This window comes from Prosopis cineraria, unplaced genomic scaffold (assembly GCF_029017545.1).
Source record: "Prosopis cineraria cultivar Desert tree isolate PC_DT_omini unplaced genomic scaffold, ASM2901754v1 PC10, whole genome shotgun sequence".
Lineage (NCBI taxonomy): Eukaryota > Viridiplantae > Streptophyta > Magnoliopsida > Fabales > Fabaceae > Prosopis > Prosopis cineraria.
Window position 1 is genome coordinate 3,141,591 of NW_026555341.1, and position 64,082 is coordinate 3,205,672.

The 64,082-nt window shown below is 33.9% G+C and overlaps 4 protein-coding genes across 5 annotated transcripts; 1 reads left to right on the top strand and 3 right to left on the bottom strand.

Annotated features, from left to right (window-relative positions):
• Positions 1 to 14,000: 14,000 nt before the first annotated feature.
• On the bottom strand, positions 14,001 to 14,807 carry LOC129321986 (uncharacterized). Its single transcript, XM_054968011.1, has one exon. It carries the CDS (start codon positions 14,805 to 14,807, stop codon positions 14,001 to 14,003), a length of 807 nt encoding a protein of 268 aa, XP_054823986.1.
• Positions 14,808 to 27,040: 12,233 nt separating this feature from the next.
• LOC129322284 (DNA polymerase alpha catalytic subunit) lies at positions 27,041 to 39,830 on the top strand. Of its 2 annotated transcripts, none has more exons than XM_054968516.1 (31): positions 27,041 to 28,298; positions 28,790 to 28,960; positions 29,085 to 29,168; positions 29,304 to 29,378; positions 29,539 to 29,603; positions 29,936 to 30,026; positions 30,120 to 30,308; positions 31,327 to 31,490; positions 31,639 to 31,753; positions 32,967 to 33,146; positions 33,231 to 33,344; positions 34,026 to 34,145; positions 34,241 to 34,564; positions 34,719 to 34,811; positions 35,162 to 35,280; positions 35,386 to 35,458; positions 35,559 to 35,615; positions 35,730 to 35,822; positions 36,366 to 36,488; positions 36,566 to 36,663; positions 36,771 to 36,816; positions 37,096 to 37,209; positions 37,327 to 37,410; positions 37,540 to 37,656; positions 37,733 to 37,822; positions 37,928 to 38,004; positions 38,414 to 38,627; positions 38,798 to 38,851; positions 38,932 to 39,051; positions 39,163 to 39,237; positions 39,341 to 39,830. In XM_054968516.1, exons 1-31 carry the CDS (start codon positions 27,120 to 27,122, stop codon positions 39,485 to 39,487), a joined length of 4,665 nt encoding a protein of 1,554 aa, XP_054824491.1. In that variant the 5' UTR covers positions 27,041 to 27,119; the 3' UTR covers positions 39,488 to 39,830. The 2 variants fall into 2 exon arrangements, with proteins under 2 accessions (XP_054824491.1, XP_054824492.1); XM_054968517.1 differs by having other exon boundaries at positions 27,048 to 28,298; positions 37,543 to 37,656.
• A 3,600-nt stretch (positions 39,831 to 43,430) lies between these two features.
• Positions 43,431 to 46,438, bottom strand: LOC129321987 (transcription factor SPATULA-like; the record flags this gene model as incomplete). Its single annotated transcript, XM_054968012.1, has 8 exons — positions 43,431 to 43,546; positions 44,050 to 44,143; positions 44,233 to 44,311; positions 44,389 to 44,709; positions 45,158 to 45,223; positions 45,315 to 45,380; positions 45,480 to 45,584; positions 45,908 to 46,438. Coding segments are annotated over 8 exons (1,347 nt in total), but the record flags the coding sequence as incomplete, so codon positions are not given.
• Positions 46,439 to 49,639: 3,201 nt separating this feature from the next.
• LOC129284540 (uncharacterized) lies at positions 49,640 to 58,958 on the bottom strand. Its single transcript, XM_054920055.1, has 5 exons — positions 58,472 to 58,958; positions 54,820 to 54,918; positions 52,992 to 54,691; positions 50,241 to 50,363; positions 49,640 to 49,953 (listed from the first exon to the last, which is right to left on the bottom strand). The coding sequence occupies exons 2-5, from the start codon at positions 54,833 to 54,835 to the stop codon at positions 49,822 to 49,824; spliced, it is 1,971 nt and encodes a 656-aa protein (XP_054776030.1). The 5' UTR covers positions 54,836 to 54,918; positions 58,472 to 58,958; the 3' UTR covers positions 49,640 to 49,821.
• Positions 58,959 to 64,082: the final 5,124 nt, after the last annotated feature.

The window sequence follows — 64,082 nt, forward strand, 5'->3', positions numbered from 1 at the left end:
TATTACTAGTTTCTTTGTGTTTCATATGAATCGACTGGTATACTTTTAATTCTAACATAGCACTTCATCGTGAATATTAATTTTATTAGAGAGCAAAGTGGAAGGCGAGGTCCCCCCCCCCCCACCCCCCGAGTTTAAGGATATCGGCCACCAGTTTTTTAATAATCGTGAAGCGGTTAACTTTGACTTGTAATTAGAATCGAATGAGACACTTGGCTGAACTAAATTTAATTTGTTATCAATCATTCAATTGGCTAGGATATGTTAGAGAAAGTATGGCATTTTTTTTTACATATATTGAATGCAATTAACCAACTTAATTGCTTTTTGACCCAAAAAAAAAAACTTAATTGCTTTCCATAATAACCATGTATTAGGCTATAAGGCCTTATGATTGAAGGTAGTATATATGAGAAACAATTAATCATTTAATTTTTATAGTTTTAATTTAGTTATAACTCAATATTGACTCACTGTAATTTAATTTCTAAAGTTTGGACTTGATTGCAGCTCAGTTCTTAAATTTTGAGTCACGTTTTTAATTATTTAAATATTTGTCTCTGTATCTTAAAAAATAAAACTATAAAGATTAACTCTATGTTGAAATTTATGACTAATATTTTAAATTACTAAACCCTTTTCATCTTTATAAATATTAAAATTTTAAAATATTTTTAATTTTTATAATTTTATTTTTAAAATATAGGGATCAATATTTAAATTGTTAAAGCTATAAGGACTGATTTGTAAGAAACAAAATTCAAGAATTGAGTTACAACAAGTTAAAATTATAAGAACTAAGTTACAACGAGTCAAGTTCAAAGACTGAATTATAAGAGGGTCAAAATTATAAGGAGTAAGTGACTAATTTTCTTCATATATAAAATAATATTTGTTCAGGTTCTATATATAACTTATTAGTGTAATATTAAGAAATTTAGTTGGGCTAAATTTTCTTTTGTAAAAAAGTTGTACTAGTTTCTTTGAAAGACTTCTTCTTTTGATTATTAGCATTACAAGTCATTCCCACCGGTCCTCAAGACGAAGTTTGAAAGATATTTTTTCCCTGCAGTTAGAATAATTAATGATTTTTTTAAAATTTTACCCATTATTTTTTATTGTTATTTGAATTTTTAAACCATAATTTATTAGGGTCATTGATTACAAAAAAGAATAAAATTGAAAAGTTGTGTATTTTTTTATAATTTCATGATGAGCAAGACTTATGTGCTTAACTTTACATATTTAATATACTTTTATTCTATCAATTCAATATAATATAAGGTACAGTAGAGAGAAGATTAATTTTTATTTTATTTATATGGAATTTTACTATTTTTTGTATTTATCTTTACCTTTTTGCCTTTATCAAGAGTTAGGAAAAATTATTAAAAATAATTCTTTTCATCCTTATTAGAGATAGAGATGAAAACTTATTAGATTTTAAAATAATGTTAATGAAGTTTAAAGTTTTATTTGATTTTAGTAAAATATATTGAAAGTTACTCATAAATAGAACTGAAAAGAGTAATATTTTGTTATGGAATAAATAATATATATGTATATATACATTAATTTAATTGAAAATAATTACATTGAGCATATAAAATTAAGGCTATAAGTTTTCCCTTTCATGATTATAACTAACATTTTTTAATCAGTATAAAATTTGTTAACTTTATCCTACACTCTATGTGATCCTATTTATAAAGCAGAGAGAAAATAAATATTTTGATCCTATTTATAAGCTACATCATTAAATTTTTATTATAAATTTTTTTTACCTTTCATTTAATGTTGGAGAAAGAAAATATATTATTAAAGTGTGTATATTTAATAAGAATAAAATTAAAAATTTATTAACTTTTAAAATAAAGTTAATGAGTTTTTTAAAAAAATTTATACTGTTAAAACATATTAAAAGTGAGTTATAAATAAGGTTAAAGTAGCATTAAGAATCCGATTGATGGTATTTACATTACATTAATCACACACATTCATACCGGTAGCCAGTAGAATTAGTCTGATAAAAAAAAAAAATGAGAACAATCGATGATTGGTCGGCACATTCTCGGGGCTTGGGTTTCAGATTTTCAAGGGAATAATTGTCGCGTGGTCGACAGGATAATTTGGGCATGTAATTCAGCCATCCGGCAGACATTTTAACGGTGTAATATTGCTCCTGTTTATCCCCTCACTATTATCTATACACCACGGCACTTGTTTTTTTTTTTTAACCCATGCATATATTTTTAGCGGAAGTAATTTTATTCAAGGATCATCCAGCATTAAATGTCTATTTTTTAATAGAAATTTAAATTTTAATTCATTACATTATAAAGGAATTAACCTTTTTTACTGGATCCAAGGCGAACTCTCATTGGTATGAAAAATCTCCTATGTCAAGGGAAAAGGCAGTCATGCCACTAAACCAGACGATCCTTGGCTCAGCACTTGTTTTCATTACTTCCCAGTGTGGATTAATTAAACATGTAATGATACTTGTACAAAGTAACATGATATGACAACAGAGCGAGGCCAACAGCAACAATACAAAAAGAATCCTGCACGGCTGCATCGCATAATGGGTTCGATGCCGATCGATGCCCCTTACACATGCTTCATGAACAATTTTGTCGTCGATAACACTATCACTCACAAGAGATGTCTCCTATTGTTCATTGAAAATTGAGATTTTGTCGAAATTATTTAAAACACTATTTAAAAATTTGTGAGGACGAACAGGCTTTAATTAATTAGTCACGGTTTATATCATTACAATCAAGAATGAAAATTCGTTACAAAATACAAATACGACTTTCGAGTTAACCTGCTCTGGGCCCACAATACACAACCCTAAATGCCCTCATCCTCCTAAAATGGCCTTAGCTCATGTATCACTCATCCAATCTATGGATCGTCCGTCCCCATTGATAGATTATGCTTAATTAGCTCCTTCGGATTGAACAGTGTGTTCATGTAATATCAGGAATGGACATCGTATATTTATTTAATGAGCCGTTTAAATTTCACGTGATGTTATATTTTGATCTTATGACACTTTTTAATTAACGTTGTCATCCCTTTTAAACTAGCAATTAACCAATTATTCACATCCAGCGTTATTTTCATTTCAAATAAAAGATGAAAAAAATAAAGTGTAATGAAAATGATGTAATTTAAATATAATAAATTAACTCAAATAAAGGTTCCCACTAGCTATCAGCTGGCGTGTCTTACTTTAAGTCATTTCTTGTAGTTTTACCCATACCTCTGTATAAGTCACTCTTGTAAATCTGTGAAGTTAATTCATGTTTTTTCAAACTTTTCCTTCACCTGATTGAGTTGGAGGGAGAAGTTAATGAGATATTAAAAGAGATGTTATTCCAATATTATTTATAAATTATTTTTAACATAATTTACTAAAATTAATCAAGCAAAGACCATACACGTTATTAACTTTGTCTAAAAATAAAATGAGTTTTTCATTTGGTTTTTATTAAATATGTGTAATTTTAAAAATAAAATATTCTAGCATTTAATTACCTCCATGATATTTAATAATTAAACACAATAATCATCAAGTTGTCCTATAATATGGATGGAGAAATCATGACTAGATTTTTAATTTTGTTGGAAATATTGGTATTTATTAATGATATATTCATAAAAACGCTTTTAACTCAAAATAACAATTATGTCGAAACAAAAATTATTAATTCTCTGACTCGCCATTATTTGGGAATGCAGGGAGGATAGAAAAAGAGCATTAAATTTGATATTGTGGCACTATGAGCAAAGAGAAACTAGTGGCCATGGCGAGACGGTGGTGGAAGTAGGTGTGTATATTTCAGTGCGTGGTTGTTTGTGTTTTAAATGGGTGCTGCAAGTATTGCAGTTTCTTTAAATTTTTTGTTATTCAATATTCATAGAGAAAAGGAGTTACTGATTGGCTGATTGCATTGCCAACCCGCCAAGTTGAGCCATTATTGGAGAAACCCATGACGCCCTTCGTTGATCTTGATTGCAAATAACACACAAAACGACAAAAAAAAACCCAATCAGAGAATTCAGAACTCAATAAACGACGACGCCCCGGGGCCTTTTACTCTCGTCATTCATGCACGGCCTGTATATTCATCAGCCAATCAACGCCAGTATCGAGATTCACCGTACGTTCTTGCTCGAACAGTTATCCACGTGAATTAAAGAATGATACTTGAATGGGAGTGAGTGATGAGAGAGGGTGCAGGCGTGGGCAGGAGGCCATCGTCATCCACCATTTAATTAATCAGACAATGCAAGCTATCGTATATAGCCAGCATTATCAAATTATTGTCAAACTTTTATATCAAATATACTCAAATATTGTTTACTTTACTAGAATAACTCAAGCCACTTGATTTATTAGACATATTCTATGGTTTATTATTTTTAATTTACTTTCTAATCACTAGATAGATATGAGAGTTCTTTCTCAAATATGGCTATAAATGCAGAGATGATCTAAATAAAGATGTTATTGATTAATGTTAGGGCCTGTGGTATGTTTGGCAACGTATGCTAGGACACATGGTGTTTTCGATGCAGGAAGGCGTTCTCTAACGAAGACGACGAGAGTCTGGAATCTAGGATTGCTACACTGCCCAAAGCAAGAACAGATCTCAACCTCTTACACACCTCACACAATTTGACGAAGAGAGTGGGACACGTCCAGAGCAGGTGGTTTAGGCTAGAAAGTGGCGAAGTCAAACGGGATGTGGATGGTTCTTATATTGGTTACTTCCCACCGGGCATCATCCATTATAGAGGAGAGCTATATTGCATGGTCTTCACTTGTGTTGGAAAGGCCTCTGGAAAGTTTCTTTAATTGACTGTGCAGTAATAATTGATCTTTTACTGCAGGATGGGAATGATCTTCACCCTTATAGTGACCTTGATCGAGATGGTTTGCTTTTACATGGGAATTAGTGCGTGTCTTTATAGTTTATGTATAGGGAAGCAATAGTTTTATGCACATTACTTGGTTAATGCTCTTGACAGGGTTGATGATTTTCACACATTTGATCAATTACCACTTTTTTTTGGGGAAAGTGGGGGGTGATCAATGAGAAGCTGTTGAATTAGCTCCAGCTTTATCTGACATTCTCTATTTGAGTAATGCGTCATCTTTTCATCCAAAAAAGAATTTGCATGCGACTTACACCATTGCTCTTTGATAGTGCCTGCATTATTCAAAGTCATGCTGCATCCCTGCATGCAGATCAGGTATAACATGGTTATAATTACTTTGAATTTTTTGTAGCTTTTTCAATAGGAGTCCCTCCTGTATCTTTTTATAAGTCCCATACTTATAACATTTTTATAGTGAAAAGGGGCAAAGTCTTAAAATTTTGATTTGTCTGAAAATTTAGTAAAATATTTTAAAGTTAAATAATAATTTGAACCTTAAACTATGAATTCAAAGGTGATTTGAACCCTAAATTCGCTCAAATATAATATATTTTAAAACTTAAATAATTAAAATTAAAATAATTTTCCACTACTGTTAAATTTCTACCGACATCCTTTAAAGCGGTGCGTTTTTCTACTGTTGGTTGCGTGGGCCGCAAAGATAGCTTCACGAGGTTGACCTACTTAGCGATGATACTGATCCATCATCCATGTATCAAGCTTTCTCCCTCCACGCCACCGCCTCCTTCTTGCCAATTATCGCCTATCGCACCATATCCTCTCCTTAATTGTAGCTGCCAAGTCCCATTAACTAACGAAGAAATACTTAAATAATTGAGTGTATCGTATTATTTATAATCTGTTCAATCAAAAGTTTTTAAGTAATTCAAATAAAACCTCATGTAATATTTTTTTTATTAATTTTATTCTTATAACAGTATTTGATTTATTGCTTTTTTATTTTATTATTATTATTAATATTAAAATTAATTTATATTTAATATTACCTAAATGCCATGTTTTATTAGATAAATTATAAATTATATGATATATTTAGTCTGTCTAAAAATGTCTCTTAACTCATAACCTACGCAAATACCTACTCTCTCGCAAAGATCGAAAGCTCCCACGAGACAGGAAGAATAAACAAAGCCTAGTTTGGGATGGATTGAATTTAGCGACTCCTGCTGGCTAATCTTTGTTTAATCGTACCTCTCCTTCTGATCAAATAAACTGAAATGAAATCAAAATCCTTTTCCATATCCATGGGCATTCCAATTCGCTGACTCGTAGAATGCTCTCTCCTTCCCAGATTCGAACGTCCAGGAAAAATTCATCTAGTTTTCTTTTTACCAGCAATTCATCGATCTGGTTAACTGTTGCGCATCGTCCAAAAATACACCCCTGTGGATATCCATATATTGCTTCGCGGCTCCACCCACATGTCCAGATTTGGGTGTCTATTATATATCATCAATTTTTATTTATAGTCGTCACCAATATTCAATATAATGCCATCAATAATTTGTTAATCGAACATCCTGAGGACCTAGCTTAAAAGATTTCACCCAGCAACAGGAAGTGGAACCAACAAGGCTGGATCTCTCCATGAAGTTCTCCATGGTGCAAATCCTTTCCGGCTCCGGCTTGTAACAACTGAAATCGATGGAGGTACACGGGTCGCGTGCGGCTCATAAAGTAGAGAGTGACAAGGAAGACGATGAGGCTGGAGCAAAGAGTGACGGAGACGAGATTGTACTTGAGATTATCCCAAAGCTGTAGGAGGTCTCGGAAGGAGATGGTGGGGAGGTGGGGGGCGGCGACGGCGAGGACGGGGATAAGGATGAGGTATGGCGTTGGAGATGAGAATGTGGTAGCAGAGCCTGATGTACTTGAGGTGAACGGAGAGGAGGAAATTAGGGAGCTTTGAGGTGGTGGTTCTCGCCGGAGCTAATTCGACTGAAATGGATGCAGAAGAAGGAGAATCCTGCTGCTGGGGACGATGATTGGGCTAAGGAAGTGGAAGACCTAACGAAGCTGATCAAATGTGAGGGCAGGGGAGAGAGCGAGAGGGTGGAGAAGGAGAGATGGAGAGAGATAGATTAATTATTAGACAAGTAACGGAGGTTTATCATGTATTAATGACAAGGGGCAAATCATAACAAACTTTACTGTTCAAATTTTAAAATGTTTTAAATATGAATTCATGACTCAAATGATCTTGGGTCTATAGTGTAGGATTTAAATTGTCATTTACCCTAATATTAAAGTTGAAAAGTCAGGTTTATGAATAGGAACCAACATTGAACACAGTAAATATCATATACTAAGTTAGTATGATTTCCCATAAAACTAACTAAAAATATCCCCTCCGGGTGCCTTATTAAAAAAATATAGGAAGTATATTATAATTTTATTATTTAAAATCAGAAAATTAAACAGTCCTGATCGATAAATGTTATAATTCAAAAATCACCCGATGACAGTAAATATGAGGGAGCTAATGAGCCTATTCAGCTAAAAACGATCAGCACTTGGATCCTCAACATACTATCTCTCAAGGATCAAACTCATCTTAATTTTAATTTACTGTTTGAAGTTTGGTGAAGTTGGGGGCATTATCACACAATAATTGAAACGCTGTGCTTTAGATGGGTGGAAGTGGTTTTAATATAGAAAAATTTGACAGCAAAATGCTTATAGATAGTGTTTGCATTAATGATTTGGATTTTAGATTTGAAATATATATTCAAAATTTTTTGTTTGGACAGTTTAAAAAATTTGAAACAGACAAAAGAGATAAATTAAGATTGGAAACAAAAATAAAAAATTGAAATTGACAAACTTATTTTCATTTTTTGATCAATGAGATACAAGAAAAGATACAAAATTCATAGATGTACCAGTGTTGACAAAGTGAAGAGAATAAAATGATTAAAGTGATTGTAATTTTAAATTATTAAGGAGTAGAGAGAATTTAAAATTATAAACTATTTATAATTTGAATCAAATCCAAATTCATAATTTTTTTATTCAAATAATAAATTTGGTTCAAATTCAAATTCAACACAACTCTAAACATTCACCTCTAAAATTGAATAATTTGTTGTGACCATAAAAGTCGCCACTAAAAATTTGACTTTTTATGGCGATAACAAAATCATCATTAAAAATGTGACTTTTTGAGGTGACAATATAAAGTCGCCACTTATTGTTAAATTAGCAGTAATGACAAGTGCATATCATTGTTGAAAGTTTAAGTTTCAATGACGATTGTTTACAACTAAAGAGTTGCTGCTCAAAGTTTAACTTTCGTGACAATTTATAGTTACTAGATATTATCATCATATATTTTTTTATTTTTGTTTAATCTAATATTTAACATTTTAATACATTAATTTTTTTTGTATTATTGTAATTTATGATGAATATATAAAATAAGGTAATGAGTTTTCACTTAATACATTTTATGATTAAATTGATACTTTAAAATTATGAAATTATTTTAAGATAAAGTTAAAATATTCTTTAATGCTAATGAATTGAACTAAAAAATAAAGCCAAACCATATCATTTTAGGTCAATTTTTGTTATAAAGTAATGCTCAGTTTGATTTGGTCCAACTATTTAAGCCAGTTTGGTTCAATGATTTTGGTGAATTAATACTGAATTTAATTGAACTAACCTATGTACACCCTTAGCTGAAGTAATAAATTCACTCAAAAACTTATTATTTGATATTTCAATTTATAATGCATATAATGCGGTAATGAGCCTTTATTTTCAAATGTCTTGTGATTAAATTAATATTTTAAATAATAACACTATTTATTTATAACAATTAGACACATGTGATAGTTAAATTTATTCATACATATAATGATATTTCAACTAATTTAATTTTTTAATTCAAATTTTATTTTTAATGTTAATAACTTTGAAGGTTGACGTTAATTTAGAGATTTTTAATTCAATGGCTAATAATAGGGAAAGGAAAGACAAAAAGAAGAGAAATAAAATATTTCAAAATTCTACTTTTAATTTTTAGAACATATGAAATATATCTATGTACGTATGTTATATAATTTTTTTATTTTGGTGTGATGCTATCTTGAAACGTAAATATAAAAAATAGATAATATAGTGTATGGTTGTCTTATAAAATTATCATTTAAAAATAAAAACTAATTAAAAACGTAAAATGCATGTAATGTAAAAACAATTCAATTATAGTGCTCAAGAGTTATTGTTAATTAAAAGTAAAAATAAAATTTTAATTAAAAGGAGCCAGAAAAAATAAATAATTATGATCTAATGTATAATCATCTATATTATTATTTATTTTTAGATATTTTGGTATTATAACTATAGATATGAACATTAAAATAAATAATACAATAACCTCGAGAAATACAAAAAAATTAAAATAAATAATATAAACGATATTATATCAGTTATATTTATAGTTTATTCTAGACAAAATAAATAATATAATTCAAAATTTTAATAAATTAAAAGAATTAAATTGAAGTATTTAATGATAATAATAATATTTTATAATATTTTATATTTCACATGCATGTTTGTTTAGTTTAATTATATATATATATATATATATATTTAATTATGCAATAATAAATTGCAAGTTCATTTTAGCTCAGTGGCAAAATGGTGAGACATAAATGAAGGAGATCATGAGTTCAAACCGTAGAGGAGAAAATTTATCAAATGACAATATAAATTGATAACACAATGACACAAAGTAGGCGATGTGGCTCCATGTAGGACGGTGACATTGCACCACGTGGTAAAGTATACTAGTATCACTTTTCAGTATTGCTGATCGGTAGTTTCTATAATGACAATTTGTGATTTCTATGGTAACATTTGTCGTGCCAATTTTCAACTTTCAACAATGACTATCTTTTCACCGAAACAAAATTTCCTTTTCGTGATGCATTTGTCATTGCTAATTATATGCTTTCAACTATAACTTTCATTGTCATCAGAGATAAAATAATCAATGACAGAAGCTCTTACGGTGACATTGTGGCAACTTTTTATCGCTGTTAAAAGTAAATTTTTTTGTAGTGGTTCAAGCACACCACTTGTTTTTTATTTCATAAATGAGATGCATTTATCACAATATGCGAAGGCATTGACCAACTCTAAAGTTCTTGTCGAATTCTTTTGCAGAAATTTGTATTCTCCCATCATCAAGAGGCAAATAAAACAAATTAAACCATATGGAAGTCATTATTATAGGTCTTCCTAGCATATTTTGTTCTTCCAAAATTTTGAATAATTGACCACACTCTAGCCAAATAGTTTAAGCTATTTTGATAGAATATATTATTCTTAAGCACATCTAAAAATGAAATCTAATGTGGCATTATGAGCCATTCAATTGGGGACATGAAAACAAAAACAAAAGAAAGAAAAATGAAAGAATGAAAGATAAAAAAAAAGAGATTAAAAAGGAAGAAAGATAGGAGAAGAAAAGAAAATTGAATAGACTTGAGGCCTTTCAAACTAAAAAAAAAAAAGTATAAGCCCAGGCAAGAAGAATAAGAAAAATGAAAAAAAACAAGAAAAAAAGTAGTTGAGAGAATATTAGAAGTAAAAGAAGTCCCATATCTAAAGACTAGAAGATAAATCATAAATATATAATATTAAAAAGCATCTAACTGAATAATTTAAGATATTTTTATGGAGTATACTATCATTGAGTATATTTAATATAAGAAATCTAACACACACAATTATATTACAATGAAAAGTGTAGAGGCACAAAGCTGTACATCATATTGCTAACACAATGAATAATGATGAGTAATATTGTAGTAATGATGGTCATGTTTTTCACAAGGTGGACATCAGCACAGAGAAAACCCTTATAAAACACAAGCATGGGGTGTCTCCGATTCCTTACTCTTCTTTTCTCCTCTAGTTCTTCTAAACAATGTGGTCTTGATTAATGGTGAAGTCTCCATCGTCCATTTATGGTTGCAATCCTGACCATATGTGACCTTATCACACCTCACACACAAACTCAAGCATCTTCCTCTCAGCGTCGCTCTCCTCCTTCCTTGCCAACTCAATGTTGGCACATTTAATCATTGGAGCAAGGAGTAAAGTCCAATCACTGCACAGGATTGGCTACCATAGCTTAAGAATTTTAGGTTGAAAAGGCAACACAGCATGGAGTATTGGATGATAGGCTTGCTGGGTCCTTTTTCGATAATGCTAGTCGCTATTGAAAGATAGAAATTTTATTTTATTTTAAATTTTTAAAACTTTTGACATTGGGTTATATCACACTCAATGTTAAAAGTTTATGCTACAATGGTTAAATTTTAAACTGATGTTTAAAGTCTTATAGTGGCTACAAATATTACAAAAATGCCACTGCCTCTAGTTTCAACAACGAGTTTTTTAACTAATGTTAAAAATCCCTTGTAAAAGACAAATCTTGCACTAGTGCCATATCACGTGCTTTCCAAGCTAGAATTGAGCTCAACCAATATGCTACACCGGTTAATCCACAATCAACAATAACTATCATTACCAACAACCACATAAGCACTACTTTCCAACTCCTAAATCACAATTTGTTAACCAAGTTTCTCAAGTATAAGTTTAATCTCACATTCAATGAATTTGTTAATTGCCATTAGCTTAAATAACAACTATCGTACAATCTGAAAGTCTAAAATCTTACTTAAAGTAACACTACTAGAAAAATAAAATTTAGTGAGAGACAAATCTCTCGTTAAATGCTATTTTTCTTCGCTAAATTGCATTTTAGTGAGGGATTTCATCCTCCATTAAATGCGTAGCTAAAAAATAGCTTGCTAAAATTAGTAAGGGACTAAATCTCTCACTAAATATGTTTATATTTAAAAATAATAATGCCATATTAATTACTTGCCACTTGTGTGTCAACTTGTGACCTGTTACCAACAACCCCGTGCCTCGTCAACCACCACATCACCTACCATCTTGTGCCTATTACCTATCATATGTGCGACAACTCATAACTTATCATTGTCCACCTTGCGTCATGTCACTTGCTATTTATCATATCATATATTCATTATGGTTATGCTAAAGTCAAGACTTAAATCTCTAACCTTATACTTTACAAGCCTTATGCTCTCCTTTTTTGCCAGTTGAGCTGAAAGGCATATGCAGTGATTATATGACAAATTAAATATATATTACTTAATTATATAAATATATCAAATAATATATTATAAAAATACAGACATATATACATATAAAATTTTAGTTTCAATTATTAATATGTTAAAAATATTTATATTTTATTTAAATTATTCTTTATATTTTAATAAAATATTATTTTATTAATGAAATTAAACTTAAAATAAATAAAATATTAAATAATTTTATTACAAATTTTTTAGTTAATTTTTATTTTTAACTGAAAATAATTAAATATATAATTAAAAGTCATTGTCAAAAGTTAAATTTTTTTGCAGTAATTAGTTAGGGATAGAATATCTCGCTAATTATTTTATTTTAAAAAGGAATTGATAGTCCTTCGCTTATTTTGTTACTTTAGAGAGGGATTGAGAGTCCCTTGCTAATTCTTTTATTTTAGAGAGGAATTCATAGTTTTTCGTTATTTTTCTCGCTAATTCTCTTACTTTAAAGAGGGATTGACAGTCTCTCGTTGTTTTTCTCGCTAATTTTAAGTCAAATTATGAAATTAACATCCCTCGCTAATTTGGTATTTTAGAAAGGAATAAATGATCCCTTGCTAAATTTCTTCGCTGATTTACATTTTTCTAGTAGTGCAATGGCTAGAGTTCATCCAAAACCCTAGACCCAACCTATAACCTTGTAAAATCTTCAAAATTAGGTTTAGATAGGTTAAACCTCATTAATCCTATTAGAAATAATAAGTTCAAACCCATAGCCTCAAGGTCCGAAATCATCATTCCTATATATGGGGAAAACCCAAGCTAAAATGCAAGGAAAAGGAGAGGAATGAGAGGGAAGATGTTTATTGAGTGTGGAAGCTTGAATCTCCCTAGGATGGCCTTGGAAGCTTGTCCTAGCAAACCAAATGTCTCTCCTATCGCCCTCTCTCTATCTCTTTCTTTCTCCCTTCTCCCTATAATTCTTGAATGTGAACTGGTCTTTTAAACTTTCTAACAATTCATCACCACAAATAGCATAGAGAGGCCCACTTCAAATATGTTCTACTATTTAGGCTCAGGTGGCTTAAAACACGTCCGTACTTGAATCCAAACATTGTACCCATTTCAAGTATACCTGTTAGCTATCACTAACTATCATTAAATCCACTAATCCTCAATCTTACCTAATTATCCTTGATTAATTTAATTATCTCTGGGAGTTAAAATTTAAGATGTTACACTCAGGAGATCAACAAAATATACTTAAGAATCTTTGCCGCATTAGCTAGCTAGTAATTTATAGAAGTCTATTGTGAATATCAAACTGATCAACTTAAGATAATCTGTTGCAATAGGACCATATTTTATTATTAAAATTTTAATAATTTAGGGTCTGTATAATTGTTATTAATGTTTTTATGGGATTTAATTGTCATTTTCCGGGTGTACGATATCAACACTCTTCTTGCTTTAATTTTGATAAGCGTGTAGGAGGCAACGAGCGGCTGCGACCGTATTTCTTCTCTCCGGTATTATAGAGTACCACATATTCATTTCAAACCAAATCAAACTTTTGGCCAAAAAAGAGGAGTAAACTGAAAGTGTCACTCGCATCATCAGTATTTTTGGGTTCAATCGTTGCGTAAGAATAGTCCGGCATAAAAATTAATAAATTAATGGTAACAAGATAACAAAGTTAAAGTAAACTTCCAGCCATGAGCTCATGCACTGAACAAAAATGACTTAACGTGCTTGCAGACGAGGCATGAGTCGCAAGTTATTGACGTATACGAAATTACGAAGCCCAAGAACCTCAGTACTTATTTTGCTGCCTATAGCAACAGACGAATAAATTCCAAGGCAGATATAGTAAAATATACGTCAGCAAGTGGAGTTGAGCAAGCTCTTCTTAAACTTCCTCACATCGGCAAGGCAGGCATTCTTGAACGACACGACGTCACAGGCCCCACGAATGCACCGGTAGCCTCGCCTTCGGAAGTCCTCGGACCCATCAGCTCCGATGGCAAACGCCGCCAAAAATGGGCCTCCCTCCTCTTTTTTCTTGGAGGACAGTACAGTCTTCTCCATGGTCCTCAACAGATCCTGCACTTTCTGGGCATTTGGGTTCGACATGCACCCGACACTGGCACTCAGGTCATAGGGACCGACCATGACCGCGTCCACCCCATCCACCGCCGCGATCTTCTCCACATTGTTCACCGACTCCTCCGTCTCTACCTGGCACATGATGAGCAGGTCCTTCTCGTAGTGCTCTGCGTAGTGCTCGTCGATTCCGAACTTGGAAGCCCTGACAATGGGAGTGGCCACCCCACGCACACCCTTGGTGGGATAACGGCAGTACGATACGGCCTTGATAGCCTGGTCGGCGTCGTTGATGAAGGGGAAGACAATGCCCTGAGGGCCGAGGTCAAGCACTTTCTTGACCCACACGTGGGTGTTCTCCGGGACGCGGATGATCACCGGAGTGTTGGCCGCTGCAACGGCGTGGATGCATGGCAGGGCATCGGCGATACCCCCGAATCCATGCTCCATGTCAATGAGCACGAAGTCATAGCCAGCAAAGGCAGCTATTTCCGCCATGGTAGGTGAGTAGCTTAGGAGGGCGATCCCATAGAGGACCTCCCCATCTTGCAGGCGAGCCTTGAGGGAATTTTGGGTGCTCGCCATTTTGAAAGAGGCCTGGAAGCTTAATTAGAAGTGATAGCTTATTAGAAGAAGAGTTTGTTTGTTGGGTTGAAGCTTGAGGAGCAAGGGTTCAGGATACAGGGTATTTATAAGTGTGATATGTTAAGGACGACGTGGTCGAGAGTTTTGGCGTGGGAAATGATTCAGAGGTAGTGGGTCCCTGCAGGTGGGGTGTTTACGGAGCAATGAAGTGAGTATGGGTAGAGAGAAGAAGGATGGCAGGGCAGCAGAAAGATGTTGTGCTGCAGATCTTTATAATCTAACTACTACGCCTGTTGTCAAATAATTTTTGCAGCTTGCTCTGCACAGTCCTCTTGTTTTCCCAATCATTCATTTTCCTGCAGCTTTGGAATGTGCAGCTGTCCAATTATGTAACTTATTGAATCACACTTGTTTTATATATATATATATATATATATGTCTGTGTGTGTGTGTGTGTGTGTGTGTGTCTTATGTACAAGTCACGTACGTATTTTGTTGGGTTTTTCTTCTAGCCTCCACCGTCCTTGTATAATTTATATAATATGAGATCAATCAAGGATATGAGCTGCCTGTCAGGTTTATCTTAACTACTTCAATTGTCATCGACATTCACGTGCCTCACAGTTGAGTTCTTTCCATGATAGTTCCCCCACCATTAAATTGTATTTTCGCTGTACTTGTATCGAAAAACAATAACTTGACTGTGCTATTGTATAATTACTTTTCTAGCAGCCAGGCGAAAATTTCTTTGTTTCGGTTTGAAATGCAGTTTTCATTAATGTTATTCTTTTGGACTTGTGTCTTAGTTAATGGTTGGAATTCCCTGTTTTCTGTTTCATTGATAATTCTGAGTTTCTCAAACGCTATGGAATTTCTACGAATATAGAGTTTGTTCGTGCTGCATTGGTGAATGAAGTTGTACTGGTGCTCAGTTATCAGTTTATCACTCGAGTCGCTCTATTACCTAAGATTTTGTGGTCGGGAAGAATTTGTCAACGAAGTTGCATTGGTAAATAATGGAAGAGAAACCCAACCAACATGGGGAGATGAAGGTTTGACAGTAATCTCTACAATTTTTTTTTTTTAAAAAAACTCTTGCAGTACGTGCTTCCATTAATATAAAATAAAGAATAGTAATTAAATGATTTTATTTTCTTTCCATTATTCTATTTACCTACTTAATGATTAATCAAGAGTTCAGATATCAATATAAAAGCAAGCAATATTAATGAAAGGTAATATCTGTGTCCTAAAAATAACTGATTAAAGAGAATCGTGCAAGTGATTATAATGTAATAAAAAATAGTGCATATTTCATTTTTATAGTTAAAACAAAAAAAAAAAACTCTCGTTAACCACGCTGTACTCGAGACGAATGGCCTTGATAAGACGATGTTTATCAAAGTTTTAAGTTTTTATTTCTTTTTTTTTTCAGATTTGCACTGCTAAAAAAAAAAAAAAAAGTTTTTAATAATATTTAAAATTTTAGTTTCATGAGATTTACAAAATATTATAAGTTTTAAAACTATCTAGTGTCTAAGGTGATATTTTATTAATTAATAAAATATCACGTGCATTTAGCCTAGCAAAAGTCACCTATCTAAATTATATTTTTTTTAAAGAACAAACAAAGGTGGCGTTTCTAACGCGCCGTCTCTCTACTATATATTTTTCTTAAAAAGATTAATTAATTAAGGTGACATTTCTCTATCTCACTTATTTAAAAAAAATTGACAAAAGTGACATTTTCTTCACCTAGAGATGCCACCTTTACTACTTTTTTAAAAATATTTTTATGAAACTATGTATACCCAGATTTGCTTCGTCCAATTCCAGTAATACGATACTAATCCAGTCATTTGAGTATGCATAGAAAGACACGAAACATACTACTATAACCAAAAACAAAAAACAAAAAAACAAGTTCACAACTCTGTGTGTCTATCTATGTGCATGGTTCACCAAGTAGTCCACACATCCAAAAAACAAGCTACAACAATTTCACCAACAATGACAATGTACAATTAACCTTATTTTGTATACAATTCTTTTATATAATTCAATTTCATCTTTAATCTTATAACTAAACCAAGCTTCAGGCACCCTTCCTCCTAACATAAGATGACCGATCTTTGATTAAATCAAAAATTGACTTGTCATTGTATTCTAATTCCTCACATTTTGAGTCCTCATAGTACTATAAAATAATTATTAAGATAAGGTGTCAAAAATAACTAAAAATTATTGAACCTAATAAAATTAAATGAATTTGATTTTTCATACCAATAAGGAGACAAAAGTAGGTTTGATTATAAGTGAGCACGTCCTTTTATTGTGTAATACCCACAATCATTGCTGTTATGTTAAAAATGGCACTAAAAAATAATTAAAAAGTCATATAAATTTATGAATCCAATAAATGTATTTTCAATAATTCAGTAAATTCTCATAAATATAAACATACTATAATTTTAATCTACTCATAACTCTTAGTAAAGCCTTTATTTCTAGAAAAAGAGAATCCCAATATGACTATAAAAACTGTTTAATACCCTATCAAAATAGAAAACAAATTGGTCAACAATAACAACTGAATCAAGCATGTGTGTGTGTGATGTGTAAAATAAACCAATAAATATAAATACTTACTCGTTGAACAATTTCAGCATTGTATCCGCAAGATTGATAATAATTTAAATCAAATGTTGCCTAAAAAAATTTAAATTTTAATTATATCTTAATAAATTTAAAGTATCTAGCACAAAAGAAGAAATAAATAATATTACCCTATATCGTAAAGTGTTAAGAATAATACATCCTTTTCAACTTCTGCTTTTTTTGTTAACAGTTCTTTTATAAGATCTGCCTGCTTAGATAGCTCAATGTCCCCTCATGTTGACCAATATAATAAGCACTGATAAATGCAAATTTATCCTCATTCTTTGTGCCTTTCAAAAAAGATATGTACAAATATCTTGATGAAAAATAAAAAAGTATATTAAAACAAATCACAGATGCTAAAAAATGACTAATATCAAAGGATGTGATGAAATAAATACATTATCTACATGTTAATAGCAGTTTTGCTTATTCTCTATTAAGTATTTTCATCATGGATTTTTTATCAATAAATTATCGACTCTCAAATTTACAATGGATTTGTTCTTCAAGTTTCATTCAATTATTTCACTGTTAACAATAAGCCTCGGCACAACAGGCTAGAGAGCATTATGATAATTACTAGTTATTTTCATTTTTAAAGTCCATAGGGTTCACTTTTTTGCTTTTGCATGGTAATAAATTTCTTCAAGATATTACCATTTATGTGTAAATCATTTTAAATTAGACTTTTATTTAAATAAAAAAATTTAAATTTTAAATTAGAGATTAATTATTATATAAAAAAATTTATTTTTAAAATCCACCACGGCAACAGTTCAAAGGGGAGCTGTCACCATAATGCATCATTTTTTGTGAAAATGCCATGACTATTAGTACATTTATTTTTACCACGCTTCATTTTATGTCGTGAAAATAGCATTTTCATTGTCGCGAAAATTGTTTTTGGCACTAGTGCGAGCTAAAATGGTAGATCACAAGTTGGAGGAATTTTAAAATGGAGATGAAGGGACAATAGTAGGGACCTTGGGAGCATAAATATAGAGTTAAGAAAGTAAATGGTGGGGATAATAGCTAACCCTTGGAGCTAACGTGTAACATGCCAAATTTCAATTCCCAAACTCAATTAATTAATAAAAGGTAATTGGTAAAATTTGAGTGTTTATTAGTTTGAGGATAATTAAAGATGACTAACAGGTTTGTTTGGGTTCGAATTCAACCTTAAGATCAAGCCCGAAAATGTATTAGACTACTTAGGCTTGAATTAGAGTAGAATCCATAATTTTTTGTTTGACCACGGGCAAACATGTACGATCATGAATGGATAGAGAAAAATTAGCAGAATTCATATTTTTTGTTCGACAACGAGCTTACTTGTACAACTATGGGCAGACTTCAAAAACGCGTTTTAAGTGACAGAAAAATGCAAAAAACGTAGAGAAAAGAGAGAAGGGTCAATGAAGTTGATAGATTTCCACCAGGGCAATACTTTTTTGGCATTTTGGGGTGTCTTAAAGTAAGGGATAACTTGAGGTAAGTTCCCAAATCTTACATCTTCTCTTCTAGCTCCATTTTAAAGTTAGGTTTCCTAGTTTTCTCCTTGAATCCAATCCTCAGGTTGATTTCTAGGATTTTGCTAGTTTTGGCTAACTTAAATGAGTGAGATGGACTTATTGGAAGTTAGTTTTTGCTTATAAAACAATGGCTATTCTACTTGGTCATTGGATCTGAATTTCTTTGAGTTAGACAAACCCTAAGCCCTTTGATGAAGAAATTGGTTGTAAGGTATTATAATTATTATTGTTTAAGTTGCTGGGAGCTTAATGAAATTAGTAGGAGCTAATAAACTCATTCGATTTGATTTTGCACGTGTGGTTTAGAATTTTGGCACTTAAAGTATGTGTCTAGGAGTTGGAGATGGTATATATAGTTGACCGTTAGTGATGATTATTGTCGTGAATTATATATTAACTTTATGGCATGTTGTTTGGGATTAATTCTAGCTCTGGAAGCCATTGATATAGGGGTTGAATTCTCAAAGATTTTAGGTAATTAGGGGATTCTATCTTGTCTAAATGCTTGTTTAATTTTATTAATGGTTATTATGAATTGAATATATGTTTTTATAGATTAAATTGATATTTGTAAGTTTTTGGAAAATGATGCAAGTGTGGCTAAATGGTTACTTGAGTATTATTTATTTATTGAACTGAATATGTGATTTGAGAAATTATGTTCTGACCTGAGATTTAGCTTGTTAATATAATGCATTGTTATTGCTTTGTTATGTTGGCATTGTTGCATGTTTAGGCAGGGTTTCGCCATAAGAGGGGCTAATATTATTCTTGTGTATGTGGACATAACCAACACCATGAGTGGCTCTTGTGTTTGATTTAGAGTTGAGTCTTCCAAAATCTCACCCAAAAATAGGCCTAAATGTAGGTTTTTAGACTCTATCCTTAACATCATCATAGACTAAGTGAATTATAGGACTTGTGGTGCCTTAGTTAATTCGAGAATTAAGGGAGTCCAGGTCTAAAAGTGAGCATAGCATCTTTGGCTAGGTAACTCCTCATGGTTGGTGAGCTTGGACTAGTCTATTCACGCAGTTTTGAGCTTATTGAATTGACAACCCACAAATTCAGTCGGCAAATATAGAGGTTATAAGGAGCATTGATCATGCATTCAATGATATAATGGGATGTGATATTACGTTGAGAACTTTGTTGATTAAAATGCTTACCTTGCATGACTTAATTGATTTGACTTAAATTTGCATGATTTAAGGTTTTCTTAGTAACGGAGTTGTTATACTCACTTAGATATTAATGTTTTACAGGCATTATCTCAGGTCAGGGTTAAAAAAGGCACCTGAGGCTTAAGAATTTTGTATTTCTACTGCATGCCTCTCTTTTTTATATTTATATGTGTAACCTAATAATGATATTGCCAACTATAATAATTCTTTTGATTACTTGTATTATTACATGCTTTATGTGTTGATTAGTTGTATTTAGTGCCATCGTCTTGTTATATAAGCTGTCACTACTTGATCAAGGCCTAAATACCAATGCAAGTATGCTGATGATTATTTTGCTAACTGTAACTATTTAGTGCCATCGTCTTACTAAGACTTTATGTTGATTACCCCCTATGCCTTTTGATGAATATAGGCTTGAGAATTGAAGATATGAATTGCATTTTATATGTTTTGTTGTGGCGCATTGTACGGTTTTTCCTAAGTTCCTTGGGCTTAGTTTAGGTGGTTATATTAGTTATTAGCACTTTAATTATAGCTTGGACACCTTGGGGGTTTTAGGTGTGAAAAAGGAGTCATCTCGAATTTGAGCATCCAACTCTTTGATATGATATAATTTAGAAATAGAACTAGTGCTAATAGCTAGTTCATTGTTTAAACTTTTTGTGAACACCTAAATCACCCCAATCAGATGTCAGACGGAGAATCAAGATGCGATAAAATTTTAAGGATTATTTTATGACAGCACAATGACATCCTTATGCCCATGCAATATGCTGTGATGTAAGGTGCTTGGACCTCAAAGCATGGTACATAAGAGATTAGGTCTCAATGAAATATGTGTTTGCAGTGATAGACTTTCTGAAAATTGTTAACATGATGTTTTTACCCGATTTCTCAATTGGTTTTAATCTAAATAGTATTCTATGCCTCCAATTGCTTTTCAACTTTGATTTATGCTTGCTTGGGTCATGCTAGTATTTGATTTAATGGTTCAACTTGGGATCATAATGGTTTGTGAAATTACATTCTATAAATGATACGTCTTACCCTTTTTTAGTATACTAGTAACTATTAAATAATTTTAATCCTCTCTACCATGGTAGGGACTATTTGATTGTTGTTCATTTTAAGTTATAAAATTTATATGTTTATTCCAATTAACTATGATAGACCTTTAACCAGGGTCTTTTCTCTTTATACTATGGTTAGCTCTTTTTAACTACAATTAATTCTTTTCTGCCATGGTAAGGTGGCTAAGGTGGTTAGTCCCTAATTACTACGGTAGTATATGGTGTTATAGTTAAATTAGTGAAGTTAATTAAAAAAATTAATTAAAAGGATAGATGTGGTGTTTCTTATAATAAGAAATGTAACATCTTGATTTTTAATTCTTAATTAATTAACAAGATAATCAAGTTTAATTTGTTAAGTAAGGTTAGAGGGTAGTTAAGGAGGCTGCGATAATGTAGTGTGTAGTTATAGAGAGCTAACAGATATTTTAGGTCGTGATTTTTACCTTAAGATCGAGTATAGAGTGAAGTCGAGCCACCTGGGCATGAAAAAGTGATAAAAACAAAGAAGAATGGCTTTATGCTATATGCTACAGTGCATAAGCCAATCAAAACATGAAGATCCCTCTCTGTGCCATATGTTAGGACACGTGCTATGACACACGATATACTTTTGTAGAAATAAGACAAGAACTGATGCCAAAAATAGATAGAAAGATAAAGAAAGAAGGAGAAAATGAAGGAGCTCGTATTTGCTTTCCTAAGGCTTCAATTTCAAGAAGGTTAAAGGCATTTTAAAGCTTTCAAACCCGAAGAGTATGTCTTATAACTTCTTATCCTTCCTTCCCTGCCCATTTTTCTTATTTTTTGAGAGTCAGGGTTTGTGATGAAAGTGATTTTTAGTCCATATAAATTACAGGTCTAAACCCATTGACTCAGATAGTTAATGGGAATTGTTTTGAGTATTTAAATTTAAAAAAATTGGATTTAAACATTAATAATGCTTGGTAGCCATTAATGTCAAAAAATGAGCAATAAATGTAGAGTAACGAGGGTTGTTGTGACATTAGTGACCTTATGAGTTTGATGATTATTAGTTGGGAGTGATAGACATTATTAAATCTAATGAGTAATCCTAAATGTGAAAAGCAAAGGCATTGAAAATTTTAGAAATGAAAATACAAGAGTTAAAAATGTGTTTTCGATAATGTTAATTGAATTTAGACTTGATTGATTGCAGATTAATTATTTGAGCACCATATTTAACTTGGAAAGCAGGGTTGGAATCATATATTGAGTAGTTGTAATAATTTTTTTAAAAAAATTTGGTAGGTAGTATTTTGTAATTTTATCAAATAAGTTTGGGTCTTTTCTTGTAATTTTCCCCTATTATCTTTTATTTAAGTCTTCTTCTTCCTTGTCGGTGAAAAGAAACAGAAACGAGTGAAAAAAAAAACAGAGCAGAGCAGACAAGCACGAGAGAGAAAGAGAATTCTCTAAGCTTCCACTGACCCTTGCTCTCCGTTCTTCTTCCTCCGTCGCTCATCTCCATTGAGTCCTTTGTTTCTTTGGCCCTTCCTTTCTTTTTCTTCTCCACTTTCTAGTTTGTTACAGCACTAGAAAAAAATGAAAATGAAAAAAAAAACTACCCACTGTTGCTGAAAACTTGAGGGAACCGTGATCTCCTCCTCCTTTCTTTCTGTGCGTGAACATTGAGTAGTGGATTTGCCATTATTGGATGTTTGCTTGATGATTTCTTTCTCTTATTCTCTATGTTGTAGATGTCTTCTTTTCTACCATGCTAAATTAGCTAATTGAATTTTCATTTTCATCTTTATGCTGTTGGTATATATATATTGAATATTGATATTTCTCTTGCTTTAGATGTTAAGTTTTAAACTCTTTTATTGCCCTTTTGATTTAGAGCTGTACAATTAAGGGGAGAGTTGTTTCTTTAGTTAATATTAAAATTGAAGCCTTGAATTTTATTGCTGAACAAGAAAATTATGATATAGGTGTGCGTTATAATAATTATGTTAATACAATGGCAAAGGATGATCTAGAAGCATAATTAGAATTATATAATAATAACAATGCCATTAGTTTGGCTAAGAATAAAAATGGAGAAATTAGGAGGCATAAAAGTGGACATATGAAAAATTGATTCAAATTGTAGAAAGAGATATTAAAGTTTTATTATATCAAATAGGGGTTCCAGAAGAGGAGAAGCTAAATTGAAGTTGATAAAAGAGAATTTTTAAAACTTGGAAGCATACCAGGTAAGTAAATAATGTTCCCTAATATATAGAATCAATGATCTTTCTTTTACCTTATTTAATTACCTTAATTGTTCTGAATTGATTTTTATTTTATTTTATTCATATTTTAAGATTTAGTTCATTCATATGTAATTAGTTTGATTATGACTCAACTTTAATCATGTAGATATTTTCATAGTATTTTATTTTTTTTAAATATATATATATATATATATGTGCATGGATAAGATAAATTACCGTGAAAAGATTATTTATGTCTTTCAAATTAAAGAACAATTTGAATTACAAGAGCTTATAGATTCCATGCATGCCAAATATGTTTTACGAGACTGAATACATAACACTGTTTGCTAATAATAGTATTGTTAACCCTTGGCGCGCCACAGCATACCTAACTAGTAGGGTACATTGGAGGCGCTAGCCCTATGTGTCGGCCAACACACGTGGAACGAAGGGTGTAATTTCGTGGATATAATCCATGCCTATTTTTTTCGTGGCTTCTTGCCACGTTAGATGTTACTTACCCTCATGGATTATTTGTCCACGCCTGTTATTCGTTCTGTTGAGGTTCTAACAGAAAATAAGTTTTTCAAAGTCATATTCTTGCTCTTAAGAATTGTATTTTATGATTTATTTTATATAGAAAGTCATATTTCTAAATGGTTATTCATGATTCTTTACTTTCCCTTTCTATTTTATTCACTCAATTATCAAGATTAAATTATATTATTATTTTTAATACCTTCTGTAATTAGATTAGTCTTTTGTTTCCTATCACACATTCATAATTATCATTTTGGTTAATATTATTATTATTTGGGAATGTTATTTATTGGAAGAATTTTTGGGTATTCAGATAGTAGAAGTGAACCTGCTTTTTGATTGATCTCGTGGGACTCCTTGAAACAAGAAGTATTTTGTTGCTCCGTCCAGATTGTGGATTAATGTAAATATTTAAATATCTTGGATTTTGTTCTAGATTCACTCCACGAATATTATAGGTAGGATCCTTGATTGAATTATTTTGGGATTGTACATATATACTGTATTGGAGTGGAATTTCGTATGCTGTATGGGTATTCTTTTGGCAGGTTGTAAAGATTTCGGGTAGTCCAACTTATAGGAGAGACTCTGTCGAAATTTTTATAACAAGTTAAATATTTTGATAATATTAGTAATTGTTTAATACAAACGACAATTATACAATGAGTTTGGATAATTAATATATCAAATAATATGCGAGTTTAGGCTTATGGGATATGAGTTTCTTGTATTCCAGCTGGTCACACTTAGGAAATTTAGGGTGTGACAGTAGTAAACCCTTAACCTCTCAAGAATTTAAGGTAACTGAAAGAAACTTATCTTAGGTAGTTGTTTGTTAATTGTGTTACAACGTGAAAATAGATTTATTTGCATGTATAATTGAGTTTGTAAATGTAAAACCATCCCATAAATCCTATGATAATGTATTAGCTTTCATTTGACTAACATGTGGAGTTTAACTTAACATGATTTTTCAAATTATGGAGATTTTCCAAAATGCCCTGTTTGATACCTTTGAGAACTGTAATCAATTCCTATGCTTCTGCTACTTTACTTAACTTGTTTTAAATTATGGTTTGAGCTCAAATATCTTTTCAAAAAAGATTTATTGGGATGCCAATCTTTTAATCTTTTCTTTAACCCTTAAGCTTTGATAACCTCATATAATGAACTTAAATTAATCTTGATTATCGTAACGATATTCCGGGTCTTGTGTTCTGTGTCCTGGTAATGCTAAGGCAGATATTACAATTACGATTTGCATATATCGATATGTATATATGAAGAATTGCATGTAGGCCCTAAAAGATAGAAAATTGCACTCTAGGCTTAATAAATTTTGATAATGCACTGCATGTTCAAGGGCCCTTGTTGCAATTTTTCTTGGGAGAAAAAAAATATAATTTTGCCCTTGTGTGATTTGAAACTCAGAACTTGTGTGAAATGGTCATCCACGAAATACAACATGATGTTCATGAATTCCTAACACAATGTTCATAAATTATCAATACAATGTCTACATATATTCAATTGATTTATATGTTAATTAAAATATATAAATCACACATAGCATGTACAATACAGTGTCCACGAGTGTATAACAAGATGTTCATACATTTTTAACACAATGTTTAGGAATTCTTAACATAATGGCTATAGATGTACAGCATGATGTTCATGCCTTCTCAACTGAATGTCCATGCGTGTCAAGTTGATCAGTAGGTTCAATAAAATGTACAAGTTATATAGACAATAACAACACAATGTATACAATACAATGTTCAAAAAAGTATTCCTAACACAATGCCCATATATGTCTAGTTGATTTGTAGGTTAATTAAGGGTTCATTTGGTTTTGTAGCTTTTAACATTTGGGAAGTGCTTTTTTACTTTTTAAAAGTCAGATGTTGTTTGATTTTCAATCTTTTCTCAGAAAGTCTATTTAAAAAGTCATTTCCAGATATTATTAAATGTGCTTTTAGCCAACTTAAAATAATGAAACTTTTGAAAAGTGAATTTGAAAAGCGAAATGTTATTTGACCATATTACTTTAAGTTTAATCTCTCATTCTTTTATTTAAAAATAGGCAATTCATTAAAAAACATAATTATCATTTTAATAATAATAATAATAATTAGGTATCAAGTTTTTAGTATTATAAATTGAATAATTAATCATGATAATTTTTAGCATTAATGTATAATAAAAATTACAAATCTTTATCACATTTTTTAAAATTAAAAATTTAAAAAGAACAAATAACTAGAGATTAAGTTTTTAGCATATAGATCAAATTTTATATTATTTAAAATCTTTATCATATTTTTAAATATTTTAAATATATTACACTTGCATAATAAAAATTATAAATAATCATAAATCATTGTCATTTTTAGTAATTATACATTTAAAATCACATTTTAGTATCATAATCCAAATAACTTTAGTTTATCAAATTGACTTTTAAAAAAATATATCAAAATATAAATTTTATTACAACAATTGACTTTCACTAAACTGACTAACTTTTACTAAATAAACTTTCATCACATGGACTTTTGACAAACTAAAAACAAAACACACACTACAATAGTCATGTAGAGGATGTATATCACAATGTTCATAGATTATCAAAGTAATGTTCATAAATTATCAATATAATATCCATGTATATCTAGTTGATTAATAAATTTAATAAAATGTACAAGTTATGAAGGCAATACACAACATAATATTTATGGATGTATAATATTATATTTATGAATTTTTAACTAAATGTTTATATGTATTAAGTTGATCATTCCACCATTTTCAGTTCGTTTTCTTCACCTTGATTAAGGGTAAAATTATACTTCCACCTCTAAAAAATTCATAACAAGAGCCTTTAAACTTGCGGTGCAATTTTTTTTTTTTAAGGCATGCAGTGTAATTCTCCCATTATATATATGCAACCTCCCACGTCAATTTAGCCAGGCCAAGGCCATATTCGCGCCAAAGGTAGCGCGTTTTCCCGCGCTTTCCTTTAAAACATCACTCAAAGCGAGCGGCCTACTGGTCCCCTCGATAGTTGCTCTCCCGGCATCAGATCTCAGGGACGGAAATGGCTGATGAACAGCCTCCAACGACTTCCAGGCGAAGGGGAAGAGGAGCCGAGGCATCGGCGCGTTCCGAAGCATTGGAGCGCCTAAAAGCTCGACTCCGTGGCGGTCGTCGTTCAGACGCCGAAGGATATCAAATTAAGTTGGATAACCCTATTTACGATACTGTGGCCGAGGACGAGTACAATGCTTTGGTCGCCAAGCGCCGCGAAGAAGCCCGAGGTTTCATTGTCGACGATGACGGTCTTGGGTACGGGGACGAGGGGGAGGAGGAGGATTGGTCAAAAGCTGGGTTCAATCTGTCCTCCGATGAATCCGATGGCGATACAGAAAAGCCCAAAAGGAAGAGACAAGAAAAGAAAGATCCGCAACCTAAAAAGCCATCGTCTTCACTCTCGGCTGCGGCAGCGATGATAGGGGCGCAGAGGTTGTCATCGATGTTCACTTCGTCGGTTTTTAAGAAAAGCAGGGATGATAAGGCTAAGGGGTTTTCTTCTGATAGCATTGTTGATGATGTTATTGCGGAGTTTGCACCGGATGAGACTGACAGACTAAGACGTAGACGCGGGCCAGCAAATCCTTCTTCAGGTGCGAACAATGCTCAGCCGATTAATAATGTTAAGATCGAGGAATCATCGATTGGATGTCCTGATCCAACAGGAGGTCCTTTGTCGTCGGATTCTGTCGCAAATGGCAATTATGAATCCGCCAGAGTAGTGAAAAACGATGGTTATGGCTTGGGTTCCGAGCAGAACTACGGAAGAGTCAAAGTAGAGGAAACTGCTAAAGAATCAGAAGATGGAAGAACTGTTAATTCCGACGATGGTCTGGCATCAATCATGCAAACCCCTAGCGGTCCAACAAACGGAGATGTGACTGAAGAGAAAATGTTAAAGGATGTTGAGGTAGAAGCTAAACAAACAATTGAGAAGGAGGTATTTCCTCTGAATGCGAAAGTGAAGGAAGAGGACCCTGCACTGAGTGCGACTGCTGGTTGGCAGGCAGCAAGGAGCGGGGGGGATGTCAATGCTGCTGATTCAAAAGTGGCCGACGAAGCTTTAAATAGTGAAGAAAACTCACAGTTCAATCTGGAGGCTGATGGGTCTCTGCCTTTCTACATACTTGATGCCCATGAGGAATTCTATGGAGCTAACACGGGCACCCTGTATTTGTTTGGGAAGGTAATTTGCTTATTTTCCATGTTTAATTTCCAGCCAGTGACTCTTAATTTTACTTCTTTTTTGAAATTATAGTCTCAGCTATATTAAACATAATAGGTTCATGGGGAAGAACCCTCGCATAATGTTTTCTCGCAGTAAATCCAGCATTAAGAGCTTGTGAGGGGTAGGACCCTAGAAGGATGAAAACTAGGATAAAGATCTCGTTGTCATGTTTGACAAGCTCCAATATAAGCAGGGACTAATTTTTGCAATTCAATTTTAATTATCAAACCCAGTGCACGATGATGCGTACTTTTTGTCTTTCCCCTTGTTGTTTTAGTTTTCTGGTTCTAATTATCAACATGGCATCTTTTCAAGTGCCGACGAATGTTATTTTTCTAGCCTCTTTGGATTTAAGCACTGCAAAGTGTCAGCCACCTACCCATCACTGCCCACTTGTGCGTAACCTGGATGTGAAAAGTTCACTGACTGGAATTCTTATTGAGAATCAGGTCAAATCAGGTAATTCGTATCAGAGTTGCTGTGTTGTTGTAAAGAACATGCAGAGGTGTGTCTATGCAATTCCAAGCCATCCTTTAAATCACACTGATGAGATGATGGAACTTGAGAAGGATGTTGAAGAATCTGGAATTTCTCGTACAGACTTTCACAAAAAGCTGCAAGTTAGTCTTTACTTTTGAAATAGATTCTCACTTTGTCTTGGTTATATTTCCCCTCACTTTCAATAATTTTTTGCTGGCCTGCGGCTGCTAATGCATTCTGTCTTTTCCCTTCTAAAAATTTTAGGATATGGTGTCTGGTTTAAAGAATGAGATAGCAAAACAACTGTTAGATCTGAACGCTTCAACCTTTAGCATGAAACCTGTTAAGGTTTGTTGATAGAAACATCTGATGTCTCAGAGGGTTCATAATTGTTTCTTGGATACTTTTGTGTCCCGTATATTTATTGCTCATTCCACTGTTCTGATTTCTTGGTCATATGCATGTTATGGGAATGCCTTGCAGAGGAAGTATGCATTTGAATGTTCTGAAATACCTGCCGGTGAAAATTATGTGCTGAAAATCAACTATCCATTCAAGGTACATTACTCAATATATAATTATTCTCTAGCAAAATAAATTATAATGCCAAAGCGCATCTTTATTCATTGATGTCATGAATTCATTATACAAGTGACTTATTTCAATCTGTATTTTTTCAATTGTTTAATCTTGACTGCTACTGATAATTTTGATCCAGGATCCACCCCTTCCAGTAGATCTGAAAGGAGAGAGTTTCTGTGCTCTTCTAGGAACTCATTGCAGGTATATATTTTTAGAGAATCTGAGTAGTCCTGTTTCAGTAATTATTAGAACATGAAATTTGAAGACAGACAAGTGAACCAGTCTTTCATAAACTTAGGAGCCTAATTTTTTATTTAATACTACCTTGACGTCTAGTTTTTTAATGCTAACCTGCTTACAAGCTGGTTTTTCATTGCGTTAGTGAGTATAGGATTTATGCATCCTGATTCAGTACCTTTAGCTAACATTTCATAATCTGGTTAAGGTGCATTTTTGTGTGAGAAGTGTCTGTAAATTCAACATTTAATTGCTTTGAGAAAAAGCATGTGAACTGACTTCATCACCACCTGCAGTGCATTGGAGCTTTTTCTAATTAAAAGAAAGATAAAGGGGCCTTCATGGCTACTGCTGTCAAACTTCACTTCCCAACTTGCTTCTCGAAGGGTGAGTTGAGTTTGGCTACTACAAGAAGTAATATATTCTTTTGTCTTTATAATTCTTACACCTCAATATTGAATCATAGCACTGCATTTGCAGGTTAGCTGGTGCAAATTTGAAGTGATTGTTGACTCTCCTAAATACATAAGGATTTCAACTTCCTCCAAATCTAGTTTTGAGATTCCTCCTGTGGTTGTCACAGCTATAAATTTGAAAACCATCATAAATGAAAAACAAAACTTAAACGAGATTGTCTCTGCATCCATAGTATGCTGCCAAAGGGTGAAGGTTTGTTTTTGGTGCTCGGTGTCGTTGTTTGGCTCTCTTATTATCATATGAATGCAGTGGTAGTGTGCTAGTTCATCTTTTGTATTTGTGATGACCTCAAGTAGTATTAATGTGTATTCAATATTCTGTATGTAATTATTGTCATGATCATAACTATGTATTTTTCTACTTATATGCATAGTAATGAACACAACAAATCTATTTTTCAGTCACCTTTGATTTACGATCTATATTTCTTGAGTCAAGATGTTCTTTCAAAAGTATTTCTTGCTTGTGTTTTCTTGGATAAGGCACAAATGTTATTTATAATTTATTGCTTGTGTTTTCTTGAATATCTGTCAATGAGTTATTTGAATGGCTAGAGTTACTTGCATCTATGATCCACTACTGAACATTCGATTGCTTCATAAATTGAACATTCAATGGCAACTGCATGACATTGAATTAAGTGCCAAACTAGTGCTCCCTTAGTAGCTTTCATTATTGATTCACTTTTTGAATGACTGAAGTTTTTAAGTTAACTTTCTACTGTTAGTAGCAAATACAGATATGCAAGTTGGTCATTTTAATATCAACTTGAGGTGATATTGTTATCATTTATATAAACATTGGATGGACAAGATAAGCTTTTATTAGACTGCCTAGTATATCCCAACAAAATGTAATAATTTTCATGTGATTACAACCCAAAGAACCATTCTCAGTTTTATATAATAATAATTTGGATGATGCTTGATGAACATGGAAGTGCCGAAAGAATAAAAATTTGTTTATTTCTTTAGAATCGTGGATGGAAAATACTTGATTGATGAATGATGATTTCCTGTATAAATGAATGAAGTCTGAACTTAGAGCATGACTTTCCCCCATCCCTTGAGCCAATATATGTTTTCCTCTGCTGTCTATTTTGCATAATGTTTATAAATTTACTCACAAAGTCTTCAAATAATTTCAGTCCTACGTCTGATATATTTGAGCAGAAAGTATGATCAGTAGTCAACTTTTTTTGACTTTTCAGATTGACACTCCCATGTTGGCTCCAGAATGGAAGAGACCTGGACTACTGACCCATTTTACTGTTGTCCGTAAGCTTGATGGAGGCATATTTCCACTGGGATTCAATACGGAAGTTACAGACCGAAACACAAAAGCTGGCTCAAATGTTCTCTGCGTTGAGAGCAGGTGGAAACTTTAAATATTATGCTTTTAGTCCTTCTTTCTTATATAAATATTATGCTTTTAGTCCCTTTTTACTAGAAATAATAAAAAAAATCACAAAAATTGCATGCTTTCATCTTGTTTTGACCTGTATTTTGTATCTGCTTTGCAGTGAAAGGGCTTTGCTTAACCGTCTGATGATAGAATTCCACAAGTTGGATAGTGATGTTCTTGTTGGACATAACATCTCTGGATTTGACCTGGATGTTCTTCTTCACAGATGTCAGGTGGGAGTTTTTGCTTTCATGAGAATTGAGTTACTGTGGATGATATGATCTTAAGACTATTTTGAATTTCCTCATTCAATTCATAGCGTGACCTATTATTTGTAGTGTAAAATGGATAATGTCAGGATAAGCTAATAATTAGTCTGAATGATTTTAACTTTAAAACCAATGGCTAGACATGCTCTTTTTAATTAGAAGAATTGAGAAATTAAATGGTCATTAATGATCTGATTTCTTAATGTTGATGGATATGTTGGTAAGATATGCTAGTAATCATGGATTAGACTGTAATTTTGATGTATTCAACTTGATCAATGCTAATTGCTAAACTACGATATATATATATATAGCTTAGAAATATACTTGTGCAATAGCCTACTGGGCCAGGTCTAGCATCTAAGCCCACAGCACCTATTCACTAACAAGATAAATTGAACATACTCCCTCTAGTCTCTATTGTAAGACACACCTGACTACCTCATTGAAACCAATGAGAGATGGTTAAGCTTTAACTTTGAAAATAAAATAAACTTCTAATTTTACCCCTATTTAAAAGTAAAATTTTTAAATTTGCATTACATTCTCTCTCTCAGTTAATGAGTTTAAATAGGGGTAACATTGAAAAAAATGTAATAAATGCCTCATCAAGTGTCTTATATTGAGGATTTAAAAAGGTGCCTTATAATTGGGACTGGAGGGAATTTTTCTTCAGATAGAAATAAATGGAGAATTAGGATGCATTTGGAGATCTGAATTAATATCGATTAAGGATTCTTGTAGGTTGTCCAAAGTTAAGCTATCTGTGTAATTTATTTTTTGTTATTTACCTTTCCAGAGTGGGAAGTTGGTAACTGTTTTCCAATTGCTGAATTGTTGAATGGACCTGGTTGCTCATTACTTGCTATGAAACTTGAAAGCAGATGCATTCTTTCTTTTTTCCTGCATAAACAATGAAGGGGAAAAATCACATCGGGCAGTTGCTCTTTCATTGGGTAGATTTTGTAACTTAACAAATTGCCTTCATCATAAGCGCATGAAAATGGCTGTCATTTTGCATGAATGTCCCTGAATGTCCTCATAGTCAGATAATTATTTTACTGTAACATCCATTATGCTATTCCGATAATGGATTCTGTTGTGATCTGTATGACTTGTTCTTTGCATTTTGGAGGAGTCTCGTCACCTAAAACACCCAATAACTCTCCTCATGCAGGCTTCTAAAGTGCCAAGCAGTATGTGGTCCAAAATAGGCCGCCTTAAACGCTCTGTGATGCCTAAACTTACCAGATTAAGCTCTGTTTTTGGTTCTGGAGCTACTCCTGGCATCTTGTCTTGCATTGCTGGTCGTCTTCTTTGTGATACATATTTGTGTGCGCGTGAACTATTAAAGGAGGTACGGTATTTGTTGGCAAACTACACCCACCAGTAACTTGATTTTTATGCTTATTTTGTAACCCTATTGTTTTGATTCTTCCAGGTTAGTTACTCTTTATCTCAGCTATCAAAAACTCAGCTGAATAAAGTTCGAAAGGAAGTTGCTCCTCATGATGTTCCGAAAATGTTCCAATTTGCAGAATCCCTTATGGAACTTGTAGGTGCCAATCTTTACTAAAGCTCCTTTTTCCCTCATCATAAGAAAATCAGGTTTCAACACTTTTTTTTTTTTAAATATGTATGCATGCAAGGTACAACCCCTTTGATGCTGCACTAGACTAGTTGAATTGCTTATTTGAAGACTTATTTTGTATTATTTCAAATGAAAAGTTTTGTTGTAAAATGATATGTGAGTGGTCCAATTCTGATTTCTTAATCAATATTTTGGACATATTTCTATTTTTTTATTTTTTGGGTAAAGACCAACCTTCTTTTCTTTTATTTTTCTGAAGAAAGGTGAAAACTTATATTAGCTTAAAATCCATAAACAACAAAAGGGGCATTACCCCACAAAAGAACACAAGAAGTGTAAACACAAAGTCAAGGTCTGTAGAATGAAAAACACCTTTATTTTTTAACATCAGAGTTTGCAAAATGAAAAGTGAAACTAGATAAGACATGCTAAAGAGTGCAGTCATTTACAATATTAAAATGTCATATTTTGCTTGATTTTAAGAGTGCACTCATTATTTGATATTTAAAATATCTTTTTTGTTCTAATTTTTTCAAGTCTCAAGAGCTGGTTAGACCATGTACATCTGGAACGTACATTGATCAATGATGACAATGGATAAACTTAACTTTATGTTGGTTCTCATAGTATTGTTGATTTGTGCAGATTGAGTATGGCGAGACAGATGCATGGTTGTCTATGGAACTCATGTTTCATTTGAGTGTTCTACCCCTCACGCGTCAGCTGACTAATATTAGTGGTAATTTGTGGGGAAAAACTCTTCAGGTGAGCCCTCAAATCTGAAGCAGTTGTTTGAACAAGTTGATGATGGAAATGTCCTAGCAGGTGTTAAACCTCACATCTATTCTTTCCCCTTTCAGGGTGCAAGGGCACAGAGAGTGGAGTATCTTCTGTTGCATGCTTTCCATGCAAAGAAATATATTGTGCCAGACAAGATTCCTTCCCATGCCAACGAAAGAAAATTGACAAAACGCAGAGGAACTCATGGTGTTGAGGATGTTAGCTTTGAGGAAGTGGATGTTGACAATACACGCTATGACAATGATGCTCCTGACAGTGATCATGGTAAAAGCAAGAAGACTCCTTCCTATGCTGGAGGACTGGTTTTGGAGCCTAAAAGGGGTTTATATGACAAATATATATTGCTCTTGGATTTCAATAGTCTTTATCCTTCTATAATTCAGGTTAATAACATTTTTCTAATATTCTAACAATTAGTGTCATTTTTTAACTGCTTATGCCTTTTCAATTTTACTTTGTTGGTCTCATTTTTTCAGTAGTCTTTTTTCAATAAGGGCAATTTCTAGATCTCTGTCATCTTAACGACCTAATTTACAGGAATACAATATCTGCTTCACGACTGTTGAAAGATCTACAAATGGATCCTTTCCTCGTCTGCCATCTAGTAAAACAACTGGAGTTTTGCCAGAGGTAAATTGCTACAGATCGAAAATTTCCTTTCACAATTCTCCTATTTCCTTCTTTTTGCATGATTTAGGGTATCCTGGCAAGAGTATCTATGCAAGATTTCTTGCTTCTTTAGACTAGTCTAACATTCATCACTTAAGTTAAAAGAGGCAGTAATGATTTTTTTCCCTTAAAATTTTAGTGCATTTCCATTTCCAGCATTGGGTGTACGCTTTTGAATTGGATGCTTTTAACCTAGAATGGCACATCTTTTAGGATTCTCATCAGTTGACGCCAAGATAATGTGGCCTCCACCATCCCCCCCAATCCTATCCATGCATATATATGATTTGAATTTGTTTTTTTCCTGCTAGCTGCTGAAAATTTTGGTTCAAAGGAGGAGAATGGTAAAATCGTGGATGAAAACTGCTTCTGGTCTTAAAGTTCAGCAACTAGACATTCAGCAACAAGCACTTAAGCTTACTGCAAACAGGTTGGTGTCATTTTCTGGCTTTAGTTTACTTACTGAGAAATCTTGGTACTCAATGGCATTCAATTCTTTCCTCTCTATATATAACAAATATGGTGGGCGGTGCAGCATGTATGGATGCCTTGGATTTGCTAATTCAAGATTTTATGCAAAACCACTGGCTGAGCTTATAACCCTGCAAGTAAGAACAATATATTTGCTTATTCAACATTAACAGTGGCTGTCTTGCTCTCAATTCAACATGAAAACAGATATCATTAATGAGTCTCGTGACTGTGTAGGGAAGGGAGATATTACAAAGTACTGTTGATCTTGTTCAGAATAACTTGAACTTAGAGGTTAATTCTTCTCCATTTTTTATTGAAGTTATTGTAGCAGGCTTTTGGTACATATATGCACTATTTTAATTCGAGAATAATAGCTCTTGACTGTTGTGCTGTTCCATTTCATAGGTGATATATGGCGACACTGATTCAATAATGATTTACAGTGGACTAGATGATATTGCAAAAGCAAAAGCAATGGCTGGAAAAGTGATTCAAGAGGTAGGATTCAACTTTGAGGGGTGCCTAGCACCTTGGAAGCTACTCCCTTTAGTCCTTATTGTAGGGCATTTTCAATTGTTTCGCTTGTCGTAAGAAAAATTAGCTTTTCTCTTGATACCATAAAAAAATAAGATGTACTTTCATCTTAAGAAAGGGTAAAATTAGAAAAAGTGATTTAATTATTACAAGGCGTCTGGCATTTCCGACCAAAAATTATTTAGATGTCCTAAGAATAGGACCATAGGGAGTATATAAATCTACTTGTGGGGTTTTTTTGGGCTTTCCTGTGCTCAAAACATGTACTAATTTTTAGCATTTCAGAATTTTATATTTGTAATCCTTGATTAATGCAAGGGCTTACGAGACGTGAACTTGGACACCCTACTATAGAACAAGGCCTTTAAAAAAGTGGAGGGTTGAATTTGTTCTTTATTTGTTCCTTGGCCTGCGCTAGTTGCAACTATAAATGACTTCAACATGTGTGTATTTTTTTCTGGGCTAAAGTTCGTATTAGCAGTAACATCTCGCTTACTTTGGCTTTAGGTCAACAAGAAGTATAGGTGCTTGGAAATTGATCTGGATGGTTTGTACAAGAGAATGCTGCTTCTTAAGAAAAAGAAGTATGCAGCTGTCAAGGTGCAGTTCAAAGATGGCACACCATACGAGGTATTTCATCTTTTTTAAAGTTTACTATTTTCCTAGTATCTTGGGATGAGATCCTGTGGGATTTGTTAATCGTGCAGGTTATTGAACGTAAAGGTCTGGACATTGTTCGTCGTGACTGGAGCCTATTATCTAAAGAAATAGGAGATTTTTGCCTTGGTCAAATTTTGTCAGGAGGGTGTGTATTCTAACTTTTGTCCACTGATATTGATTTTGCCCAACTGGGAATTTGAGAAGCAAGATTCACTCATTTATCTAGTAGAAATATGGTTCTTGTACTTACAGGTCATGTGAGGATGTTGTCGAGTCAATTCACAGCTCTCTTCGTAAGGTATGCTCTTTTTTTTTTTTTTTATAAATATTTCTTTGCATATGATAACCTGTTATGCAATTTGAGAGTTTAAAAGGAAGAAGCTTCTTAGAGCTTTGGGCTTACAAATCCCTGCTACGATGGTGTGGATTTTATTAAATGTATTTCCTCTGGAAAAGCATCGAGGTTTATTGGAGATATGTTTATCGTAGAGACTTCTATCCCTTAAAAATTTTAATTTGTCATTTCAAAATAGAAGGTCCAGGTTCTCCTTGGAATGACGTGTGAAAATTAAAACAGGTGCAAGAAGAGATGAGGAGTGGGCAAGTGCCGTTAGAGAAATATATCATCACTAAGACATTGACTAAACCTCCTGAAGCCTATCCAGATGCCAAAAATCAACCGCATGTTCTTGTGAGTTCAATTTATTTGTTCCTTTTACTTGTAACAGTCACTCATCTCAATTTTCTTTTCTTGCATTTTGTTGTGATTTAATACATTTTAAAGATGCCGTTGTGGATCATTATTTAGGTGGCACAAAGATTGAAGCAAAAGGGCTACTCCAGCGGTTGCTCTGTTGGTGATGCAATCCCCTACATTATTTGCTATGAGCAGGTTTGTCCATTAGTTGCTGCTCTCAATCAGAGACCAGAGGCTGAAACGTTGAAAATGTATTACTTCACATTTGATATGTGATGCTGATCATGCATGACCTGACCTCTTTTCTACTATTTTCCACTCTAGCAGGGCAGTAATTCAACCAGTGGAACAAGTATTGCTCAGCGTGCTAGACATCCCGAGGAACTAAAACAAGAGCAAGGGAAATGGATGATTGACATTGATTATTACTTGTCACAACAGGTATCTTATAAGGCAAATCAGAACTAGCCATTGCTACTCACGGTACCTTGCTTGAGTAATTCTCCTCATCTTGCAGCTTCATCCTGTTGTATCACGTCTCTGTGCATCAATTCAGGGGACGAGTCCAGAAAGACTGGCTGATTGTTTAGGGCTCGATGCATCAAAAGTATAACCGCTTTCCTACTGTGTTGATCTGCATCTTGAGACAATTAATGTTTTACCTTTAATTTCAATTGCATTTCTGAATTGACAAGTTGTTAATGGCTTACAGTTTCAACACAAATCCAGTGAAGCCTTCAATGGTGATCCTTCAAATTCACTCTTGTTTGCTGCTGAAGACAAAGAGAGGTAGCCACAACTTGAGTCTAAAATTGCTGCCCTACTATTGGTCACAAGTCTTGTGCATGTACAAAATTCCTACCAATGGTTATTTGAATATTTGAATATGAACGCATTGATTTCTTGATAAATAAATATTTAAGATGTTACAGATGAGCAGCAGATATTTGGAACTAGCATGTTTTTTCTTTTTTTTTTTGTTTTGTTTTTTTTTTTTTTTTTGAGATGGAAACATGCTATCATGGAATTTTATTTTTCCTTAGTCTAGCTTATCTTACAAATATTTTATATACTTGATCAACTTCTGTGTTACGATTTGTTCATGCTGGGAAGTTCAGATTACTGTTATATTTCCTACGAGGCAATTTGATTAATATTTATTAACGAATTAAATTAAATGTGATAAATCAAATTGCAGGTATAAAGGATGTGAGCCATTGGTTTTGTCATGTCCTAGCTGCTCTGGTACTTTTGACTGTCCTTCCATCTTTAAATCTATTTGTGAAAGTGAAAAGCCAACAAGCTCAGGCATGGAGGAGTCCAGCTACAATTTCTGGCGTAAGCTGCGCTGTCCTAAATGCCCAGAAGAAGATGGTGTTGCCAGAATTTCTCCTGCCATGATTGCCAATCAGGTTTTAACTAGTTTAAAATGTCATCTTTATCCTTGGATATTTTGTTTTAGTGCATTTGAGGCGGGGAGTTTTTAAATTTCAAATCATAAAAGCATTAGTTTTTTGATCTGGCTTGGCATGAAAGATTGTTAGCAGCATTTTGGCTGATACTTGATTATACTTTATCTCAGGTCAAAAGGCAGGCAGACAAGTTTATTTCAATGTACTACAGAGGCTTGTTAATGGTAATCAGCCTCTCCAATATTATCCGAAGCATTTGTTTGTAAAGTGAATAACGATCGTCGCAATCTTATTTTGCTTCCAGTGTGACGATGAAACTTGTAAGTATGCAACACGAAGTATCAACCTTCGGCTGGTTGGTGATTCTGAAAGAGGAACTGTTTGTCCAAATTATCCTCGCTGCAATGGACGTCTTCTAAGACAGGTTTTACTCGTAGACACAAACCATTTATGTCTCTGGTATTATCCGACGCATATTCGCAAGATTTTAGTGATTTGCATTAGTTCGATTAACCTGAGTTTGTTGCTTCTCTAGTACACGGAGGCGGACTTGTACAAACAGCTTTCATACTTTTGCCATGTGTTGGATACTGTTTCCTGTATAGAAAAGGTACTTCTAAAGCACACCCCTTGCACTCGTAATTTTTCTTCTGTTGTAACCGTCTGATAGTGTGCTTAATTAGTTAATTTTATATTGCTGCTCGGGTTCGCAGATGGAGGATAAATCTAGGATACCGCTTGAGAAAGAGTTGTCGAAAATTAGGCCAATGATTGATCTGGCAGCATCGACGATACAGAAGATTCGGGATAGGTGTGCCTTTGGGTGGGTGCAGATGCAGGACTTGGTCATTGCTGTGTGATTTACAAGTACAATGCCAATTTTGGCTGGGTTGATAGTCCATGCAAAATGACGTTTCGCCTTTCCTTGTAAAATCAACACTAGCTAGCTCTTCCAACAAATCTTGATAAGTTGATATCATCATCTTTCTTGTGCGTTGTCATCGAGTTCGGTTGAAGATATGGGGAGTGCAAGCCGCTATAGTACAACTTCTGGGCATTTTTGTTTTGGCCAAAACAGGTTTAGTTATATGTATATATTAGGAGTAGAAAAATCTATTTTTTTTAATTATTAATTATATCTTTTTATACAAATTATTTTGCTAACATAATATCAGTAGTGGGATTTAAATTCATGATTTTGTATGTCATGGATGAGTTCTTTGTTCGCCGTGACATTTTATTTACCTAGCCATTGCAGCTCTTCAATTGATGCTTCCTTGGGCCATAGGATGAAATCATATATTGCTTTGTACCTACGCTAGCCTGCACAATATTAAGGAAGAAGGGATGTGAAGAACGATGCAAGGGGCATGATACAATTATATTTTTTAAAATGAGTTGAAAATGTTTCTTTAAATTTTATAATTGATTTCGTATCAAATGGATAGTCTTATATATATATATATAGAATGCAAGTATTTAACATCCCTAATACCAACATGGATGCTGAATATTATAACTCCAGCCAATCATTTCAAACACATACGTCGCATGATAACTTTAGATTTGATGACTTCCTGGGATTTGGGATGGTCAGGAAAATCTTAGCTACTCAAGTTGTATGCTTGTAATTGTTTATAAGGAACATGATAATCGTCTTTCATCTCCTTTTCGTTCCTACCAAAATATATAAATAATAATGAAATCTCTTGAAATATCAATTTTTTTCTTAAATTCTTGAGGATTTCTGTCAATGGATTGTGAAGTGAAAAGACTTTTGTACCCTTGTAAAAATATGAAGTCCTTGGCTTCAAAAAACAATCACGACTCCTCTTCTTGTCTGCATCCTCCCGTGTTTGAGCAAACTGAGGATCTGTTGCATCGTTGGCCTCTTTTTCGATGATTTTGTCATGCACAAGTACGTGACTTGGAGGCTTTCCGTCATCTCTCTCCCCGACTCCCCACTACTATTTTTTAGCCTCTCGTCCAACACACGCACCCCATTGCCCTCCTTCACTATTTTCCTCACCACACCACTGTCTCTGTTGTGCCTGCTCTCCCCCTCAAGAGCTCCATCAGCAAGATGCCCAAATTGTAAACGTTCATCTTTATTGTGCAATTCGAGTTATCTTATCGTCCGATTTTTTGAAAACCAAAATTGGTGATTTGCGGCTTGGAAGTTGTCGGCGAGCAAGATAAAATTTTTATCTTGCTTCCCCACGAGCTCACCCTCCCCCTCATCATGCTTCCCTTGCCCCTTTCTTCCTTGTCTTAGCTTCTTCCTCCATCCCATGGGAGATGCTCCTTTATTTTCTTTTGTTTGGTTTTAAAATTCGGACACAATTTTTATCGCTATTGTAATTTTCAAATTCATAAAGCTGGCCCATTTTTTAGTGCTGTCCAACATGTAATAATATAATGGAATCAATGAATGAATAATGCCATTAATCAAACCTCAGACAAGTCACTTTGCCATCGTTGTTTCAAAATGAAGGAAAAAGAAGGGGTTGAGCATAGCAATGGAAGTTGACAACTCTGATCAAAGAACGAATAACAATGATGGTGGGATTAAATGTGACTGTACAAATTCAATTTTTTTCCTTGATAGTTCTCAACTATTAGTCTTCCTGAAGAACATGGAAGAGAAAGGAAGAGAAAGAGGGGATGGAAAAGGAGGTTGGTGTCTGAACTGAAAAAGGAAGAAAGGACGCGCCAATGTATTCAGAAGCCAGGACTTTTATTTTCTTTAAGGGAAAAAACAGCGTTTTTTTTTTTTTACAAGTTATTGATAGAAAAATCTGTTGAGACTTGAAAGAACTCATGACATTTTAAGAAATCTCATTATCATTAATATGTTTCGATGAAGTTTGTCATTTTCCTTGATTTATTTATTTGACTAATTCTTGTTATCAATATTATAAACTTTTTCTTTAAAAAATTAGAGGGAATTCTATTTATAAAATGCATTGTTTACAATTAATGAATACAACACAATTGAGCTGTGAAAAAAAAATGCAAGCCAACGACTATGACATTGTCCTTATTGTCAAGTGGGTTCAAGATTGTATACTACCTCTGGTGATTAAAAAAAAAACAAAGAAAGGTTAGGGGTTAAAAATATCTTTAAAACATACACGAAAGATTATAAATAATTCTAAAATTAATTGAGTTAATTTTATTCTTTAATTTTAAAAATTTGATTACCTGTGCCCCTAACGTTATTTTTCTGTTAAGTAGATCTCACATTTAAATATTATAATGTTTTTTATTATAAAATATTGAAGTGGGTCCCACAATTTTTTTAATATTTTCCCTTCCCCCACCCCCTCCTCTTCTTCTCCCTTCGCTCTCTCACCTTACCACTGCACTCGCTCATTGGAGAAAAAGAAAACATAGATGCATGAAATAGGCTCTCCACTTCATCATCTTTGAGTGTAAAGAACCTGGCTGAAAAACGTGAAGCCCCAAGACACAAGAGAAACCCAAGCAAGAACCATGGTCTTGGTCTAAGATTGAAAGAGTCTTTGCTCTGACACTAACACGGGCTCTCCTAAGAACTTCAAAATCAGAGAAGCGAATAGAAATAGAGGTAATGAGATAAATGTAAACACCCAACGTCTGGTATTTCTTAGCTCGGAATGCTTGCTTGCAAAGAGTTTCCAATGCACCAACCATTCCCAACTAAACCATTCACAAAAGGTTTGATCTTCAGATATATCTAAGAAAACAAAGGATCTGAAAAGTGGAGGAAGACAAGAAGTGAAAGCTTAGCTACCCACAGCGAGTTTTCTGTAACTGGCCTTATGTCGTCCAATACCTTAGTAAGAGGAGAAAGCTTTGAACGTTTAGTGCTACATGAGGCAAGAGCCAAGCACAACACTAAGAATACCAACCTCATTATCGCATTGTCAACAAGGTTAAGGATCTAAAAGAGAGGAGAGGGTGAGATAGGTGAGAAGGAGAGGGCATTGGTGAGGATTTTAGGAACGCCGTCTGTCGTGCTTGACAATTCACGTGCTGCATGTTCGATTCTAAGAATTCCAAGGATGCGAGTTCAACAACAAAGCATGCATGCATACAAGGCAGGGGACTCGCCGGTGTTCCACAACTTAAGGCACGAATCAAGGATTGAGGACATGTCCTTGGCAAGTCTCTTTCTCTTGGAACCAAGCTCCATGACCCTATTGATACTTGCAGTAGCAATACTATTCTTGACTTGCCATTTGCGCACAGAAAAAAGGGGGGGAGAGAGGATGGAAAGAGAGAGAGGGGAGGGAGAGTATGGATTCATTGGTTGAGGGAGAGGGTGATTTGCACCAACTTTGTGATAAAAGGTAAATTATGATGCTGCAAGAGGACTTAAGGAAGCTTAAGAGCGGCGACTATGGCAAAAATGAAGAGTGGGGGAGAGAAGAGGGAAGGAGACAACATAAAGGAGAGAAGAGTGAGGTAAAAAAGTATATTCTGAAAAAAATTAGTAAGACCTACTATATCATATTTCACAATAAAAAGTATTAAAAAAAATTAAATGTGAGTCTCACAAACCCAAAAAAAAAAAGATGAAAAAAACTTCAAAATAATAGAGCAGCGAATTTTTAAAGTTAAAATATATACAAGACTCAGTTTGCTTTAAAGTTACTTGTGACCTTTCATGCATGATATTTTTTTACCTTTAACCCAAAATAAAAATACAACAAAATTTGCCACAAATATTTCACCTGTAGTTACCAGTTGCTGGTAATGGGTTAAATGTGACATCATAGTTATGAGTATAAATTATGAAATAAAAAAAGTGTCTAACCATAAGAAAAGAGGGTTCAAATTCAATCCCGCATCATATATATAGAGTTGTGGCATCATACTCATTGGAGGCACACTGGACTTCAGGAAAGTGGCCGACAGAAACTAGAATCCGATCCCTTGCAAAAGAATAGGAAAAAGGGTTTCAAGTTACAATGCTACGTGCTACGAAGAACAAAACTATCCAGGAGGATAAAATAAACAAACAGATAATCCTAAAGCTGAAACCATCAGAGATCTTTTGAGTATTGTATGTATTCAGCAGTCCGTACAAAAGGCTGCCGTGATGCCTGGCACATACTGTAGATGTGGACTAGTATTTAACACGTACGAGATGGTGGAGATCAATTCTTTTCCCCACAAGCGCATTGGCGTGTGACGGGCACATGATCCCCCCCCCCCCCAAAAACAACCAAAAAAAAAACCACTTCAAAAAAGATATGGAAGCTCGCAAACTTCAAAAACTAGGTTTTGCTGTCTTGACGTCGTCTTCGCATACACTTTCTCCCGTCAGAAATCTGGTGAAACGCTTGTAACAAAAACGTTTAAGAGTAGGTGCGTGCATGGTGACAATTATGGTACATAAAGTGTGTTATTTCATACAGAGCATTCCAAAAATTACCTCTTAAACCGCGACGTAATGGTAACGTTGTGTACGCTATTTCTTAGGATCTTGTCCTGCTCCTTCGGCGTTTGCATATCAAAGGCGTGTGTTACTGCAAATTCAAAATTTGGAGAATCAAGGCAAAAGAATAAAACTAAACTGAAGGCCGTTTAGAGTTGCTGGATTCTAAAATATGCACACCTTGAGAACCACCTAAAGGATTGGTATCTGAATGGTTCGCATTTAATTGCTGGTGCCGCAGTATCTCATCACTATGCATCTGCTTATTAATTGAAACTAACATCACAAGAGACCTCTTAAAATGCGTACATGTGTTGCTCACAAATTCAAGCTTACCTCAGAAGCTGTTTTCTGTTGAAAGGATCTTATTTGCGGCAGAACTGGGGATTCTAGCCCAAAAGAAGTTTCTGGGTTGATTGTGTACGACGGAGAGGGCACTAATGGTTGGTCCTGTGTATTGAGTTTGTTAGGTAGACTGGATTTGGACTCGTATTGTAAGGGATTTTCTTGGGTCACAGGCAGAGTAGTTGCCATGCTTAAAGGCAAAGACCCGTTTTCTTCATTGAGTTCAGATCTTATCTGACAGAATTGCTGAGCCCGCAAACCTTCAGCATAGCACATAGGATGCAAACTCAAACCATTTCTCATTGTCAGCATCTGAAATATTAATAATGTAAACAAATCAGAAACAAGTAGAGCAGAGCAGATATGTTGTTCAGATTGTGAGCTTGAAGGGTTGGTTCGGGATAATTTGCTATGTTTTAAAAGCTCACTTGGGAGTTTTAGAATAGGAATTCAAAGCTGGCATCGAGCCGGAAGGGTGAAGGTTCGCTCAAGGATAGGGTGCCAGAATCTAAACATAAAATTATTCAGCAACAGGACATCAAACACTAAGCAGCCAAAAAAGAGGTTCTTTAGTAATATGATGGCCGGCAAAAATAGGTAACCCCAAATTACGGTCCCATGTTTAGAACCTAATCTGGATACTAACAGTCAATCTTTCAAATGGGCCATTTCTTGGTATAACGTGCAATTTTACACGAGTAGGACAAGGCTAGAAGTTACACATAGGATAATAAAGCAACGAAAAATTGAAGACGCACACCTGTACTTGAAGCTGAAGCTGCTTCAAATATTCAATAGCTTCATCCAGCATCGAAGCCTTGTCCGTCTGCATCAGGCATAAACAAATTTACAACTGTTAGAACAAGGACTCAAAGTACATTCACCGATAAAATTGAGTGAAGAAGAAACTTGCGGACCTTGTTCGAATTTGGAATCAGATTTTGCAATGCCTTCATTTTTTCGTTGATCCTGCTTCTCCTTCTCTGATCGGATATCCCACCACAGATATAGCACAAAAGCAATGAGCATAGATGTGATCAACGGAACCCATGTAGGGAAATCAGCAAGTGTAAGTCACTAACCTTTTCAGACAAATTATGAACTTCCGCAGCTCTGCTTCTCTTTGATGAACTCCTCGGAGGAACTGACTTTACCGGCTGCCGTTCCACCAATGCTTCGATCCCCTCCTACATTTGCAAAGGTCGCACAAAGATCCGGGTTTAGGAGTGATCAAGAATCAAAATGCCATTCTTTTTATCCCCCACGCTCTCGGCTACCAAACAGAGAGCTAAGTGAAATTCAACACTAAATCGTGCTTCCGAATAAAGCGTATAAAAACCAAGAAAATGATTCAGTGATGTCAGGGTTAAAATCCATGCTAGACCTTTAACCTGACAAGGTAATAACAGGCATGCATCTGAAATATTATGGTAACGGACATAAGTATTAGAGACTGAGCAGGTGAATAAACCGAAAGATAGACATATAAACAAAAGCTTTAAACTTTTACCTCGCTCTTGCAATCATACTCATCGAACCACTCATTGTCACTTACTCCAAAAGATGACGAAGGCATGTTTTCAACAAAACTACCCTTCGCATTGGCCGACGTACAAGTCCCCGAAGAGGAAAGAAAAACATCGTTCGGAGCGGTAACTCCAACGGAGGAATCAACGATTGCAACGCCATCTTGGAAAAGGTTGGCTCGGTGGGAAGGGCGAGCATTCTCCGGCGTGGCGTGGGAACTGCAGAGTCCGGCCACGTAGGTGGGGGCGTTTTTAGCCGTGTGGGTCACAAGCAGCGACGATGATGCCGACGAGGAGGATGAACGAAGGAGAATCTGACGCAGAAATAGCGAGATTTCGTCCTGAGTTGAAGATGAGGAAAGAGATGAGGTTGAAGACGCATTATGATTGTTGGTATCATCATAGTCACACGTACAGAGAGTCGAGAGTATTTCTACGTGCTCCTGCGTTTCTTCTTCTTCTTCTTCTTCAGAGTTGGCCGGGAAGGGATTAGTTTGGGGGGGATGCTTGGCTTGCCATTAGAAACAGAGGAGGAAGAGGATATGGGGAATTGTGAGCGGCGTCGTCAACGCGCCTGAAGCGCGAGTGGCGAAATGAAAATGGAAAGGCCAGAGGAAGAAGGAAGAGAGGAAGACAGCAAATAATATTTGGTTGGTTTGATTTCAAGTGTCAGTTGCAAAGGTCGCACGAGGGGCACAATAGCATTTGACCACCCTTCTTCTTTTTCTGTCATTCGTACAATCGCCATGTTTCTTTATTAGTCCCGTACTCTCTCCTATGCATTCTCTTCTCCATCACTCACCCCCACCTCCAATTTTTTTTTTTCAAGCGCTTTTTTATAATTAAAATCACATAATAAAGTCACTGTAACTCTCAAGCATTCGGATGCATCTAGAAATAATAGCTTTATCCATGTCTTATCATTATCAATGACATTATTTACTTTTTTTCATTTAAAAATATAAAATATTTTTAAAAAATTAAATATTAAAAAAATATAAAATATTTTTAATTTTTTAAGATGTAATAATTATCTTTTTTTCAAAAATAACCATATTAATAATAACTTTATATTTATTATAGGGTATTTAACGAGGATAAATATAAAAAATAAAGTTAATTAAAAAATAAATAATTACTTTATTAAAAGATAAAATTTAATTAAAAATATTTTATATTTTTTAACGAAAAGAATTTCAACTAAAGTTGGGATCTATTAATGTCAATGTCGATATAAAACTAGTTATTGTAAGCAATTACATTATTATAAAATGTAAAATACAAAATCTTTAAACAAAGAAAGCCATCAATGATATGAAATATGTTTTTTTTTTTTTTAAAAAGACAAGTGCCTCAAGCGTACATTAGGTGTATCTAATGCACAATACAATGTTGAACATGATAAATTTCATACTCATAATAACATGAACAACATAATACTCATTTATTATGTATAATTCATGGAGTTAAGTTGAAGAATAATATATAAATTTTTTAGGTGTATGTAAAATAAAATATCCATAAAAAACATAGCAAAAACCATGCATAATATAATATTTATTTATTATACATACTGTGTATGGTTATAAACAAATACATCTTTTGACAAAGAAAACATATTTGCAATTGAGCTTCTGCATTTACAAAAATAATTTACAATATATTGGGTCTTATATGTAATTTAGGTGTGATTCTCCCATTTATTTTTATTGAAAAATAATTACTGTTTTACTTATATTTTTCAAAAACTAAAAACAACCTCCACTTAACTAACATTATTATCTCATAAAAAAAAACATAAATTTAGGTCTCTACATTTTATTCGCGTTTTGTTATAAATTTTTATATTTTTTTATATTTTAGGTCAATAAAATTTTTTTAATATTCTAGGTCTCTTTAAGATCCCTACATTTTATTCATAAAAGACCTAAAATATCAAAAAATAAAAATCTAAAAATCTAAAACGCAAAAAAAAAAAAAAATCTATAATAAAATATGAATAAAGTATGGTGAGTTAAAGTTATATTTTTTTAATATAAAAATTATAATTTACAGTTGTTAATCGTTACTTCAGTGTCATGTGCAAGATCCACTTTTTTTTTTGGTCAAAAAGATCCACTTATTTTTATAATAGACTATTAATGCAAAAATAGCTAATCAGAGAAATTCATTTACTTCACTCCGTACAACCACGAAAGCAAGGCCCAAGGATGTCTTGCGATTGGGCTGGCTTCGTTTTCATCGGGACTCTTTAAAAATATAAAATATTTATTAAAAAGTTAAATATTTAAAAATATAAAATATTTTTAATTTTTTAAGATATAATTATTAATTTTTTAAAAGTATCCTTATTAATAATAATTTTATATTTATTATAAAATATTTAATAGGGATAAATATAAAAAGATAAAGTTAGTTAAAAAGTAGATAATTATTTTATTGGGATGAGATTCGATTAAAAATTTCTTATATTTTGAGTGAAAGAAATATTTTTTTTGTTTAAATACTCTTTTTTTTCCTTAATCTAAATAAACATTAGATGTTTCGTGTTAATTCTCTAAAGAATAATCTTATTATGCCACAATGGTGCATTTTTAAAATAAATTTACTATATAAATTCATCAACTTTGGAGTGCAACATATCTACATGTGTATATATCATATAAAAATGACAATAAATAATGTTAACCAAACTCTTAAAAAAAAAAAAAACAGCAGACGCTCGTAGATAATCATGTAGTATTATTTGTTTAGAAAGGATGGGCAATTGATCCGATTCAGACATGTCACTCTCGCCTCCCACCCAACGTCACCTTTAACGGGGCATAAAATAATGGTTCGAAATGTTTATATATTCAGCCACTTCTTGTTAATCGCGGTCACACGTGTCTGAGTCTGATTGGCTAGAAGGATCTCGCATCCAACCACATAACTTCTGTCCTGAGGAAGGGTCCACCAGAGTATCTGCGTCAATGTCATCGCACGTCACACTGACACACACAGGATAAATCATCATACACGGCAAGCAAGCAAGCAACGCTGACATAACACAACACTTGCTCTCTCATCACTTTCTGGCCAAACAGGGGGTCCACCCCTTCCGGTACCGGACGATCATGCCTCGAGATACGTACCAGAAGACTCTTCTTTGCATGATTTGATTGAGAGGGGGAGACCCTTGAATTCTGGTTCCCCGCCTCCGATCACGTTGCGTTTCGTTACAGCTCAAAGTTAAAATTGAAAATGCCGCATTTGTAATCTGCTATGAAGATCCAACGGCCATGAGACCATGAAGACAGGCTCTTTTTCTGTCCACCGTCGTCTTCTCCAGCTTTTAGGCTCTCCCGGCGCTCACAACAAGGCAGGCTCAAAAAGAGAAGCTTAGCGGCAGAGTAAAGGAGCGTGCGCGGGACGGAGAACTTTTAACAGCCCACCTATACCAGAACCGGATTTAGAGAGGGTTTAAAATAACCCATGTCCCTTTTTTTTTTTTTTGTGGGGCCTGAAAATAACCCGTATCTTACCCAATATAAGTTTCTCTTATTATATTCCACGTTACATCTGCGATTCAGCAAATTTTGTACTTCGTAATAAGAGAGCCGTTTCCATGAACACCCCGGGGGTCTACTCATGTTCCATCCATCTTGAACAAAATCAAATTACACCAACCAATAGTTATATATATATATATATATATATATGCGCCCGTGCGCGCATGTATTTATCCATGGTCAGCACAAAATCAAGGACTTGAGACGTCCAAGAGTCTAACGGATTTGCTCACTTACTGAAACAGAAATCGGATCAAAGCAGGAATTTTAAAAAGAAAGAAAGAAAGAAAGAAAATAAACATATTCGGTTCATGAAATCACGGTCAAGACAAGCTAATCAAGATCTATCACAGAGCTAGTCCTGTCCGTACGCAGACGGGGCAGGTGTTCTTGATCCCCAGCCATTTTCTGATACACTCATAGTGAAACTTGTGCCGGCAATCCAGGACCCCAATGTCCTCCCCATTAGCATAATTGTCCTACAGATGGTTTCAAGAGCATATATATCAATTAAATTTGGCAGGAGGCCCCAAAATCAATTATAGAAGTTGTTACAATAATTGGCAGGAGGCAGGAATGTGCACTAGCAAGGGAATCGACACAATTAAATATCATCGATAACAATGATTATAGGGAGGAGAGAACTACTAGGGAGCTCTCACTAAATTAGTGACAGATCAGATGAGATAACAGTGAAAAAAATAAAAGAAGTAATTTTCATGGCCACATCTTGGTTTTGAGTGAATCAAAATGGGGCAGACCTCACCTGACATACACAACAGGATTCAACACTTTCTGGAGTGGTCACGCTGGAGGATTGGAACTCTTCAAGCCTAAGGTGTACCATAATATCTTTTTCACTCAATCCAAGTATAGGTTGCCTATTCTCCTGCAGCTCCAGATAATTATTTTCACATAAATATTCCCCTCAAAATAATGGTAAAGTTCAGGTCAAATTATTTATTTTAAACTTGGCAATATTTAGGAAGTTTATCTTCACTAGCAAGATCTTACTAAACACGAAATTTATATTTTCTTTTCAGGTTTACAAAAGTTGTACTTCATCCTGTTCTTCCTCTTCATTATTATTATCCCCAAGCAAAAATAGTAGAAGTAAATAATCAATGATCAGTAATTCCTGTCGAACCATTAGTAATTACAGATTAGAGGTTTATAACTAAAGAACAGGATACTTACAATGAAAATGAAAATCAATCAACTAATCATTTATTTATATTTTGCGTCTCGTATGCCTGGGACTCCTAGTTGTAGGTCTTAGGTGTTGGCGTCTTGGCACTAGGGTCCGAGGTCTTGGTTTGTGGTTTTTTGGTTCCCCCTTTTTGCCCCAAAATGGAACCCGCAGTGTTCCACCATCATACGCAAGGGAACATTAATAAAGTTTAGATGCAAAGAAAAAAAATTAAAACAAATAAGCTCATAATATATATATTTGTCAACGTGACATCACAAGAAAATTCAAGATCAAATCACACCACAAGCGATAAAGTTTGGATATTTGGAATCATTTATACAAAATGATAGTGAAATTGATGAAAATATTGCACAATATAATACAAACTCAAAAGTTCAAATGGAGAAAGACTACAAAAATTATTTGTTATTGAAAAGTATCTAATAAGTCTAAAGGAAAGTTTTATCAAACTATAATAAAAATAATAATACTATATGATTATAAATGTTGAGCTTTCAAGAGACAGTAAGAATATAAAGTTGGGGTAATAAAAAGAAAAATGTCGAGGCAAATATGTGGGCATACAAAAAAGAAGATTCATAACAAGCATATACAAGAAGTTGGTGTGGCATCTATTGAAGAGAAAAAAAATAGGAAATCATTTAAGGTGTTTTAGACATGTACGAGAAAGGTCATTGCCTCATTGGAGGCTCCAATAAGGAGAATAGAAACAATTGAGTCTTCTGAAGAAAAGTGGAAGAAAACTAAAGAAAACACTCAATGAAGTTATTAAATAGCACTTTTTGACTAACAATATATTCATAAATTTATTTATTATTAACAGAGTGCAATGGTGTTGTGCAATTTATATAACTGACCTCATCTAATAGGTAAGGCTTCTTGTTGCCGAAGTGATACCACCAAAATTACATTCCAACCTACATGTACTCCTCAAGGTTAGCAGCTTTTTATGAGTCTGAGTTCCTTACTACTAGCCAGTGATGTAAAAGCTACACCCAACATTCTAGGGTATTCTAAGGCTGACCTAGTGCAATCAGAAATGTTTAGATGAGCATCCCTCATTGGTATTCTCAAATTCTACTCACTTGGATCAAGGAAGTAGAGACGTGTCTAAACGTGTCTAAATCAGGATCTTGGCTTGGCTCTGGATTTAGGGGATGTTCTTTGATTTTGGATTGGGGGCCTGGCTACTCTAGTATGGCACACAGGCTATTTCCTACAGATAAAATATGCATGCTTTCAGTGGGAACCAACCTGTGGCTGCATGGATCTACCATTGCGCAGGTGTTGCATGACATTTCGAACCTTTTGCATATGGGAACGCAAAAGACGTTAGACTGGATAGAAATTATATTAATTACCAAATCAGTTATCAATTAATATAGCCAATAAAAGGAAATTACACACAAAACGAAAGTTCTGCACCTGCCTAATCTCATATAGATAGCATCCTAACATTTGCTACATGAAAGTATCCAAGACGATACAGTGCTTACACAGTATAAGGGCCGTTGATTTGCCATATTGCAGCAACTGTATAATACTATTAAGACTTGAAAGTATCTTGATGAATGAAGCTAAATGCAGAAAGTAAATTATCCTTTTTGGGAAGGAGGGTTAAGGCATCAATGCCACTAATCATTACGTGAATTCTCAAACTTCAGAGATAATATGGAGTGACAGGATATGGAGCTTGAAGGGTTAAGTCTTGAGATAAAAAGAAAGAGTCTGAGCCAATGCTAGGCTTGTCCGAATCCTAGGAAATTGGGGTAGGCTTTTAAACCCTATGGGAAAATGGGATGCGCTGAACTCTTCTTTTGCATTAACTAATAACAATAATGCAACATCTTGACATTCAAAATTAGGTATAAGGAGGGACATCATCTTCAGTTTGAAGAATCTTAAGGCATAAATCTACAGTCATCAGACTCCAATTTTCCTGGCAAAACACAAACTTGATCCACTTTTCTGTACAATCATTTTATGTCCCATCTCAAACGATTCACTGCAGTTGTAATAGTTCTCAAGCCTCTTTCCGTTCATTCTGTATTAAGAAAAAATCTTGCCAACAAAACTATGCATTTGTCCAACACCCCCTCCACATGTAAGTTTGAAGTTTTTAGAATATTGCATATTCACGCATTACAAATCAATTATTTTCTGCCAAGCTATCAAGTTTACATCATCCAATATTCCCTGTTTGACCTCAGAATATAGAAAACATTAATATTTAGCTGGTCTTAACAATAAGTTCACAATACATGAAAGTTGAGACCTTCAAAAAAGACATTCATCAAAGCATACCTCAGTTAACAGATTGTTTCTAGCTTCAACAGTAATAGGAGGTCCAATATTAAGATAAGATTGATTCTCAGATCTTTGTGACGTTCTGAACTGGTTCTGAAATCCAGCACTACTAACTACAACAGCCAAGTCCCTTTCTTGAGAGATTGCTGGAGAGTTTAAATCAAGTTCGATATTTCTGCTTTGCCTTGGGAAACCAATAGATGCAGCTGCAGAGAGGTTCCCAACTCCCAATAACATTGGCATATGCTGTTCAAAAGCATTGGACCAAGGGACACCTGTAGGAGCATTCAATATATAACTGTGTGAAAAAGGACCATAATGCAGAGGGGAAGCAAAATTTCCAAGAAAGTTTGCAGTTCCATTGTCAACACTCAAGTTTGCTAGATAAGGTGACTGAGCTCCCCTTCTGGTTTGAGAAGCAACCATTATATTTCTTGGAATGTTGTCAGGGTTTCTGCCTCCTGGAATGATATAAACAGGCGAAAATGGAGGTGCAATGCTTCTTGGCCCCATAACATTAAACCAACGGGCAGGCACTAGAATCTCATGAAAATTAGGAAATTGCACAAATGGCTGCACGTAGGGAACCACACCAACTGAAGCTTGTGCTTGGATAAAGAAATGAGGATGGTCTCGTTGGTGATACTGAGGTGTTTGTCCATACAAAAGACTATGAAAGTTCCTTCCCTGCCCCATTGACAAATAGCTGGATGGTACAGAGGCTAGAGGACTAGCATCTGTGTGATTATTGCTTTGAAAGTGTCTAATTTGTCTAGCACGACTTAAGCGTAGCATGTTATAAACTGGCCTGGTGATACCGTGATCAATTCCTGCCTCAAATGAAAATAGAGAACTATTAGCAGAACCATGCCTAGCTTCATTCAATTGATGCATGTTAGAAACTGGCCTAATAGTCTCATGACCGAATTCAGCATCAAACTGTTGTTGGCGGATATTTGAAGCGCTAATACAAGGAGCTATTATGTTCAAGCTGTTACTACCTGCCTCAAATGAAAATAGAGAACTATTAGCAGAGCCATGCCTAGCTTCATTCAATAGTCGCATGTTAGAAACTGGCCTTATAGTCTCATGACTAAATTCAGCATCAAATTGTTGTTGGCGGATATTTGCGGCACTAATATAAGGAGCTATTATGTCCAAGCTGTTACTGGCATTGACTTGGACAGTAGCAGCCTGCAATATGGGGATCCTAGCTTGCACAGCTGATCTAGAACTTTCACCAGTTAACACTTCTCTAGAAGCATGTTCAGGAGATCTATTGGAGGACAAATAACTCATGTTCACTAAGCAGTTATCCACTCCTTGTCGATCCACTACATATGAGCTTCCACCATCAATTGCCATTAAATCAGATAAATTAGTGTCACTCTGATTGTCTGGTACATCAGGTGCAAATGAATGTAGGCACAAACCTACCGACACATTCTGATTGGTTTCATGATTATTTTCCACATATTCTGTATTTAAGTCCAGGTTATGATGGATAACACCTACACCGCGATCATTGCTTCGAACAATATTAAGATGCTCTTGATAAGGGAGAAAATTTGGATTAAAACTATTTGGGAAACTTTGAATGCTTCCAGTACAAGAACTTGATGAAGCAACTCTCAGGGCTTCACTTGATTCCCAATGGTTGGCCACACTTTGGATGCTTTCATTAGAATTGTTTTGACCTAAACCACCAGTAACAGTGAGGACACAGTTGAGCAAATGCCAGCAAATATATGATGCATCTATCCTTAATAATATCACAAAATCAGGTCCATATTAAAAGATTACAGGATGGGGTAGGCAGAGTTACCTTGATGGTTCATCATTGCTTATAAGGTACCTCCCAGGAAAGTATACCGAAAAGTAACACAAGATCACATAGTGCGACTATCCAGCAAAGTCATTCGGTCTACAAAAGAACCAAGCAGTTGAATGATACATAAAATACAGAATACCTTTCCCTTCAAACTAAAATAAGAAGTTACAGAAGTATTTAGGATTAATATTTTATACCATAAGTAGCCAAAATTGCAGAAGTACTTAGTTAAAGAAAAATACATTAATAGAATTCATAAAGGGATAGTAGTTTAATCAAATGGCATCACAATTCATTTTAAGAAAAAAGAATGGAATTATAAATGCATTGATTATCATACTTGGATCAGGATCAGAGTCAGGATCTACCATCTCCAGACAAAACAAAATAAAAATGTATACGTCTTGCATCATATTCAGAGGCCTAATTGTCACCTCAAAAACTCACAACCCATCCTACTTCTACTCACTAAATATGCCCCTAGCGCATTTAGAAACCAAGTTTTCAGTTTATCAATTGAATGATCAGGAATATCAATTCCAGGCCTCCAAGTATAGTCCGCAAATGCATCCTTCTACTATTTTTGCATTGTGAAGGATCCGTTTTCTTAGATTAGTAACCTCCAATGCAAAAAATTTCTTCACACAGGCCAAGTGAATGGGATGTAGCACATCTAATCTGGCAGTATCTCTAGTTTTGGTAGGGAAGAATAAATACATTTTACAAAGTTATGAATAACTACTGGAAGGTATTTAAACTCGGCTCACAAAACTGAAATATAAATTCGAGCTTACAAACATTTAAGATAAAGATATTTGTACTTTGAGTATAGATAACCATATGCAGAACATATTCTATAAAAATGTTATAATAAAGCAGCAGATAGTCAATTCGATCATAATTGATACATATTAATTAAATAAAAACTAGAAGCATAATGAGAAGATAGAAGTAAATAGACAAACTTTATCAATAATCAAACCTTGATACACTAAAATGAAAGGTGCAAATCAGCTAATTTGCTAAGTCAATTATCAGTAGGAAAGGGAGTGAATATACGATCTCACATAATTAAGCTGCAAAGCCAAAAATGGGAAAGATTATATTAATGCAAAGTAATGATAAAATTCATGAATGGAAAAATGAAATCAAAGAGCAATATCCCAAATAATAATCGGCAATTGTTGGCACACGATACATGCAATACAATAAACCAAAGTGACCAGATAATGGCAATTATGTAACGCTAAAGCTCACATTTAAACAGATTGATACGTGAGCTGATAAAGTTAAAAAGACGTACAGGATTCAGTTTTGAGATTTAGAATATTACAACAATAAGCATATTGTCTCAGTTATAACCAAAAACATAGAAGAAATCTGCACTAAACATTACCACCCACACCCCTGGTGATAAGCTACACAGAATATTACAACAATAAATATGATAGAAATACAGTAATACAATTAAGCAGTAAGATTAACGATCATTCAAGGGGGATACACAATCCCTTCATGCAAGAAACAACAATCACCAGTTCTATACCTTAAGCTCATATTTTTTTATGCATGCGAGAATAAAAGGTCAGAAAAATCTTGACTGGAGAATACATAAGCATCTCTCACTAAACATGTTTGGCTGTAACTCAAAACATTTACAGCCAAGCAAGCTTCATGTAGCACTATAGGCACTAAAGCTTGTAGGGCGGTTCTGTGGCAATATGGAAGATTTATAGCTTTGCAAGTTTCATGCAGCTATTCTTTCTGTATTTGAAGTGCTTGCTATGTGTATAACAGCTAAATAGGGCCACAAACATAATTTAAATCATTATGAGAGGCTGAAAACTAGCAACCTTCACCATTGGCACATTTTGGTCTTCTTGCAGCCCCGGATTAATGACTATCACTTGAAGGCACTAAAGTTAGGCAAGCCTTATCTCTTCATCCACTTTTCTTCTCCCCGGATTCAGACCTTCCTCACCCTCTCCTCTAATTCACAACCACCTGCAATACACTTTCCTCAAATGCAAGCACCTGCTCTGAATCCACTGCCATACCAAAACCTCCAGTAGTACCACCTCTCACAACTTCATAAGTGTCAATCAATCAGCAGACCAGAGCTTCCAACCCTGACAAACCTCCTGTTTTTTTCTTTAATGTATTAGTAACATATCACTGTTTTTTATTCTGAGTCAGTGCTCTCGATTTAAGTTATATAAAGTTTCACCACACAATTGAGTTCCAAGAATGCAGAATCTACTAGAAAATGTTGCTATGTTCCCAATACCAAAGTAAGGAAAACTTGCATGCCATTTTCGTCATAAGGGTTACAACTTACAAGCAAAAGATCACCAGAGCTATAGATCATTTAATTGGGGGAGAAAGAAACAAAAGGAAAGAATGCTAAAATTCGCCTTTCATACCACAACAAGTGAGAGAACAGATCACACAATATGATACCCAAAACACTGACATCAAGGAACAAATAAGTTTGGTGAATTTCAACAACAGAAGATAGGATAAGATGGAGGAAATTATTGGTAAAACTCCCATCAATGCAGCTGGATGGTGATAGCATCCTCCTCATATCATCCTCTTGATATGGTGGATGAACAAGAGAGAAGATTCGGAGAATAAAGAGGGATTGCCTGATGATTATCATTATGATGATTTTCTGCTTGACTAAGCGATCAAATAAGTACATATATATATATATATATTTTTTTTTTTCCCTTTATTATAACCAAAGTACAACCTTAGCCAGAGGTATTAACTGCATAAACCTAAGTGTCAACAATGGAAGTCGTCTATTTCAACAACGCCCAAAAGCTATTCATGGGAATGCGAAGTCATTAACTTATATAAAGTCCTACAAAAGTTTCATGTGTTGATTGCAATTACATTATTATATCAATCTACCAAATGATAGCCATATTGGATGGTAAAAAGCATATAGATAAGATGAAAACACCCAAAGCATATTGATATTTGATAAAGAATAACAAGGAAGGTAGTTGAAAGGAATTCTCTCTCTCCCGTAAACATATCTATAACAAATTGACGGTGTAAATATGCTATCTTCATTTACCAGTGTTTCCAATTACTAATTACTAAATGAAATAAGCAGGCAGCGGGAGAATTAGTGAGAGAAAAATGAATAATACACTTGACAGTAGTTGTTTCTTCTTCTTCTTCTAGTCAAGCTCAACAAAAAACATGTGTGGCTTCTTTTATACTTCTCAAGCATAAAGTGTTCTTGGGACACTCAAAAATTGAGAATTCAAACATAAAGTCGTGATAACCATTTGATTAACTCCATTTGCCTAAACTCTGATCCAAAGTCATAACGCATATAAGGGAGAAAATGACCCTAACATGGCCAATCATGAAATGCATTATGCTCACATGGTTAGATTACAATTCTCCCAAACAAGGACTACGTTAAAAACTGAGATTGAGATACCAACTAACAAGTTGCAAAAGAATATAAAATCCAAAGACAAGATGCACGGCCAGTACAAAAAAAATTGATGAACCCCCAAACTCTTAAAAACGTAGAACATCTATTCACAGAAGAGGAGTGAGGATAGACAAAACCCACCGACCGATGAAATTGCAAAAGTAAGAAGAAGAATTGAGTGTATACCCAGTAGAGAAAAAGAATCCCCGGTGGGGTAGCTCAAAGTTGACGGCTTCGGCGACGATCTTGCTCAGTCTCCTATGTTGCACACTTTCAGCGTCTCTGCGAAGTTTGAACAGTCCGAAAGCAAAGATGGAATCTCTTATGGATCGAACTGAAGTGAGGTATCGGTGAAACTGTTTGGATTTGCATTGAATTCCAATGCCAGGTTTCATTCCATGAATGAGTTTCATAATGGTACAAAAAAACCAGAAACCCAGATAATAAGGCGACGGGGTCATGGCTGGGTTCTGCTAGGGTTTGTAACGCTACTAGGAGCCTTAATCCTGGACGCCCCGTGGCATGAATTCCCGGTTCTCTGCATGGAGGCCGTTTCTTCCTCGTTTTCTCCACCTCCTTGCATCTCAGGCCTGCTTTTATTGCTTCCAGACCCTTCTCTTCTGTTTTTCCCCCTTTACTGTGTCGTCAACAGCGATGCTCACTGGAAGGGGAAGTTGGAACTTGGAACCTCCCGCCCACGCTTTGCATGCAGCACGATCACTATATTCACCACCCAGTTTTATTACTTTCTTTGTAGTTTAACGAGAGCATGTCCCTGTGAGCGTTAATGATATTTTTTATTAAAAAAAAAGTTATTGTTGTTTTCACTGTAGAAAAAACAGTAACAAAGAATTGTATTTTACAAAACAAAAGGGCAATTTTTTTTTATAAAGGTATATTTTTGCCCTTTAAATTTTTTTAAAAAGCATCAAATATTTTAAAATATTTGTTAAAAGTAATTAAAATGTAGCACCCAACACACTGGTGTTAAATAGTAAAAAAAGCGGTTAGAGAATGTTTCTGTGAATTGAAAATGCTGATGTCGACTTAGTTGATTGTGGAGAAATGAAATAGCAACCTTGACCCCCTATTTTCTTTTTTATTATTATTTATTATACTCTCCAACAGTACCTATGCTGGTACGCTATCCTTTCCTTCAAGATACATCAAGATCTTCTCAACTTAACTTCCAACTTGCCGCCTTCTTCTTCCCCTATTCGAACACACTTCATAACACATATCTTCTCATCTTTCCTTCTCATTCATGTTTGCCTTCATCCCTTGAGAGAGACCGCTCGTTATAGTAACAACCTCCAACTCTCAATAATGCAGAGCTTCGAGACCGCTCAGTCCACCACATAGCAACTTTATTTCCACCCTTCCTTCTTTCTTCGGTATGCTCTGCCTATCTTCTTTATTTTTGCATTTTGTGATCTGTTGTGAAGTTGAGCTTGTCTATGTTTCTTTAGTTTGAAACAGGGGTGACAATGCCAAGCGAAATCCTACACGTGTCTCTGATCTTGGAGAGCTTCAACATTCTATTTCTCCTTTTCAGCATGACAATGCTGTTGATTTAAACTCAAGTCTCTTTATGTGCCGGCTCTAAGTTCAACATCAAGCTATATGACTCCCATGGCTATGGCATTTACATTTGGGACCTTGAAGCTTGGGGTGGCTTGATGGTCATCGATTACAACTACTTCGAGTGGGGCAACCTAAACATCTTCCGCGGCAAGAATCCTTGCCTTGACATCCCTATCTACACTACCAACATCACCTCCGACGACACCGACACCAATCATGGGTGGTACTTTAACTACGTGAAGGTCACCACTAGAAGGCCCCTTGTGTCCTGAGCAGTTCATTGTCAAGTGGTGGCTCGCTTTGGATGCATCACCCTATCAGCTCTAGGTTGCCAAGAATTATTACTCTGCCAAGCTCGATCAAGATCCAGCCACTCTCGTCGATGGCTTCAGATTTGGGCTCTCCATTCTGCGGCCAACACATTAATACTCCCACAAATATCAACCCTGATGATAAAAATCTAGTGGGTCTCTTCTTTTCCATCATGCTCTTTTTTTTTTTTTTAGTCAAAGTTCAATCCACTCAGGATTTTTTAACAGCCACTTATTACTATTTAACACCAATTGGATGCTCCATTTTAATTATTTAGAGATAAAAATGTTACAACAAATACTTTAAAATGTTGGATGCTCTTTGGAGAAAACATTGGAGATAAAAATGTACCGTTATCCTTTTTTTTAATAATATGCATACTAAACTAAAATATGCAATAAATCATGTTATTATTTATAGATAATAAGTATAATAACTGATTTTCAGAAATTGATGGCAAATTTAGATTGAAACAATAGAGTCTAGCATGATTATAGGCAAGCAGGGAGGCTTGAAAAGATCCAACTGCTACATATTGGATCAATTTTACAATAACCTAGCGAATATAGGAAGGATTTTGCAAGACAGTGACCAAAGTAGGTGTATTTGGTTTTAATATGCAGTTTTTTTTACTGTTATATACTGTCATCCAATTTCGTGGTGTATTATATTTCAATTTTATACTCTTTATGTAGAGTTTTTCCCCTAAGAATTTCAGTTTTGAAGCAAGGAAGAAACAGACTTATTGGTGGTCCTAAAAAATTATAAAATTTTAGTTCAATTTAAAGGAAAAATGTTAAAATAATTTCAATGGTGAAAATATCAAAATAATTTTCACTTGTTATGCAGAATCATTGATTGTTAATTTTTTAGTTTTACTTGTTAATTTACTAATATGAGTTGTAAATGATATGAGTTTTTTTGGTGCTAATGCAAATTATATGAGTTAACATGTCAATAATAATATAAGACTTGACATTAGTTTTTGAATTATAAGCAACAATATCAATTGTTAAATTGCTAACTTTTCTTGTTAACTTACTAACATCAGTTATAAATTACTTACAGTTTTTATAATTTATTAACATCAATTATAAATTACTAATAGATCATGTAATTTATAATTGATGTTAGTAAATTAATAAATAAAGTTAGTAAATTAACAATTAATGTTACTGATTGTTTGATAAACGGATGTAATTTATAAGCATATTAGTAAATTAATAAGTGAAGTAAGAAAATTAATAAATAGTAATTTTGTATAATAAGTGAAGAGTATTTTAATTTTTTTATTATTAAAATTTTTTTTATGTTTATCTCTTTAGATTGAACTGAAATTTTAAAATTTTTTTTTAACCTGCTAATAATGAAGTTTTTTCTTTAATCTTTAATTGAAATTCTCTCTCTCTCTCTCTCTCTAAAAAAAATTCTTATCCCCTTAGGTGGAAATAAAGGAACTTTGTAAGCAAATAAATAATTCACTCCCTGTATTTTGGGGATAGGTATGTCATTTCTGAATTATAAATACACAATCAACACTTTTAATTACTTTTAATTCAATAGTGCATCATTAAAGTTGACATCTAAATGGAGTAATGGATGTAGAGGGGATAAGGGAGGGCTCTTAAAGTCATTGCCTGTAGTTAAAATTAGTTAATACTTTTAAAATTTTAAAAGCATCTTCAATGGATCGGAGTTCGTTAATCAGAAAATTTTTTAGTTAACTTGGATCTATAGTCAATTAGGGGATGTCAGAATAAAATAGAGCCAAAAAAAAAAATCACTGCCTCAAACAAAAGATCTCATATTAAGGACTACAGATAAGTGTTTTATAATAAGAATTAAAACACAATTTATTAGAGATTTAAAGCAAAATTTTCAAACTTTGACTGTTAATTCATCTCAAATATAAATGGTTAGTGCTTCTTCTTCTTTTTTTTTTAGAGAAAAGAATCTGACTTTGTTAAAAAATAAATGTTTCAACTAGTATGTCTTGACGATCCACGTTGATGAATTATAAGCGCACCTTCAATAATCATCAAAGTAACTAAATATTTAAGCGGCCATGATTTAGTTATAACCATGTAAATAATCATGGAAGGATTGAAATTGATGCTTCATAGAGTTGATGTTATATGATTTCAACGGTTTTTAATAAATTACAATGTTTGGTTAATTGATCTAAAGTCTAAATGGGCTAAGTTTATGAAAAAGTACCATTATGTTTAATAAAAAAGGAGAATTACTATTGATATCCTACATAAGAAAATTAATTACTGTAAAGTTCATTGACAATATTTCCTCCACTTTTATTTGTGAGAGAAAAGAATTGTATTACACAATTTAAAAAATTAATTAACTATATTAATTGCGTATAAAAATCAAAGAATTGAACTACAATACCCTTTATTAATTGTGTTAATCAAGTTTTCATTAATTATTTCTTATAACTATTAATGTTAAATTATGAAGAGTAATTTAAGAAGTATGTAATAAATGTTTATTAAAAAATATGACTTTGCTTATATAAAAAACAAGTAAAAGTAATAGTTTTTTTTATAAATAAAAAAAGGAGCGCGCGCGCGCACACACATATATTTTTTTATTTAGTGGTGTACTTTTCAAAGAAGTGTATCATTTCACTTTCACCGTATGTCTTTCAAAAGACCTAAAATAAGTTTACAAGAGGGCAAAGAGTGATGGTACTAGGCAATAAATAAATATCATTTGGGTCAATATGTAATCTATACCCTAAATTATATGTTCAAGGGTAACTTGAACCCTAAAATCTTATTTGGTTTATTATGAATCTTAAACAATTAAAATTAGTACAATTTCACTTTTACCGTTAAGCAAATGATGTTATTTTTTTGAAAAAAAATTGGGTTAATGTATGATTTTAACTAAATTTCAATCTTCCTCTCTCTCCTACCCTCCTTTAGAGAAAATTATATATTAGACCCTCTTTTTAAAAAAAAACAAACATTTGGTTTAATGGTGGAGGTAGAATTGTATGAATTTTAATTATTTATGATTCATAATACATCAAATAAGAATTTAGTGTTCAAATTGTCTCTGGACCTATAACATGTTAGTAGTGGGTAGGAAATTGAAGTCTAAATTGTGTCATAAAAACACTGTCCTTAGGAGCCATTCCACCACATCAGATTAGTTGTATGACAACTCCTTAAGATTAAGCATACTCTTCCTGCATAGTTAGTCAGTATAGCTGGGAATAAGGGTCGGGCTTAAAGGACTATGTTTGCAGGCCTTATTTAAATAAGGGTTTGGGTTTTAGAAATTAATTTGTTTAAAGTAACTGAGCTTGAGGGCTTAGCCCTGATAAGTCTTGTGAAAAAGAATTCGAACCCGGACAACCCTTCAAACTCTGATAAGCCTGGTTATATTACACATACACACACATTTGTCTAATAATGACACAGTTTAGTTAATATTTATTGTAAATAATGAGGAAAAAGTTGCGGATATAATTAACATTAAATCTCCACCTCTATCTTCAACAAGTAGACCTACATTTGAGAGATTTAATATTTTATTTTTAAATGATGAGGAGGAGAATTTAGATTTACAGCAAACAAAGATTTTTATTTTCATCTTAAATTTAAAATGTTAAATCTTTGTCAAATTTTATGTGAGACTTTAATTTATTTTATGTTGAAATTTAAAATATTCTATTTAAATTAAACTGTTAAATTTTTTTGGAAAAGAGGGCTTAAGGGGCGGCCCTCAAAATTAGGTCAAATTTTGGATAAGGGCTTGAGTCCTTAAGGGCCGGGTTCACTCTAATTCCCACCTCTATTAACCAGGGGCATAGAAAAGAAGAGACCAAGCAAGAAGTCAATCCATGCACACAATGCAAAATAAGAGAGAAGGAGAGGAG

What these genes read in the sequence shown, in the direction of transcription:
- LOC129321986 (XM_054968011.1), bottom strand. Translation starts at nt 14,807, where the DNA reads ATGGCGAGCACCCAAAATTCCCTCAAGGCTCGCCTGCAAGATGGGGAG.
- LOC129322284 (XM_054968516.1), top strand. Translation starts at nt 27,120, where the DNA reads ATGGCTGATGAACAGCCTCCAACGACTTCCAGGCGAAGGGGAAGAGGA. An exon ending in CAGAATCCCTTATGGAACTT is followed by an intron (nt 33,345 to 34,025) that starts GTAGGTGCCAAT and finishes TGATTTGTGCAG; the next exon opens with ATTGAGTATGGCGAGACAGA. An exon ending in CTGCCATGATTGCCAATCAG is followed by an intron (nt 38,628 to 38,797) that starts GTTTTAACTAGT and finishes ACTTTATCTCAG; the next exon opens with GTCAAAAGGCAGGCAGACAA.
- LOC129284540 (XM_054920055.1), bottom strand. An exon ending in GAAACAATCTGTTAACTGAG is followed by an intron (nt 50,364 to 52,991) that starts GTATGCTTTGAT and finishes CTGGAGCTGCAG; the next exon opens with GAGAATAGGCAACCTATACT. An exon ending in AATCCTGTTGTGTATGTCAG is followed by an intron (nt 49,954 to 50,240) that starts GTGAGGTCTGCC and finishes AACCATCTGTAG; the next exon opens with GACAATTATGCTAATGGGGA.